This window comes from Panthera leo, chromosome A3, assembly GCF_018350215.1.
Source record: "Panthera leo isolate Ple1 chromosome A3, P.leo_Ple1_pat1.1, whole genome shotgun sequence".
NCBI classification, from domain to species: domain Eukaryota; kingdom Metazoa; phylum Chordata; class Mammalia; order Carnivora; family Felidae; genus Panthera; species Panthera leo.
In genome coordinates this window covers 114581401-114651516 of record NC_056681.1, presented here as the reverse complement: position 1 = coordinate 114651516, position 70116 = coordinate 114581401, and the positions used below count along the sequence as shown (strand labels likewise).

The 70116-nt window shown below is 49.4% G+C and overlaps 1 protein-coding gene across 1 annotated transcript; it reads left to right on the top strand.

Moving 5' to 3' along the window:
- Positions 1-24951: 24951 nt before the first annotated feature.
- EHD3 (EH domain containing 3) lies at positions 24952-51495 on the top strand. The gene is made up of 6 exons (XM_042933315.1): positions 24952-25423; positions 33948-34124; positions 37354-37451; positions 44970-45382; positions 46040-46204; positions 49271-51495. The coding sequence occupies exons 1-6, from the start codon at positions 25197-25199 to the stop codon at positions 49796-49798; spliced, it is 1608 nt and encodes a 535-aa protein (XP_042789249.1). The 5' UTR covers positions 24952-25196; the 3' UTR covers positions 49799-51495.
- The last annotated feature ends 18621 nt before the right edge of the window (positions 51496-70116 follow it).

The window sequence follows — 70116 nt, the reverse complement described above, 5'->3', positions numbered from 1 at the left end:
TCCTGCACCTTCCCCATCTCTGACTTTCCTCCTTCTATATTCTCTTCAAAATTAACTCCTTCCTTAAAGACATTTTTGGCAATGTAAAAAAAAAAAAAAAAACATTCACATACATATCATGGCAAATACTGACAGTTGTCTCTACCTACCCATTCACTCCTTTGCCTTATTAATAGGATCCCAGTTTGGGTCACTCAATTATAAAACTTGATTTCCAAGACCTCCTTGTAGGACAAGTTGGCCACCAATACAGTGCCGGCCAATTAGATCAACGTGGTAATCTATCAGGTGGGGCTTTTGGAAAAGCTGTAACTTTACCAGCTTTCCCAGTTGGCACCACTTTTGACCTCTGCCCTTTCCCCTTCCTAGAAAGCAGATGTAACACCTGGAGATAGAGTAGCTGTGTTGGGATCACTAGGAGAAAGCCACATGCCAGGAGTCTGGATCTTGATGATTTCCCTGAACAAACGTACAGCCTTGGTGGCTTGCCTCTAGACTTATTACATGAGAAAGATAAGCCATTTGCTTATTTAAGCCACAGTGGTGGCCAGACTCTGCAGGGTTCTCTATGTCAACCATTGTTGTGTCTGTTACAGGCAACCACAGCACTCCTAAGTGACAGTCAATGACATGCAAAATTTTACATACATTTTCAGGAGATCAATGGATCCTCCTTCTGAAGCTCGTCAACAAGCTTCATGTTAAGAGCTCTGCAAGCCAATGGGACCCCACCAACCCCAATATTCTAGTGCTTCCTTACATCTCCTACATCTATTTTTGTGCAGTGGTGATTCCATAAGTCAATGTTTTTATGGCCTCTATTATTTGCATTCTTGTCTACTTAGAATCTGAAAATGTCAGAAGCTAGAATAGGCTTTCGAAATCATCAAATCTAGTATTTCCCCAAAATTATTTTAGCTGTGGGGTTCCTTCTTCAAATGAAATCCTATAGAAACTCAAGGGTAGAGGCAGGTTAGACCACAGTGCATCTTTACAAGGTTTCTCATTTTATGGTTTGAAACCCACCAGTCTTATCTAGCCCCACTCATTTTTTAAGTATTAAAACCAAAACCCATTCATCCATTGGCTCATCAAAAATTTTACTGGGAATTTGTCATCTGGTGGGCTTGAGCTAGGTAGGCATCATTCCCCAGAGGCAGTCCCTGCCTTTATGGCTCTTCCAGCCTAGTGGGGATCAAATGATCTTCCCAGGGTTGCATGGGAAAATTTCACCAGAGCCCTATCCAGAACCCAGGGCCCTGATCCCCATAACAGTTCTCAGCCCTCAATGTGAACAGCTCTCATTTGCGCCAGTACAGTGCTTGGGACAGATTGTACATGCACTCAAAGCAGTCTGCCATCAAGTCTATGCCAAGTACAAGTACTCCCTCACAGCGGTAGGATAATCTGCAGGTCCTCATCATTTGTCAAGGTCTTACCCATCCTCCAAAGTCCAACTTTATCTCCTCCACCAGGAAGCCTTCCTTGACTTTCTGGTCTTCACTGAGTTCCCCTCACCTTGCCTGTCTACTGACCCACTGCCTACCACCTAAGACACTGGTGCTTCTAACTGGTGCTTCTCAAATTATCACTAGCGAAGTACCTATATTCTTTTATCTTCAACTTGTCACACAAATTAATGAATATAAATTATCAGAAAAATGAAATTAAAAAACAGATATACAAAATACAAGCCTTCCTTTAAAAATTCTTTTCAGATTCAACAGAAACACAATTATTTGGTCCATTGCTATAAAAGTTCCTGAACACTTACCTTTGGTTTTGTATTTAGCTCATCAAGCGCCGTGAGGGACCAGTTCACGAAACGGCCTTGTCCTTGGATTCCCCTGCGGGCTCTGCTCTGAGTGATTCACACACTGAAACCTCACCTGTCTAACACCCGTTTTCATCCCCCACAGGATTAACGCCAGCGGAATGCCATTTGTCTCACACCCTTACCTCTCTCTGAGGTTAGTCTGACTCCCGGTTGTTCTTCTATGTTGCAGGTATGCTTCCTGGGGGAAGACCCAGCCCCGTCCCAACCGGGGTTACAGGGATCCAAACACTGTTACTGGGGCCTTGTGTTTTCTCCGCGAGTTGCTTACTGATATGGACAATCAGGCGAAGCTTCCTGCACCACATTTACACTTATAAGCAAACACAGAGCCACAGAGAGGCTAAATCTTGCTGTTTTTGTCCCTTCAAGCCTGAGTGGCAATCCTTCACAGCTTGTGACATGACAAATAATAACAGGTCCCTCAGCTTCAGAAGCTGACCCAGGCTCGTGCCCTCCTTCCAAGGGCTGGGTCGCACTCAGATCTCTCCCCATGCCCGAAAACATCCCATCACATAACGAGTCCTGGTGCCTTGTGGGGCTCAGAGGATAAAGTGCCCAACACAAGATCCTCTCACCCTCCAAACTTCAGAATGAAGCCACACACACAAATATCTTGCCTTTAAATAAGTATTCCTAAGGCACTTGAAGGAGAGTCTACACCCAGATGTGGGCAGTTGGTGATTCTTATATGTCCTCTGTATGTTACAAGCTGTGGGTGAAATCAGCTTGTTCTCAGATTGCCATAGCTATCTGCAAAGGGCCAGATGCATCTTGGTTGTATGTGGAAATTAATTTTAACTATTGTAAGTAGACAGTGCTGCAGCAGGCCATTAGCATAAGACTATGCAAATGAATGTGGAAAAGGTGACCGGGGCACCTGATATGCAAGTGCGCAGCCTAGAGACACCCCCCCCCATGCCTGAACGTCCTTTCCTTGCCTCCCCAAAGGGTGCTAGACTCCTCTGTCACGTTCTTCATGTCAGGGTTCACTCATATTCAGCAAATAAGTACTCAGAGCCTCCACCTTCACTTGTAAACATTGGCTGTCCTTGACTTCGCGATAGACGTTCGGGGCAAGAGGGACATTTATGATGGGGTGTCCCTCGTGCTCCTAATCCAGATGAGGCCTTTGGGTGCTAACTGGCTGGTGAACACTGAGGGGCATGGCTAGGTGAGACACCTGAGTGTTCCATGCCTTGAGTCCCTGCCCTGATGTTCAGTGAATTCAGATGTTTACTGAGCACCTACACTGTGCCAAACACTGTACTTACTCTAGGCACATACACTTAGCCCTTAACTCACATAAGGGTAGAGACGGGGCTCTGGAAAAGAAACAAAAGAAGTAAGAACCACATTCTCATTCACAGGTGCTACGGACCTAAAGAATCCTCTTAGGGGATGATTGATTGCCAGAGAACTCTGGCATCCTGCCACAACCCACCAAGCTGTCAGAGGTAAAATTGGAAAAGAAACCTAGGCTTCTCGCACCATGGTCTGTCTGCATGATAAAAAGCATCGGATTGGAAACATGATCAATCCCAGGCTCTCAGCAGCTGGAACAAAAGAACAAGACTACGTGTCGGCCCTGCCTGATTTATCTTGGGCAGGGACTATACTTCTTTTGTGTCACTGGCGAGGTACAGTGGTCATGGAGCACTAGACGTGGAATTAGAACACCCAGAACGTGGCTGGGTTTGTCCCTTCTTACCTGTGTGACCGTGGGCAGACCCCTTATCTTTTCTGAGTTGGTTTCCTTACCTGTAAAATGGAGCTCACATATACTGTGTCCCCTCTCAGAACTCAAAAGAGATAACTGTGTAAAGTAGTTTGAAAAAAACTTTAAAGCGGGAGTTGGCAAACTGTGGCTCATGGGCCAAATCTGGCCCACCACTGGTTTTTGTAAATAAATTTTACTGAAACACAGCTACACTTAGCTGTTTTTGTACAAGGTAATAGTCTGTGGCTATTTCTGCAACATACTTTACAACAGCAGAGTTGAGTAGTTGCAACAGAGATCATATATTCAACAAGCCTAAAATATTTACTGGCTGGCCCTTTGTAGAGAAGTTTGCTTAAAGCACTGTGTAATTCACATAGACTGTTATTGCACAGGGGTAGGCTCCAAGTAGGAATTCAGAGAATAAAATGTGATTAACTGGGTCCATCATGAAGAATTTATCTTAATGCAACAGAATTTTATCTCTAATTGATTCATTACTTTTTTATAGACTCTTAGCATTTACAGTTACATTTGTGTCTCAAAAAGACTTGAAGATGTGGCCTGCCATTTCTCTGTGCTAAAGTCTTGTCTCTAATTAATTTTTTTAGATGTGATGACATCAGACATTCCTGGGCAGGTTTCACGTGGTTTTGCGGGTACTGATTATGAATAGGAAAATCCACATCTCTATGAACAGATCATGACCTGTTTGTAAAAGAGAAAATTATTTTGCAGTGTAGGGGAGCAAAATTTGCCACCCCAAACTGTCTCTTTGGCATGGGAACTATTTTAGGCTGATTGTTTTTAAGAAACGGAGGACTCAAGAAGTGTTTCTTTTTTTTGCCTCTCTCCTGACTGCCTAAATAAGAGAGTTTAGATAGAGGACTTATTTCAGAAAAGGAGCTATTACCGTAGATAACTACAGTACAGTACGAATTAGGTGTGGTAGACAGGGTAGGACCTAGAAAAGTCTGTTGGTTAAAATTCCTCTCTGTCTCCCATTGTTGCTATAGGCTCAGCAAACATTTGTTTACCAAACATTTACTCGTTTTCATCTTCCTGTGGATTGTCTCCCTTTCAAGTCCTCAACCCTACCTCCTTTTCATTAGCTTTGAATGGCATATAAGCCTCAATTGCCTGATTGCCATATTCTTTTGGACACCTCTTACATAATTAAATTTGATTTTCTCTTGTTAATCTGTTTCATGTCAATTTAATTCTTAGACCAGGCAAAAGAACCTGGGAGGGTAGAGGAAAGTTTTCCTCCCCAACAGCAAAATTAATGGTTTGAAAGGATCATGAAATTTTTTACTATTTAGATATGTCTAATTTAGATATAGTTTTTAAAAGGAGACCCCAAGCATTCCTTTATTTATTGGAGGAGACATTTGTCTTTGAGGAAACAATGAGGAATGTGGCCCAACTATGAGCTATTGAAGATAAGAATGGTATATATCTTTTTCTGGATTCAACAAAGCCAGGCAATATATCACGAATAAACAGATGTTTGATAAATGCTTGCTGACAGGCTGACTAAATGAACAAATGGATGGTTCTTCATTTGCAAAACGTAAAGAATGATAAAAACCTGCCCTCCCTGCCCCTCCTGATGTGAAGCTTAAATGAGATATAAAATGTGAATTTTTTTTTCTGAGCTGTCAATCATTTGGCTGCTCTTCTGTTGTTCTGATCACATCCCTAAGGACTAATTTAGGTTGAGGTTTGCTTTCGGAGGCTTCATTAACAGCTCTCCCATCTAATCCATGCTGGCTTTGGGGTTACTTTCCAGAGGAATTATGCAGATTCTAAGGCAAAGCACCCTGGGGAACAAAGTAAAATTAAGGTCAGCCTTCAAGGAGAAAGGAGTCTCCAAAGGGAACAAACACCTTGGGAGTAGATTGGGAGGAGGAGAGGCAGAAAGCCTCTTGCTTAGCTAGTGTTGCTGAAGGTTCCTATGGGCCGACTGTATGCCTATTTGGAGATGTTAAACTTTTTTGGAGCTCTCTACCACTCCCAACTGCCCCATCTTCCATCTAATTCCATGGGACACTACACAGCCACAAATGTGTGGCCTCGTAGAAGTACAGACACCTTTGGGGAGATAGCTTTCCTTGGGCTTAGGAATATTGACTTAGCCTGTGTGGAATGATGTCACTCATTGCATGTGAACCAAATATCAGGCTAGACGGAATTTGGTGGTCACCCCATTCAGCATCTCTGTGTACACGTGAGACATCTGAGGAAGTTCAATGGGCCCTCAGCCTGTTTAGCCCTATGGGGGTGAGGCCCTCATCTAGAACCCAAGTGGGGTCACTCTGTTCCCTCAAGCCTGCTTCTGGTCTTACAGCACCCACCCAGGGTCAGTCCCTGCCCATGTTTCTCCACCACCGTCCACACTTTTAATGGACCAACCCCTTTGATTTGTCTCCTTTCTGAACATTTCAAAACACATTTGAATAAGAATCAGTTTTAAAACAGATCTAAATTAGTTCCTCTTATTTTTTCCGGAGCATTTACATCTTAAAAGCGTCCAAGACTTAGTGCTACATTACCTGGTCAGACAGAGGCAGTTTTTCTTCCAACTGATCCTACACTTGCTTCTGAGTGGCCATTCCACACCACTCCCCTCAGATCCACACAGTCCATAGCCTCAAAGCAAGTGGCTCACCTCTTGGTGTTTTGGCCCCCTTCTGTGTAAACAACCTGCAGCACACTCCTCTATCTCAACTTATCTTTTTATGTGCACACAGACACAGGGTTTTTCTTGCTCTCTCTGGTTCCAATGTATCCATCCTTCAAAGTTCAGCCCAAGTTTCCCTTCCTCCCCAGAGTCCTCTCTGCCCCTCCAGCACACTTGATCTTCTCCTCATAGGTGAGTCTCCTCACTGATGTACCAGTGTATTACCTTAGAAAAGGTATTCTAAGGGTCTCTGATCTTATGCGACAGAGACCATTGTAAAAGGAGCTGCCTGGAAAGGACAGTCCTGAATCTGTCATGACCTAGCGCTTACTTGACCATTGTTCAAGTGTGTGAACAGGGTAGGAGGATGCTGAGTAAGAGCATTCCCTGCCCCCACAAAGGCTCAGTCCCAGACTTGAGGAATGATAGCCCCACATCTTCAGTTATGATTTATACTACTCTAGAATATCATGCTGTGTAGTTAGAAACTAAGACAGAACTTTAGAAAAAGTAAGTCCATCAAAAACATCTTTTAGGAAAACTATTTGTCTACAAATACTAAAGCTAAACATATACACATCCTATGATACAACAATCCCTGGATATTACCCAATAAAAATGCTTAAATTTATGCACCAAAATACATATACAACAGCATTCATAACAGCATTATTCAAACTAGGCCTGGACTGGATATGGACTACCCATATGCCTGTGAACATGGATGAATAGTATTGGGCTACATTCACACAACAGAATACCACACAGCATTGAGAATGAACAAACAAGAACTACTTGGTACAATACGGATAGAATTCACAAACACCAGTGCTGAGTGAAAAAAATCCAGGCACAATGACCCTATGATGACATTTACGTAACTTTCAAAAAAAGGCACAACCAATCTCTGTGTTAGAAATCAGTTTACTGGTTACCCTTGGGGTGGACACATTTATCACAAAGCCAATTATGCCACTAATAGATGAGTCTATTCTATTCCTTTCTATTGATTGGTCAGTAGAGAGATTTACAGGGAGATTGAAAAGTGGTAGATTCAACTCATTTAAACAAGGCTTTATTGAGTGCCTCTACATGGGCCAGCAGTGCCCTTGATGATAGGAGTACAGGATGAATTAGAGTTTCTGCCCACAAGGAAATCAAGATCAGTGGCCAGGCTCTCCCTCTAGGGAGGGCCTTCTTCTCTTCACTGCAGGGTGCTCACTCTGTATAATGGTCAGCACCCACCAAGTCCAAGAATCTTCATTCTAAAAGTCAAAGACACCCTCTCACCCTATCTTGTCAGGGAGATTCCCCAGATCAAAAAAGGTAGGTCCACTCCACTGGCTCAAGGTTAGGATCACTGTCCTAGCCTTGAGTTCCTGAAGACTACACCTGGCATTCTGGAACAATGTTTAACCCATATCCAGGGTGCATCCCACCCCAAACCACAAAAAAGGATGACAAACTGAGCTGAGAGCTGACACCCTTCCTCTAGAATCATCCAGAGCTTCAGTTAGTGACTTCTAATGTCCAGAGGCCAGCAAATGGCTCCAACCACAGTGACTTCTAGATTTCTGGTCTAAATGAGTTCTAGCACCATACAGATAACTACTCTGTGAGAGATGTAGGGAAGGAAAAAGTTCTCCTCGACACTTTTAGGGTCCTGGCTGGGTCTGAAAATGAAACTGACAAAGACAGATTAACAGGAGAAAAGCACACAGATTTATTGACTTTTTACATGAACATAGGGGCCTTTATGTGGGAACACGGGATAAAGACCCAAAGTGGCCAAAGCAGGAAGCTTTCATACCTTTTAGACAAATAAATAATAAATCAGAATAATTGACCAGACAAAGGAGTTTGGGCTAGTGGTAGCCCAACTAAAACTAATTAGTCCTAAACCTCTTTAACTAAGACGTGAACTTCCTTATCTAGGACAAGAACAAGGAAGATAAGGGTTAGTTTAAGTAGGTGTGTTTGTCTATTGCCTTCTCTGGGCCTGTAAGAGCATGTCTCCAACAAAAGGAGAATTTATTTCCTGACTGTAGGCAGAAAAGGGAGAACTTTTTCTGTGTTTACTGCTGCTCAATTGCCTTCAGCTCAACATAATTTTTATAACAAAGAGGCACATTTTAGGGTGGCACATTCTGGTTTCCTTCAGGAACTATCTCCCTCTCACAGAATGTGAACAGCATCACTGTTGTAGTTTTCACATCTGATTTCACAGAAGTCAAACCAGCCTCCCTATTCGCACCCAGAGAAGAGCCTACCTCCCAGAACATCAGGATCTTACAAGGCTCCAGACAGGAACCAGTCGCCTCCTGACCCCTTCCAAAATCAAGGAAGCTCTGAAGCCACCTGGAATGCTCTGAGCCCTGGGAAATGTCAGCACCTAGAAGTATGAGTCACTCCACAAATAACCATGGATAGAAATCAAAGCTGTAGGAACCTCAGAGACCCCCTAGGCCCAAAGACCCCCTTCTTTTAATGATGAGACGGAGGCCAAAGGGCTGAAGTCTATTCCTCAAGGTCACACGGATTCGCAATGGCAAAGTTGAGAACAAAATGCAGGTCTCCAGACTCCACGGCTCTTTCCATATGCACTCTAACCTGCAAAGTTCAAGCCAAGAGAAGCAGCTACCTTTCCCTGATCTTCTGAAGCCAGAGTCTCTGGAGGTCCCCAGGGGCTCTGGGCTAAACTGGATCCACTCTTGGAGCTAAAGAAATTTACCTGCACTGAAGATCTTGCTTCTTTAAGCAAATGGACAGGCTCTAGTCTTGCTGCCCAAGACCAACCTTATATATGGGCCTTTTTAAGCACATGTGCTTAGCTGTGAGTCTGAGTTCCTGGCTCCCAGAGCCTTGGCTCCTCCCTACTGTATGTTCTCTGGAAGGGAGGGGACATCCAGGCTTTGTGAAGGTATTATACAAATCCAATTATTTTCTTAGAAAACCATACAGACAGAACTTGTTCCAGTAATGCCTTGACAAGAGAGAATTAGTCATCTTCTCACTTCCAGATAAGGGAGGGCATTTGGAGGTTTGATTAGAACATTATTTCATTACAGGAAATAATACAATGTTTATTTTTGTGTGTGTGGTCTTCGGAGTTTGATGCAGCCCTCAGGGCTGTTTCCTGCTGAAAAGGAGCCCTGTGATTCCTCTGTGCTGTTGAGAGATCTCCCTCTTCTTTCCCAACCCTACTTCCTGGGTCCCCCGTTTCTGTCCATTTTGTCTTCTTGTCTTTAGCCAGTCAGGGCTAGAAATGATCTCTATTGATGGTTTTCTTGCATTCCACGCTGGTTATTCTTCCCTCGAAGCATTTCGTGGCACTCCCATATTTGCCCTTCAATGAGGATTTCTTGGCTCTCGCAGGACCCTCATGCTCGTCTCCCAGCATAGCTCAGGCAGAGCTCAGCACAGAGAAGAAGTTGGCTCTCACTTGCCTGACTCCACACTTACACTCCTTGGGTCTCCAGGACATAGAAATGCCTAGTAAGTTCTCAGTACCATCAGAGGAATTAAAGAGTCCCTCACTTCTAGAACTCCTTCCTCCTCTTCTTTCCGTGTCTCTGCAGCAGTCTTTGCTCTGACTCTAATGTTTCATACCTTGATCTTTTTGTGCAAATATCTATCACCTCACTGATTTTATTAGTACTGAAAAGGAAAATATATAACACTGGTAATAATAGATGTGATGGACTGACTGTGTCTCCCCAGAAAATTGACACCTTGAAGCCCCAACCCCTTGGTGTAGCTGTATTTGGATTAAATGAAGAAATAAATCAGGTCATGGTAACGTGCAAACCAATAGAAGAAACACCAGAGATATCTCTCTCTCTCTCTCTCTCTCTCTCTCTCTTTCTCTCTCTCTCTCTCCATGTGTGCATACCATATGCAGGTACAGTGTGAAGGCAGCTGTCCATATGCCAGAAGGAAAGATCTCACCAGAAACAGACCCTGCCAGACCTTGATCTGGGACTATGAGAAAAAAGAATTCTGCTTTTAAGCCACCTAGTCTATGATTTTTTGTTATGGCATTCTGAGCAGACTAAGACAATAGCCAGTGTTCCAACACTTATAGGACACTTGTGACATGCCAGGTACAATGCTAAGTACACCGCATGCAGAATCTCACTGAATCTGCACAACTTTTGAGATGGTACTATTGTCCCTATTTTACAAAAACGAAACTGAGGCACAGAGTGGTAACTTCGCCAAGAGACCCGCAGCTAGTAAACAGCAGAGAAGGAACTCAGTCCCAGGTGTATCATGGTCCACTAACTTTTCATCATATTGATCAAGAAACCATGTCTTTCTGTCACAGGTAGGTAAAACCCAAAGCTTTCCTCCTGAGTTCAGAGTTCTTTGAACGCTTGCCCCATCTGGTGTTTAAACAGCCACCCCAGGGGCACCTGGGTGGCTCAGTCGGTTAAGCGTCCGACTTCAGCTCAGGTCATGATGTCACAGTCCATGAGTTCGAGCCCCACGTCAGGCTCTGGGCTGACAGCTCAGAGCTTGGAGCCTGCTTTGGATTCTGTGTCTCCCTCTCTCTCTGCCCCTCCCCTGCTCATTCTCTGTCTCTCTCTGTCTCAAAAATAAATAAAAACATTAAAATTTTAAAAAATAATAATAAATAAACAGCCAGTCCATCCTTACACTATTTGGTCTGAAGGTGTTGTGTGGACAGCAGGGGTAGTGGGCTTAGGACTCATCAGACAGGGGATAAAATCCTGTTTGGTTAAGAAGACTTCAATGTTCTCTTCTGAAAAATCAGAATAATGATTCAACCCTATTAATGGTACATCATGTCATGATTGTGAAAATGTTTTATAAAAACTGCAGGGATCAATGTGCATGCAGAGGACTGTTGTTATTATTAGTCTCCAAGTTATGTCTCAGACATAATGTTTTCATTTTTATCTCCTCACCTTGGCACTGATCTTCCCTCACTTGTCGGTCATTGTTTCAGGAGCTTCCGGCTGGGGCTGTTTCTCAGCCTTGGGTACACTGCCCCATACCTAGTGCAGGGTTGGGGTCACTCTGCATCAGAGCTGTTTTTGTTAGGTTGTCACTGGGCTCGTCATAAACTGTGTGGAAGAGGGCAAGGCCCAGGGGCCATTTCCTCCTTTGACACTCCTGAGAATTTGACACACCTCTGTTCAAGGTGAAGGAAACAAATAGCATGATGGGCCTCCCTAGCACACCCAGAAATCACACAATCATGAAGCTATTGGCTATTCCTGCAAAGAAAAAACATCCAAAGACAGAAAATTTTTAAAAGGTCTACAATATGATTTGTTTTCATTTCTTTTCTGGCTCTAAGTCTGGTTCTCTAACAGATAAAAAAAATGTTGTCTAGACTTTTTTCTCTCAGTGTCTCATTGTAGACATGTTTTTCTCTGCTTCTATTCTTTTTTCTTTTTTTTTTTTTTAAATTTTTAACGTTTATTTATTTTTGAGACAGAGAGAGACAGAGCATGAACGGGGGAGGGTCAGAGAGAGAGGGAGACACAGAATCCGAAACAGGCTCCAGGCTCTGAGAAGTCAGCACAGAGCCCGACGCGGGGCTCAAACTCACGGACCGCGAGATCATGACCTGAGCCGAAGTCGGCCGCTTAACCGACTGAGCCACCCAGGCGCCCCTCTCTGCTTCTATTCTTAATTGTGTTCTTGGCATTATTAAACCTGTCCAAATCGATACACATCTATGGAATATATTTCTAACCATTCCTTTCCCTGCTCCTTACTTTGTTCCTGACATCATTTTCCCCGGAGTGTCTTATAATGTTACCTTTACTTATGTATGTTTGGGTTGGTTTGTTTATTTTCCTTTTGACTTGTGACCTGGCCTATCTTTCTTGGCAGAAAGTTTGTTTGCCACTGTCATGGTCATGATAGGGAAAACTGACAGCTGGGGGAAACAACACAATTTCCACGTTTCCTTCCGAGAGGTGATGGCAAGGTTTCTGTTAGGAAAGAAGTCCTATGGTGAATAAACCATGACTAATCTCAGGGATACAAAAATGAGTAAGACAGGTGCCTAATGCCCAGAAGATCCCAGAAGGAAGGCGGGGAACATCCTGAAGTCTGCAGCATCCCAGATGGGTGATGACTCCAGCAGATCTGCCAGTATGGTGACTGTAATTCCTTAGAGTTTTGTCGTGTGTATAACCATGTAAAGTAGTGTCTCTATCGTGGAGGCTGCAGGGTCTGCAATCAAAGGAATTCCTAACCTTAACAATTATGTCTGTTAGCCATCCTCACCCTCACATTCTCTGAAATAAAAGGGTTTCTCTACATCCAGAAAACAACAGGCTTTTATGGAGTTGTGTGGGCGAAAGCCTTCAACGGGAACATGGCAGGGATTTCTGTTGAAACAGGTTGTCCTCCCACAGTTTCGTGGAAGGGTTTGTGAGTGCCTTTCAAAACATAAAAGGCCAAACACCCCTTTAACTGAAAAGCATACTTCTGATAGGCTTCTGGAATGAGGCAGCAGCTGTTAAAACATCAGTCACCTAGAGGGCCTTCGTGTCTGGGCTTCCCCAGTGCACGGTGCCTCCTACCTTGATCTGCCCTCTCTGGAACTGTGGTGTTTGTGTCCTAGAAAGAGCTTACCTTTGGAGCCAGAGAAACCTGGAGCTTGAACCCAACTACACCATTTACTGGTTGTGTCACTGTACCCAAGTTCATCTGCCTGATGCACAGAAGAGACTATCACTGGGACCCTGAGGACACAGCAAGGAAAGGGATTATTTGAAAGGAAGCCAGAGGTGGAGACAAGAGGACAACGCCCCAAATCTACCTCCTCCAGGAAAGTCAGGCAACTTTAAAGGCAAATGGGAAAGGCCAAGGTGAAAAGTTGCAGCTGTGTTTATTGGTCTTATTAACCCTTTGGATACTGGTTTCAGGCAGATAGCTAGCCTTGAGACACTAACTTACCTCTGAGGGTCTCGCTCAAATTCTCTGCAAGGTAGTAACCATATGTACTTGGTAAGATGAGCGGGAGAATTCAACATTCATTTTGTAATGAATACAAAGTATTTAGGTCAGTGGCTAGTACATAATAAGCACTCAACAAATTTTGCTAAAATAATGATTATGATTATTCCATATGATTGGATTCAGTGTTTCCAGATGGGCCTTTGAGAAGCCCTCAACCCCCAAGACTGAGGGTGCTGCCTACAGGACATCCAGGGCATGCCTGGGCTGCAGATATGATAGTTCATGATTAACCAGCATGAAGAAAGATGGTAATTGAAATCTGCAAGCAAGTAATAGCGCAGGAGTAGGTTGATTGTTTGGGGCTCACTCTATATCCATAGCGTTTGCCCTTCATGTGATAGCCCTTCCAAAAAACTTTCAATTTTTTAGTGCTTTAAATTCCTCACAACACAATGGAGGGACTGGCTCCCTCACTGTTGAACGTGCCACATCAAGCTCTATCTTGGGTGTACTGCTTCAGTTCCAGGCCCTAGACTTCATCAAAACCGTGGCACGTCCCCTGCTCTGCCTCATTTTAGGTACTAATCTTCGGTTTCTCCCTTGACACTTCGAACTGGCCTCAAGAAAATGACATGAGTCATCTGTGTGAGCACACCTAGCATATGTATCAGGCTATTGGTGAGTACTGACAGTCATCGTTCCCTATGTTTGTCTTCATGCAGCTAGAACGTCCTGGTTATTTTTGGCAACCACATCTAAGTGTTGACTCACACTGAGTTCTCCATAAGTTAAATCTCATGTCTCTTCAACATGTGAATTCTGGCCCGTCCTGTAAAGGAAGACCCTTTGAGGAGATCCTGGGACAATGCTTCAGTGTCCTGGTCACTATAGCTAGATAACTCCCCAAGCTCCTCCTGGGATCTCATTTCTATTAATGCATCACCAGCTACCCAGGCTTCTAAAAAAGAACACTTGGAGTACATACGTATACATGTAACTAGGTGTGTAGGATTCTATAGGCACACAAATACATGCGCCTGTTAAATTTGAGAGGATTTAACTACTAGGATGCTACATCCTAGATGTTCTATTGTAATAGAATATTTTTTATCTGACCAAAAAGAAAAGAGTGCTGTTAGAGATCACAACTCTCAAGCCAGGGGAGCAAAGAAAGAAAAATCTAGACAGGCATCTAGAAACCAGGAACAAAACAAGAATGTTCCTTTTTAAATTTTCAACATGGTTCTGAAAATTCTGGCCAAAACATGGAATATAATTATAAACCAAAATAGTGTTAATAAAGAAGAAAAACACTAGCTGGATGATCTTCATATAACTAGAAAGCCTAAAAATAAACTAGAAATTATTATATTAATGAGTATTAACTGAGATAACCATACTTAAGACAAATATTCGAAGAGTAACAACGTCCCTGTATACAACAATAAGCAGTTAGCAGTTATCATAATAGAAATACCTTATCCAGAGTGACAATAAAAATAGAAAATAGCAGAATAATCTTAAAGGAAATGATTTGACCCATTTGATGTAGACTACAAAAAGTGTACAGAGATGTAGAAAACATTTGAATAAATAGGAAGTCACACCATCTTGGATGGAAAAAGTAAATATTAAGAAGACGTTTATCCTCTTAAAATTAAGTTATGGCTTTAATGAGATTTTGATTGTAAAAATCCCAAGGATTCCATTTGGCAGAGAGGTGAAGAAACAGAGAAGTTCATTGGCAAAACTTCTTTAAAATTGTTGTTGGTGAATAAACACATGACAGACGAATGTCCTTATTGTAAATAAGGAGTTCTTTTCAAAACAATGAGAAAAATGTTACATGTTTTTAGAAAAAGGGAGGATAAACAAAAATAAACAATCATGGAGGAAATATAAATGGTTACTAAACACACGAAAAATTTCCAAACTTTTTGTAATGATGCATATACTGATTTTTAAAAATGAGGTATCATTGCCCACTTCCCAAACTGGTGAATATTTTTAACTAATGATATACAGTGCTAAAGGGGTAAAAAAAAAAAAAAAAAAAAAAAAAAAACAAAAACCCTAGGAACTCTGATATCATTGTGATAGGGATATAAATTAATGTACCTCTTTTGGAAAGCAATTTGGTGGTAAGTACCAAAAGCACTGATAATGTTCTGAATAATTCCATTTTTTAAAGTGTATTTACTTATTTTAGAGAAACAGAGCAATCAGGGGAGGGGCAGAGAGGGAGAGAGAGAGAATCCCAAGCAGGCCCTGCACTGCCAGCATGGAACTTGACCCAAGGCTCGAACTCACCATGAGCTATGAGATTATGACCTGAGCCGCAATCAAGAGTTGGTCACTTAACTGACTAAGCGCCTCCCAATAATTCCATTTATAAATATGTATTAAGTAAAAAAAACCATGGGTGAAAATATAGGCACAAAAATACTCCTTTTTCATTGGTGATCATTAAAACAGAATAGATAACTTTGAAATAGAGCTTTTATTGTTGGTGACGATAATTCTGCAAATGACTTATATGTCCATCATGGAGTATGGCTAATTCAATTAATGAAATTTCCATGTAGTTGAATATTAGCATCCATTCCAATTTAATGATTTGAATAATTTTCCAGGATATGTGAAATACTCAAGGTATGATGTTGACTGGGGAAAACAGCACAGCTACTTTTCACAATTACTTTTCAGTTAGAAGAAACAAAACATGGAGAAAGAAAGAGAGAGGGAGGAGGAAGACAGTGAGGACAAGAGGAAAGAGAATATCTAAGAAATTTCAAACCCACGTAAGTAAGGGAGGGTGGATATTCTTACAAGATATAAAAATGTATCATAAGATCATAGTGATTTCAATGGTATGTTACTAAAAACAGGCAAATTTCTGTAAAACAGGTAATTCTGAATAAAAACAGTTAATTCTGAAACAGGCTTTATGTTCTTCAATCATTTGTACTAATTTATCTTTTTTTTTTTAAGTTTACTTATTTTGAAAGAGAGCGAGCGAGCAAGGTAGGGACAGAGAGGGGTGTGGGGAAAGAGAGAATCCCTAAGCAGGCTCCACACTTGTCAGCGCAGAGCCTGACGTGGGGCTAGATCCCACGAACCCGGAGATCATGACCTGAGCCTAAATCAAGAATGGGACGCTTAACCAACTGAGCCACCCAGGTGCCCCTGTACCAATTTATCTTTAAGAAGACTTGCCATGTAAGAGAGAATGGAAAATTATTTAGCAAAGAACTGCTAAAGCATCTAGAACCATCCCATCTCTTTATGCAACAACAACAATGAAGATAATGATGAATTTAAAAGTTACCTATAAAAATGTCAAACTACAGAACAATTTGGAGAAAAAAAAATTCTTAGGTTTCTGAGCAAAATAATTCTAAGTTTAGTGCAGTAATAGAAGGAATCATAAATAATAAAATCAATAGCTTTTACTATAAAACAATGGTAAACTTCAGTAAGTTAAAAAATATATAATCAAAATTAGAAAGCAAGGGGCACCTGGGTGGCTCAGTCGGTTCAGCATCAGACTTCAACTCAGGTCACGATCTCACGGTTCATGAGTTCAAGCCCCACATTGGGCTCTGTGCTGACAGCGCAGAGCCTGGAGCCTGCTTCAGATTCTGTGGTCTCTCTCTCTCTCTGCCCCTCCCCCATTCATGCTCTGTCTCTCTCCTTCTCTCTCAAAAGTAAACAAACATTAAAAAAAATTTTAATAGAAAAAAATTAGCAAAATGCAAACTAAATAAAATTAAAACATGTACAATTTTAAATAGTGAAAAAAAACAAGACTCAGCTGCTGAGTAGCCGACTTTTAAAGACATGAGCAGGCTATAACTTCCACTGTTGTCTGCTTGTTAAATACGTGTTTTAAAATGATGACCGCTTATATCTTCTGCCTTTATCAGACTCCCTCTGCCCCTGCATCTTTTGTGATGGTGATGGCTCTACTGTCTTATAATCATTGGCCAGCTGCAGGCAACTCATATTTCTAGTCTCTGCTCATCAAGAGCCACTGCCATCGTGAGTCAAGTTTGGGGGCCAGCGCTACCCCTGAGCTAGGGATTTTTTTTTCCTTTTTAAGTAATCTCTACACCCATCATGGGGCTCAAACTCACAACCCAGGATCAAACCTTGCGTGGTCTACCTACGGAGCCAGCCATGAGCACCCGAGCTAGGTTTTAAGAGATGCAGGCCCAACCCTCCTCCTCCAAGAGCTTCCTCTAGCTCCCCCTAGTGGACAGACGGACAAGACTTACTACCTGGGAAAGATGCTCCTGACTCAGGCTGGTACCAGGCTTCTTCAGCTCTGGATTCTTGTGTTTTTGGTGTTTCACTGCTTTGTCACTTTCTCACCCCAGGGAGGTTGTCTAGCAGAATGGTGCGGCCCAATGCTGCTGGTAGGGAAAGATCGATGTATCTGAGTGCGGACCAAGAACTTGCTTCCGTGTTTGCTTTGATCAAGGAGTTGGGAGCCACCCATGTTCCTCACTTCCAAGGAGTCCTGGGATGAACTCATCATCCCCCAACATTCTCCCTGCACCACCCACCTACCTGCTCATTCTCCTTCTATCTACTGCCTCAAGGGTTAAATTAGTTTTTAGAATTCCAGCGATTTGGGTAAGCTGCCTCACACATTTTGTGGACTGAGGGGAAAGTAGGTAGGATGATAGTGAGGTCCATACAAGATGCTCGGGTGGGCAAAGCTTTCAAGCTCTCTGTGCCTGAGTGTCCCTCTCTGGGAAACATCCCTATCTTCACTTTCAGGATTGCTGTGAGGACCAGATGCTGTAAGAGTAATGCCCCCTCCTGGCCCACTCCCCTTCCCCCACTCCAACCACAGGTGCTACACAAGCAGAGTCAGGCTGAAGGTAATGGTGGGGAGGTCTTCTAACTACAGCTCACATCTCGCAAGTTATATATGTCTTGCTTTTGGGAGATGAGGTTCTCAGGAAGAAAACTGAACCGTGGGGGCTCATCAAGCAGGCATACACCACTGCTCTATGGTGTGGGCTTTCTTCTTGGGGTTTTTGGACCTTCTGGATTAGCTCTGCTCCTGATACACTGAAGGATGAAGCTATGCTCCTGCCCATGAGAGCTCCCGTGTACAACAGACACAGGTCCCAGCAATTAAGTAGACGTGGCAGTAATGGCATGAATGTGGAAAGCAATTCCTGGACAACTGAACACCTGCACTCATCCTGATCCTATTTTTCAGCTCCTTTTCTTTTTATAAACTTCTGGAGCACGATTTGCTAATCTCTTTATTTTTTCCAGACTTCCCTGTCCTTGTGTGTATTCAGGTATCACTCATTCAAGGGGGGAAGTGAACTACTATTTACTGAGTGCTGTATATCTAGTCTAGAATTATATCTATAAATAGATAGATGTAAAAACACAAAACTATTAGGTCCCCAACTTACACTGTTTTATTCCATCCCCGCAATAGCACTGTGTCATTCTTAGGTCTAGTGTCACAGATGATGATGTTATCATAAAGAGATTAAATAGCTTTGGCTAATTCTCAACAATTAGGAACTGGCTGACTCAATGAACTTTCCCCTCCAATGGAGGCCAACAAAATGAACTATGGTTTACCCAGGGGCCAGCCTGAGAGGGGTCTGGGTTTTAGGGTTGTGGACACTGGGCGCTCACTTGAACTATCCTAACTCCTCCAGCCTCCCCGAGCCACTCAAACCTTTATTCCAAGTTGCCCTTAAAATTTCCATCTCTCTCCCTCTCCTTCTGGCCAGACCTTGGTGATCTGGGTGAGAAAGGACAGAGAAAGGGGAAGAGAAGGGAAACTCCCTGATTTGATAGTATCGCTCCCAAGAACCTACAGTGAATGCCACAGATTCTGCTATTAGCAATTGTTTTCTTTTGAGTCAGTGAGCCATCCTCAGTCAAGATACAAAAGAACCAAAAGAACTACCTACTGGCTTATGGGCTTGCTTATTAAACAGGTCCAGAACCCAGGGCAGCGCACACGCGGTGACTGAAAGTCATGGTGACCATCATGTGAAGAGCTAACAGTGTATGTTGAGCACTTTCAAAGGACTGGGCACTGCCCTAAGCACTCCACATCCATTTTCTCCTCCAATCCTGAAAAATCCTATTATGCTTTCCATTTCAGAGACCAGGGAGCTAGGGCTTGGAGAGTGGAGCCACTTTCCCAAGATCACATGGCAAGGATGTTGGGGGACCAGGATTCTGTGTTGTCTGATTGGGAACTTCCATGAGCCAGCGGGGTGACAGAGTACAGGAAATAGGTGTTGGGTTTGGGAGAGGCACTGGCAGGAGAGGGGCACCCAGGAACCAGAGAGGGCTGCAAAGTAATCCTGCTGACGTAATGGTGAGTAGGAAAAAACTGAGTTCCAGGAGACTGTGTGCAGTTGGTACACTGTTTATCGAGTTCCAAAGCCCTGGGCATCAGCAATATGTTGTTTAGACTTACATATATATGTGCTAACATTAACATACAAAGCAAATAAATAGAACACACCAAATTCCGGGTGGGCTGGAAGCAGCATAGGGGAGGAACACATAAGTAGGTGTGAATTATCGCTTATTTTCCTAGTCCTTGGATTGGATGATGGGTTTACCGGGTGTTCATTATATTATTTTAAAATGGGTTAAGTAAAAGAAAGAAAAAATGCATTGGAAAAGCCAGATACAAAGAGTTTATCTGAAGGCACAGACTATGAAACAAATCGAATTTTGTGCATCCAACGACCAGATTTTTTTTTTTCAAAACTAGGGGAATTATAAACGAACAGCCAAGTATCCATTTCCAAACTTAAGAAATAAAACATTGTAAATACAGTTGGAGCCCCTCGTGTGCCTATCTCCAGGTCCATTTTCCCCTTCCTAGTCTCCAGAGGACACCCCTTTCCTGACTGTTTTATATTTCCTCACTTCACATTTCAAAAACCCCTATGCATCCATGAACAACTCACTGTGGTTTTTGTGAGATTTCAAACTTGAGAGAAGTGACGTTAGGCTACACATAACAGCCCACCCCTTGCTCTGTTCACTCAGCGCTGTGTTTGCTCATCGGTGGCCCTTGTTCCCTCATTTTCCCTTTTGTGTCATATTTATTTTATTATACGAAATCTATTTTGTTTGTAAGAAATTTATTTTATGAAATGAACACGGCGAAATGTGTCTATCCACCTTCTTGGTCAGGGAAATTCACTTGTTTATAATATTTTACTGCCACACACAGAGCTGCCATAAACAGCCTCATACTGATCTTTCTGGGTGCGTGTGCAGAGTTTCTTCAGATCACGCCTAGGAGTGGAGTTGCAGAGCGGAGGACGCGCACATTATCAGCTTTGCGCAGATAATGCCAAATTGTTTCCCAAAGCGTTTGTGCCAATCTACGCATCACACAATGTGCCACATCCTTGCTGCCGCTTGGTATCATCCAACTTTTTTTATTTTTGGCCACTTTGGTGGGTGTAAAGTGTTATCTAATGGTGGCTTGGCGTTTCTCTAACTACTAATGAGGTTTCTCATTTTGTTTTGTTTTAATTTATTTTTGAGATAGAGAGAAAGCACGAGCTGGGGAGGGGCAGAGAGAGAGGGAGTCAGGAACCAAAAGGAGCTCTGCGCTGAACATAAAGAGCCCAATGTGGGGCTCGAACTCACAAACTGTGAGATCATGACCTGAGCCCAAGTCAGATGCTTAACTGACTGAGCCATCCAGGTGCCCCAAGGTTGTATGTGTTGTAAATATCTGTTCACAGTCTTTGTGTATTCAATTGAATACTAGTGCTTATATTCACCAATGTCAAATTTATTAATCTTTTCCTTTGCAGTTTATACTTCTGCTGTTTTGCTGAAAACATTTCTCCTGACCTTGTAGCAATATACGTGTGGCCTCTATTGTAATTTCTCTGCATATCAGGTTTCCACATTTGCTGGCTCATTGTTCTCTTGGTCTATCCCTGCACCCAAACCACACCATCTTCACCACTGCAACTTGATGATGACGTCCACTAGGGCAAGTTCCCTTCACCCAGTTGTTTTCTATTCATGGTACTGTCTTCTGCTCCTTCTGCTTCCTCCTCCTCCTCCTCCACCTCCTCCTCTTCCTTCAGTTCTTTCCTCTTCCTTCTTCTTCAATACCTTAGCTATTCTTGGACTATTGTTAGAATCACCTTGTTATCTTCCAGGGAAAACCTTATTCAGATTTTAATTTAAATCCTATCAATTATTGAATCTAGCAATTATGCTGTAAAAAATTCACATCTTTGAGACCCGGAATCTTTTCATAATTAAATATGGTGCGGCTCTCCCATTTACTTAGAACTTCTTTAAAGGTCTCTCCATTCAGTTTTATCATTTTCTTGCACATCTTTTGTTAGATTTATCCCTAAGCTTTTTTTTTTTCCTTTTTTTTTTTTTTGGAAACTGTATCTTCTGAAAAGATTCTCCTTTGTAACTCTTGCTAGTACATAGGAATGCTGCCTCACAGCTCTGTTCCTTCCCAAATAACCATGCAGGATTGAGAGCTAGAGTTAGATGTGTCAACAGGCACTCAGGAAATTAGACACCCGGGGCTGACATTCAGTGGCACACAACAGTGTGGCTGTGCCGGTTACTAAAATATTGAAATATTTCCACAGTGGAATCCCCTGATGTCTTCCCAGGCACTCTGGCCATCCTGGACAGACCCAGACCTCCCCAAGCTCCAGATACTACTAATGAGGTTTAACATCTTTTCTTATGTTCTATAGGACATTCATGTAAACACTTTTGTAGAAGGAATTTTTGTGTCTTCTGGCATTTTTTTCCTAGTGGTTCTTCTATTCGAATGTTTTCCTTTTTCTTATAGATGTACAGGCATTAACTATATAGATGCTGTTATGTTGGCTTTATGTACTGTGATATCTTTTTGCTCTCTTTTGTATCTCTACACCCAGCACAGCACGGGACCTTAGGCTAGGCTCTTCTGGGAAGTCAGGTGTCTCTGTTCTTTTTTTTTTTTTTAATTTTTTTAAATGTTTTTATTTATTTTTTAGACAGAGCATGAGCAGGGGAGGGGCAGAGAGAGAGGGAGACACAGAACCTGAAGCAGGCTCCAGGCTCTGAGCTGTCAGCACAGAGCCCAATGCGGGGCTCGAACTCATGGACTGTGAGATCATGACCTGAGCTGAAGTCGGACGCTTAACTGACTGAGCCACCCAGGTGCCCCAGGTGTCTCCATTCTGATGGCTCCATTCCCACACCAGCCATGTGAGTTGTTATTTTGGAAGTCGCCCCTATGCTCAGATGCCAGTGCTAACATCAACACCCAGGGCAAAACATTCACCTGAGTGGTTACTCCAACAGGGCTGCAAAGAAGCAATCGGCTCTGGGTTTCAAGGAGGCAGTCAGGAGATCTGAGCTGTACTTGGAGAGATTCTAGCCAGCACCCATCTCTGATAGCCCCACCCAAATCCCTACAGCTCCACCAGACTCTTCCACTCAGAGCTCCCATGGCTATTGCGACCACAACCTATTTCAGATTAAACACATCATCTTTATTTAATTTCTTGTTGTTGTTGAAGTACAATTAGCATACAGGGGTATATTTGTTTCATGTATACAAGATCATGAGTCAACAATTCTATACACTACTCACTGCTCGCCATGAAAAGTATAGTCACCTGAAAGGATGCTCAACATCACTGATCGTCAGGGAAATGTAAATCAAAAACCACAACGAGATACTACCTTATACCTGCCAGAATGGCTAGAATCAAAAAGACAAGAAATACCAGGTGTTGGTGAAGACGTGGAGAAAAAGAAACCCTCATGCACTACTGGTGGGAATGCAAATTGGTGCAGCCACTGTGGAAAACAGTCGGGAGTTTCCTCAAAAAACTAAAAATAGAAATACCATATGATCCAGTCATTGAACACATCATCTTTAAATGCTAACTCTGCCCCCTTCCCGACTCCTCTGACTGGTGGGCCAGCATCTCCAACCATCTTATCTCCTGCAGTAGAGAATTTGAAGTCATCCCAGACTCAGCCTTACCTTCATTTCCTCTATTGCCTACCAAGGTCTGTCAGTTCTATGCCATTACAAGTCTCTTGCGTACGACCTTTTCCCCATCCTAATTGCCGCTGTCTTGTAAATTTTTTAAAAGTTTCCAAACCAGTCTCTTGGCCTCCCGCCTCCTTTGCTCCTCCGGCCCCTCCCTGACTGCTGCCTGCATCAGCAGTCCAGCCGGGACCATTAGCCTGCTGGGTCTTGATCTGTGGCAAGGCAGTGTATGGGAGCCATCTGCCCCGGTGGGGAGGAGTGGTTTATCCCTGGCACTGCTTAGAGTGGAGCCAGTATAAAGCCGATGACGTCGATTTGGTTTTATTATGGTGTTTAAATTCCGTACAGACACGTACTGAATTTTGCCCACACGTGGCCAAGTGTTCCCACCCCCATCCTCCTCAGTGTGACACTGGAAATAATACGTTCCGCATCACAGCTGCTGTGCAAGTTTAATGCTACACGCTCGCTAAGAACTTAGCCCAGGCCCCCGCACACGGTAAGCACCTAGTTAACAAGTAAGAGTAACAGCAGTGCTATGGTTCCTCATCCCCTACATGATCTCTGCTCTGGCAAGCTGAGCCTTCTGTCCTGGCCTGGGTCACTCCCTTCCACCTTCCTGATCCCTAGACTCTCCCCTTTACCCGGCGTGGGATGTCTTCCCTGCTTCTCTGATTCATCACTTGAGATCCGGCACATAGTCATGCCTTCCGGGAAGCCTTCCTCAGGTTATACAGACAAAAAGATTGTCCCTGCGCACCCTCTGCTCTTGCCTCCTCACGGAGCTCCCGGAAGGGAGAGTCCGTGCTGGTCTTTGTGATTGACTTCGGATCCACAGTCACCAGAACTGTGTCTTCCCCCATAACACCGGCTCCACGCTTGGGGGCAGTTTTGCTCCTTTTGTTTTGTGTTATTGGAATGAATGAATGAATGAATGGGAATGGTTTTGACTTCACCCTAGATCCAGCAAAAAGTTTGGGTAGTGGCAGTTCTGGTCATTTTTGTGTAACCTGATATTGGCCTCTTTTGTTTCCATGCCCCAAGGAAAATGTTCCCAAATACTAGAGTACCTGCCGGTCTTCCTAAGGAATCGGCTTCTTGCAACTAAAGCAAGGGCTGTTTAAAAGCTGGGAGAGGCTGGAGCGGGCCAGCTCTGTCTTCGCAGCTGTCCCGGAGAGGGCGCTGTTCCCAAATCAAACCTCCAGAGGCCCGGACTGAAATGCCAGAGCGTTCCCACAGAACTCCGCATCCCTCCCTTCCCAGGCTGCGGTCGCCGGTCCCCAGCGGAGCGCCTGCCCACACACATGGCGGCGCCCTGCTCAGCTTCTCGGCACCGAGGCCGACGGGCCGGGCTGGCCTTGCCAGTACTCGGGGACTTCCTCCGCGAGCCCGCTTCCTGCACGGCTGGCATTTAAACCGGCGCCTGGGGCTGCGGGCTGCGGCTGCGGATGCTGAGCTGTCCCCGGGCGGGCCAGCGCTTCCTCCTCCTCCCCTGGGCCGGCCGGCCGCGCAGGAGCCGAGCCGAAGCATCCTCTCGCTGCACCAGGGCCCGGGCAGGGGAGGTCCGCAAGCGGTGTGGGGGGGAGATCGGGGACCCGGCATCGCACCCCGGCATCTTGCAGTTTAATTGCAGGTTTGACTTTCATTTCCGAGATCGCAGCCCTTCTGCCCGGCGCAGATAATTTCTTCTCCACCTACCCCCCCCCCCCCCCCCCCGCCCCGCTCCTGGGTCGCCGCTTGAAGCGGGAGCTGGGCTGGGCTCCAGGAGCTTGGGCAGGGCGCGCTCCCGTCGCCCCGGGGACCCCCGCGCCGCGCTCCCGGCCATGGTGCGGCCGAGCCCCGCGCTCGGGTGACACGGCGGCGCGGCTCGCAGCGGCTGGTGGGTCCTGCGGGGCCCCTTCTCCCAGGAGCCGAGGGCGCCGGACGCGGGGCTGAGCGCGGGGGGCGAGCGGCGGCCGCGATGTTCAGCTGGCTGGGTTCCGACGACCGCCGGAGGAAGGACCCCGAGGTCTTCCAGACGGTGAGCGAGGGGCTCAAGAAACTCTACAAGACCAAGCTGCTGCCCCTGGAAGAGCATTACCGCTTCCATGAGTTTCACTCGCCCGCCCTGGAGGATGCTGATTTCGACAACAAGCCTATGGTCCTGCTGGTGGGCCAGTACTCCACTGGGAAGACCACCTTCATCAGGTGAGCCGCCCCACGCCTAGGTCCTCCCGGTGACCCCTCCTGCATGGGGAAAAACCGGAAGCCTTCCGCTGAGGGCGCTGAAGAAATTCTGGTGTTTGTGTGTCCAAAGCTTTACCCCCACGATTTCAATGCTGCCCCCGCCCCTTCCCCTACCTAGTGCCTCCCTGCCCTTCACTCAAGAGGTCGGTTTGATGTGTTAGAAGTTCAGAGTCATCCCTATTCTCCCCATTTTATGGATGATGAACCTGAGGTCCAGGAGGCACAAGTGAGAAAGCTCCTGGTCACAAGAGCACCTTTTGCTGGTGGGGGAGTCTCACACCCTCACTTTTTAGGGACATGTCCTCGGTGGCGAGGACCACCTCCCTTGCCTTTTAGAGGGCTCAGCCACTCCCCTGGGGGCTTTGTAGTTGCCACTGATGAGGTGGGCTGGGGACTCTGGAGCCCTTGCTGGGTAGTGCCACTTGTCCTTTTTACCAGTTTCCTTCTCTGAGCAGACCTACATCTGTCTCTCAGAGACTGGACAGAAGCAGTGTCAGAAGCAGAATGCCTTTTTCTTTTCCCTTGTTTGATCATAATGGCTTAGTAATAACATTAAAGTCTTTTAGAGGTGGAAGGGACACTGGTGATCGTCTCAGCCAGCCCCTTGACTCGGCAGGTGAAATGACCGAGGCCGAGGGCTTAATGACGGTCCCATGCTGTGTTAACTGGGTAGGAGGCCCACCTGGAAGGCTGGTCCTAGATGCATGGGAGGACGCGCTTGGCTAAATGCCTGTGGCTTTGATGGTGAGTCATCTATTCCCTTGAGTTACAGAATCCTAGGGCCGGAGGGATCCTCAGGGAGTCAGCTTGTCCACCCTGCATTCAGAGAGCTCTGTGCATTGCTCACCGGAGTAATGACAGTCTTCCCCATCTTTACAGGATAGGCTCCTCCCCAGTCCTCAGTCCACACAATTCTCAAGGCCAGGAGGTTTTCTTTGGCCTCATTTACAGCCATTGCCAAACTGCTGCAGGTGCTCCTTGGCCCTCTGTGTTGAGTCAGAGCCCTCTAGCGAGGCAGTGGGTGCAGTGGCCTCCCCAAATCAGTGGTGCTCATCTCCTGCAGGTTTCAAAGCAGGGGTCCTGTTTCTATTCAAATCAAATCTTACTATAGTTGGGCCACCTGCAACATGCAAAGCACTGTGCTTTGTTTGGCAAGGAGAGCAGAAAAGTTAACAGTCAGCTTCCTAATTTTCTAGCTACCAATTTTCCCTAACAACGAAGCTTATACACAAGCCTGGGAGCAGGGCTTGCCCCGTGCTAACATGTCCTGTCGGAACAGAACACCAGATCGGGCTTGCCTTTCTTTGTAGGGTGGACAGCCTTGGGCTCCGCGGCTTTGAGGGGCTGAGTGATTTCTAAAGAAGTGCGGGAGGTAGGGGGTGGGCAGCTACTGGCTTTTGGGTAGCTGACATTGTTAGAGCCCGAGGGCTCTTCGCAATGAATCTAATCCATTGCTTTCTCAATTTTTTAAAAGGTCAGTAGATCCTTTGAAATTCTGACAAAAGCTTTGGCCCTGTCTGTAGAAAAATGCACATACACAAATTTACATGTAATCTCAGGGCAAGAACCCTGATCTGATCCATTTCCCTTAGTTGCTGCCAAAGGCACTTCAGAGCTACCTAGGTTCTGTACAAAGGTTTCCTTTGTAGCCCGCGTCCTCCCATTTACAGATGACTCCTGCCCTTGCACAGCCCTCCTTGGCCCTCCGGACACGCCTCGGTTATAACTCTTAGTACGTTATTATTATCTAGAGCTTCTCCTTCGGTAGCACCAGAACTTGCTATTGTGCCTTCGCTCCCTGAGGCCTTGCCTGGGGTCTCAGCTATGGGAGGCTCCCAGTAGAGGTTCACGGAGTGGGAGGGGAGAGTGAGGGGGAAAAGGCAAGTGTCCCTGGGGGCAGGATCCTGAAGCAGCCTACAGGTTTAAGTGACTCTTGACTGAGACACTCCCCTGGCTTTGCCTGAGTCATGTTGGCTGTTAACTGGGCCTAAGAGAGGGGCAGAGTCGAGTTGCCCAAGGATTATTCCTTATCTAAGAGAGACAGGAAGGCTGGAGGGGGGTGGGGGGAGGCAGTTCCCTCGCTTTCTTATCCCCCAAGTACAAAAGTTCTCCCTCCTGGATCCTGTAGTAAATGAATTTAGCTCCTGCAGTCAAAGCCACCCGCCTTGAGGGCGAGCCCACCAGCAGAGTAGCAAGGCTTACAGCATAGGGAATCCCTCCAAAACCAAATTATATCTTTTCCTTCCTTTTCATTAAATCCACTGAACAGCTATTTTTCCCCCATTGGAAAATGGAGACAAGAATAAATTTGAGGAAGGAGAAAAAAAAAATCACCCATAATCCCATGACTCGGGAGAGACCATTTTAAATATCATATGTATATATCTATCCTTCTAGTATTTTTAGCTATTTTGTAACTATTTTGTTTTAGGTTGTCTCTAATTTTTTGCTATTGTCGACTCGCTCTACACGTAATATTTTTCCACACGTTGCACTGTTTTCTCAGGGAGTCCCAGAAGTGAAATCACTAGGCCAAGGGTTGTGCAGTTTTGCTTTGTTTTTAATTTTTTTATGTTTAATTTTGGTGTTAAGAATCCTATTTCTGAGTTGCCTTCCAAGAGGGTAAGGTGAGACCACACCCCTTCCCCAGAGCAAAGAAGGCTCCACTTGGAGTAGCTAAGGCGGTGCTCCCTCCCTCTGCCTCTTGCCTGAAGCACCGTGATTCACAGGCTCCGGCCAGGCCTGGACCTGTGAGGGATGTTTCCCTCGGAAACAGACCTGCCTCTTCATTCCCTGGCCCTTGGCCTTTTGCCTTCTGAGTGTCCATCCACTTTCATTTATATGTACTTGCCACAGGGTCTATTTCTCATCTCAGGAAGAACGTGCAGAAAAGGACATTCTTCTAATAACTAATTAATGTGCTATGCTCTCTGCCTGAAATAACTTCCCTGGCCTAAGGCCCGGCAACCCCGACTCACAAAATAAACAATCAATTGGCCTAGCGGCTGCTCCCTCCACACAGGCTGCCTCTTTCGATACAGTAGCCCTGTGTCCCTCTGGCTCTGGCAGCCTTCCTCCTGCTTCTGCTGATTCCCTCCCTTCGCTCTTCCTCTGACTGGCCCTAGCAGCCTCCAACCCTTGCTCCCTTGCACACTTGGCGCCCCCAGTCCCGGAGCTGCATCTGGGGCCGCCCCGGGGGCTGAGGAAGACCCCAGTGCTCTGGTGGGCTAGAAGGGAGGCCTGGCTGGGCGGTCGCGGAGCTGAAGGAGAGGACTATGGGATCAAGTGTGGGGCCTGAGGCTGGCAGAGCTAAGCTGCCTGGGTCTGCACAGGGAGGTCTGGGCTGGTCCTGAGGATCCCGCGGCCCTTCTACAACGAGACTCAGACTCTGAAGTATGAGCACGTGGTGGGGCTGCAGGGGTGAGGTGGGGGGCTACTCAGTGGGCGCTTTGGACTCCCCCACTTCTTCAGGGGGCTCTCTGCATCCTTCCACAAAGGTGACTCAGCATCTGGCTGTGTTGCACCATCTCTCCTCACAGCCCTGGCATCCCCCCTGCCCAGGCCTCATCCCCAGCTTTATAGCATCACCACCACGAGAAAGATGATCCTCCAGAAAGCCAAACGGCTAGAGACAGGGGCCACCATTCCACGTAGACCCAGTGACCTCTGCAAGGTCTATCCTGCCAGCCACAGTGCCTGCCACACCTCACTCCTATCCTCCCGCTGAGGTCAGGGGACATCTTTTCCCATCAGGGCTCTGGTCTGCTGGTCCCTCAGTGGGGCAGAGTGGAAATCTGCCCACCTCTTATAAGGCCTGAGTATTACTTAAGGGCGTAGACAGCCCTAGGCCACCTGCCTCAGGTCTGGCTTAAGATCTGCCTTGAAAGTCAGGTGTCTGGAGGTCATCAAGAGAAGCTTTCACCGGCAGGAGGGGACCTCTGGAGAAAGGCCTCCATCCATTCCCATTGACAATGGAGTGAGGCCATGGAAAGAGCAGAGTCCGGCTCAGCAGAATCCAGGCTCCAATAGTCCTAGCTAAGAGGCCTTGTCAGGAAGGCCTAACCTGTCCAAACCTCAGTCTCCTCACCTCTAACATGTGAATCGCAACGAACACCTCGTAGTACTACTCTCCAGTTAGGAAGGGAAAGAACCAATATAGTGCCAGTTATGTTCCAAGCATTGTGCTTAGGGCTTTCTCATTTGCTCTCCCCTTTCAAGCTGATTCTATACGCAGAGGCCTAGAGACCGGCCCTCAGGAGGGTGGGGGAAGCCCTTTTGGAGGTGAGGATCTTGCCTCTACCTCCAAGGGCTGGAGGAGGGGTGGCAAGGGGATCCTGTGGGCAGTGCTGGATTAGTTGTGGACTGGGTGGGTCAGCCTGTGGCAGGGTGGACAGAGGCAAGGGGAGGCTAATGGGAGGCTCGAAAGCCCAGCCACGAGTCTCCTCTATGCTGGGGCTGCTTTGTCCCATGGCAGAGGCTGCTGTGTGGCGGGGACAGGGGTGGCTGCTCCGTGGAGCACAGAGCCGACTCAGTCCTCAACACGGCCATCGAGGATCAACCATCCACTACCTCACTTTGTGATTATGGGGTGCTTTCCGGTGTCCCGAAAACCTCCTGAGGCCAGTATTACCCAATAGGGCAAGTATTACTGTTTTGACCCCGTTCAAAAGCTCAGACCCCGAGACTGAGACCAAAGATACAGATGTACAACACAGATACCTAGAACACAGAGCAGAAAGTGACATGTGCCTTTCGAGTCTAAAGGTCTGTAAAGTAAGAGCTGCAGCCTGAGGTCTGGCCCCCGCTGTTGCAGACATGGATAGTCCAGAGGCAGACCGGGTTAAGATTCTTGGCCCCATGCCTTTACCCTGGGGGCTTAGGTCACCAGTAAAGCAGGCCACATGCTTAGATTGCCAGCCAAGCAGGACACAAACAAATGAGGAAAGTGTTAGAAAATAATTTGCTTTAAAAAAAACGTGAAGAAAACTCATCCTCCTGGGAAAAATCAGAATTTCCTGGGACTTCCTTACACCTATATTGTGGTTTAGTATTTATTCATTTTGCATGGGATGGCTGGGGGGAGGAGGGCTACCCAAATCTTTTCAGCTCTTAGGGCCTCTCAGTAGTGTTCTTTGGCCCCAAAGTTGAGCAACCTCTACCTCAATTTGCTCAACTGTGGAACTGAAATAATGCTGCCATCCCATAGTGCGTCTGGGACCAATTAAGTGGAGTCATTTGGGTAAAGGTCCCAGAACAACACCTACCCCACAGCGGGTACCCCGCCAGCCTGGCCCTCTTGATTCTTGTGTGTCCCCATCTCAGCCATTCCCACCCAGGCTTGAATTCACTTTTCTTTTCTTACACTACTGTGGGAACGTTTCTTGCCTGGCAACAGAGGCGATCTGTATCACTCCCCATAGAGAAGCAGTGATGAGCTCTCTCAATAGGTTTTCCTTTCTGGACACAGTGGTGGCTTTGTTAAGGGTGCGCTCGCTGCTGCAAGCCATACGCAGATGTCCCTGAGAATTTACCAAGCCCTGGGTTCTCTGCATGGCCCGACTGTGTCCCTGGACTTGCTGGTGGCTTCATGGGATTCTGTGTTTCTCCAGACCCGTGTGTGGTCAGCAAATTGGAGGCCATGTGGGTTTAGCTGAGACGCCAGGACAGCGGGCCCAGCCTCCAGGCCCTCGCTTGGCTGCCTGAGGCTGCGGCTCTGGAACATCCTGGAAAGTGGCCTCTGTGATGCTGGGAAACGTCACCCTTTGTTCATCTGCTGGTACACCACGTCTCTCTCGGGGCTGGAATCTGAGGTGCCTGTGTCAGGAAGATACTTCGTCACTGCATTTGGCCCTCTTCAGGCTGGGCATTCTTGAGGCTGCCTCAGAAATGTTTCTTTCCATCCGTCTCTATTTCGGCTGTCCCTGAGGCCTTTGGTGACATCTGGCACCCTCCTCCAGCCTCAGAATTCACACTTGCCATACTCCCTGCGGGACCCAGGCCCACACAGGTGTCCCCTTCCCAGCACAGGCAAGAATGGGTGGGGTTTCCCGGGCACAGCCTTGACTCTCATGAAGCAGCTTCAGGTTCCGAGAATGGCCTTGTAGAGCCAGTGGCACTGGCCCTGCTCTGGTCCCCGATAGCAGCCACTTCTGTGTGCCACATCCCACTCATGGAGACTGGGTGGTGAACCCCAGCGGTGGGTGTTCAGGAGAAGAGTACGTTCCTGGGTTTATGAGCACCAAAGCCTGGCCCCTGGCCAGCCTCCTGCCAGATCATTCCCCCTTGGGGTCCTCTTGTTCCACGCCTCCTTCTGGTCCCCTAGGGGGGCTCAGCCCTTTTGCACTTCCTGGTCGAGGGACCTTAGGCAGGAACGGAAACAGTGAATGTAGTGGTTAGGAGCATGAATTCTTAAGCCCACGTGCCAGGTTCAAATCCCGGCTCTGCTGTTTACTGACTGCATATCCTGGGGCACATTGTGTGACCATGTCTCCTCCTTTTTTACAATGAGTGGTAATCTTGGTGCCAGGTGCTTGTTTAAGTGCTTGGCGTCTGTATCTAATGCAACACTATGAGATAGGCTTTCTTATTAGGCCCATTTGATGGTAAGGACCATGGTGCTCACATCAGAGATGGGAAGATGAAGTGGGATAAGGCACGGAAAGTCTAGAACATCTCCTAGCATATGGCAGGTGCTTCATAAACCAGAACTATAATCTCTCAGGTTATGGAGCGAGGTAATGAGGTTCGCAGAGGGCAAGTACCTTCTGAAGGGCATGTCCCTCACAGTTAGAGAGACTCGGTCGCTGGCCCTGGGCTGCTAAGATGCCTTACCTCTCCTCTGAGGCCCCAAAGAAGGTGTGTTTGAGAAAGCCAGATGCACTGTCCAAGTGTGCAGCTGCTGTCATTTATTGTTAGCACAACCCAGGAGCCAGCTTTCAAAATGGTCCTCTGACGGGAGGGAATCCTGCCTTCACACTTGGATTATTGGGAGGGAGATGAGAGGCTTCCCAAGGCGGCGGAAAACCCTCCAGAGCGGGCGGGGGTGGCCTCCTGGGTAGCAGCTCGTTGCTGGCTCCTTGGGGAGGGAGCCCGTAGCAACCCGGCTCGAACCGCCCTGTGCCTCAGAGTAAACGAGTAGCTCAGAACACTTCCCGAAGGCACAAGGAGGATGTCGACGAGCCAGAGGAAACCCTCGGCTACCAGCCTGCTGGGCAGAGCAGGACCCATGCCCCAGGCCCGTTCTGGGGAGGTGTAAGGTGGGCAGAGAGCTCAGGCCCTAGAGTCATGGCATCCGGTCCCAGCTCTGCCCCAAACTGTGGGGCCTTGATCAGCTTGCTGTCAGGGCGGAAGACGGCCGGAGAGCAAAGGATTTGGTGTTAGACTGATAGGGGTTTGGATTCCAGCTGTACTACTGGCTGTTTAACTTGGAGAAAGCCACATAACCCTACGAAGCTTCAGCTTCCTCAGTACCTGCCCATAGGGCCGCCGTGAAGCCTGTCGAAGATGACGTCCTCCAAGTGATGAGCGTAGTATCTGGCAGGTGGAAATGCTATTGAGTGCCGGTGTCAGTGGTTTTATCAGTGAAATGGGAAGGTTTGTCTAGAGCAGGATGTCCCCCCGGGCTGCACGTTAGAATCCTCAAGGGAGTTCCTAGAACAGTCCGGTGGCCCGGGCCCCACCCCTGAGCCGGGGGGGACAGGACCTCCGGGCTGGGGCCTGGGCACCACTGGCTACAGCTACACAGTAGCTCAAACGCACCACCGGGGCTGAGGACCACTGGCCCAGGAGGCCTCCGTGTTCCTTCTCTTCATTCTCTGGCTCGCCGTGTGCCTTTCCTCTTGACTTCTAAAAGGGGCTGTGGAGAGGGGCAGTGGCCTTGGGCTCTCACTGCTTAGGCCTGAAGAAGAGCAAAGAGATGTACGTACAGGCCACAGCCTCATAGTGATGCTAGACAGTGGGACCAGCGCTCGTAGATGACACGGAGATGGGCCTGGCGCAGTGTCCCTTCACACTAGTGATGCAGGAGCTGTCTTTATGTCTCATATTAAATGGCTGGCATATGGACCTACGGAAAGCCTGCATGGTCTGTGGATGGTCTCTTTCCTACCTAGCCTCACTGCCAGTATCTTAGCTGGCTGCCTCCACCTGTAAAATCCACTGCGCCCCCTGCAGGAATCCGTGTCAACCCACACCTTGTTTCTGAGCCAAATGTTGCATCTCCTCGCCCTCCAACTACTGATTCCGAGAGGATAAGAGGTAAAGACCAGGGGGACAGATTAGATATTTTAAGTGCAGCTAAAATCCCACTTCCTTTGGATTCTCCACGAGAGGTCTTTGGATTCTCCGTCCGTGAAAACGCGTCCCTACTGCGGAATGTTGTCGCGGTCCCTCTGCCCCTCTGCCACGACTCACGTCCTCACCTGCCTGTGGCAGACATGCAGCTTGAACAGAGTCCCTGCCTTACGACCGTGCATCTTTCTGCCAGGTACCTACTGGAACAGGATTTCCCAGGCATGCGGATTGGGCCCGAGCCGACCACTGACTCCTTCATTGCCGTGATGCACGGACAGGTGGAGGGGATCATCCCTGGGAATGCCCTGGTGGTGGACCCTAAGAAACCTTTCAGGAAGCTGAACGCTTTTGGCAATGCCTTCTTGAACAGGTGAGTGCTCAGGGAGCACGTGTCCTGGGTGTTCTCTATTTTTCTTCCTGGAGTATGGGAAGGAAGAGGAGGGGTTTGGGAGGCTCGGTGCCTTTTCCATACCCAGTGTCTCTTGGTTGTTCCTTTCTTGCTGGGAGTGTAACTGAGTCGGTCACTACAGATTAGGGATATAGGGCTAATTCCTGATCATGGAACAGGGAAGGGTACCAGAGTTAGATCACCTCCCCCCTAATCTAAACCTCCCTCCAATGAAAGTGGAGAGGGCTATTCTGGGTAGTTCCCAGCTTTTGTCTATATAGCTGACCCTTGACCACACAGGTTTGAACTGCGTGGGTCCATTTATATGAGAATTTTCCACCGAGCAGGGTGGGGGAAATGACGCGCCTAACACCCTCATTGTTCCAGGGTCAACTGTACTAGGGAAGGGGTTTGCATCCAACTGGAAGGAGGTAGAGGAAGGTTCCTCTCTATTCCTGGACGTTGTTCTTACTGGGTGGAAGGAACCATGGGATGATGGTGGAAGTCCTGAGTTTGAGCACTGCCTCTTTACTAAACTCACTGCGAGACCTTGGACAGGTCACCTCCCCTCCCCTGGGACAAGGGTAAGCCTGCAGTCACCAGGGGTATTATGTCAATGTGAGTGGCAAAAGCTGTAGGGAATGCTTGGCAGGCTGGCCCAACATTTCCGTTATTATTCTACGTAACCAGAATGCAGGCTGCCCCCCAATCATGCTTGTCATATAGAGCCACGCCACAGTTTCGCATGTGCATTGTACTTAAACAATTTGAACTACTTTCTTTAATAGGAGGTATTTAGAGTAAAGGCAGAGATGATGGGCTTTGACATCAGATAATCTGGGCCCAAATCCTATCAAAACGGCACCATGGATCTTAGACAAATTACCTAATTTCTCTATGCCTCGCCTTTCCCGTCTGTAAAATAGGCTAAGAGTAATATGCTTCTCCCAGGCAAGAGGACTGACACGGCCTCTGGGGGAAAGTTGGCATTTGACATGGGTTGGTCAGTGATGAGTGAAATGGCCCTTTCCAGGGTCTGGGTGGGAAAAAAGGACATCTCAGGCAGGAGAAAACTGGGGGGAGAAACCCCAGTGAGCAGAGAAGAATGGAAGAATATGGCTCGCTGCAGGAGCCCTAGGAGCAGAAGACTGAGCACTGTGAGGTTTGCGCCTTCCTCCCGGAGCACTCAGGAGCTGAAAGGACGGGTGTTTAGACTGATGTTGGAGGGGGACCTGCCAGCCATGTCCATTGGAAGGACATGAGGGAAGAAGGAAGCCCCCTTCCAGGCACCTCCAGTTCCCCGCAGCCACACCCATGGAGGCTGCACCACAGACGTCTGGCTCCCATCTCAGTGCTGCCCAGGGGTCGTGTTCCAAACATGCTCCAACCCCCGTAGCCTCCTTCTCCCTCAGCAGATGGCCTTGCCTCCTCTTCTAGAGAAAGTGGAAGCCAGGATCCATGGAGTGTTCCCCTGCCTCTGTCCCCACCCGCTTCCACCGGTCTGCAGAGAGCTGCGTCCTCTCTTCCGCTCCGCGTCTACCTCCTCTCCCCCCAACAGGTGCTTCTGGGCCAGCTCCTCAGGGACCTCACCATCAGGGATTCCCTCTTTCCAACGACACCACCCTCTCCCCCCTCTCCCATGTAGAAATATCTCCTCTTGACAGCCCTGGAGCAGACCCTACCACCTTCAAGTTTCTTGACTAGACCTCCTCATTTCCTCCTTTCCCCCACCACCTGGGGAGCATGGCTTCCCCCATCACAGCTGCCCATGTGAAGGTCACCATGACCTCTCAGTGATGGTGAACAGCAGACACTTCCCACCATTACCTCACCCCGCCTCTCTTTGGTATGGGTCTCTCTCAGCCACTGTTCCCTCTCAGCTCCCTGGCCCTCCTGCGGCCTCCCTGTTGGCTCTGTCCCCTTTATCTCTGGCTTCTGTGACCCAGTGTCCCCCTCAGTGGGGCTCACCCTCAGCCCCCTGCCCTTCTCACTCCAGGAGCTCAGCTTGGGTGAAGGTTCAGTCACAGCCCTCGCCCCCAACCAGCCCCATGCACATGGCTACCTGGTCACCAAGTGACAGAAACCCAGCTCAGGCCAGCTTCAGCAAAATGTGGGGTTTCTTGTAGGATACTTGGGTGTGCCATAGAGCCTGAGGAGCCGTGGGCTTCGGTAGGGCAAGGGCCGTGCCATTTTCTCTTCCAGCCCATCATCTAGCCCAGCACCCAGCACTCCATACAGACGGCAAGCACTCCATACAGATCTGACGAACTGAACCGGATTTGCTGACAACCGTCGTATCTAACTGAGTCACTCTGTTGCATAAAATGTTCCTCAGTATAAATGGGTTTCTGTTGCCCTCAGTATAAAACCCAGACCTCTCAAGGCCCCCGTGATGTGAACCCTGCCTCCCTGTTCGGCCCCACTCTGGCCACTCTGGCCTCCTTTGTGAAGCCCTCCCTAATGCTCCCGTCCGCGTGTCCCAGCCTCCTCACCTACCCTGCCTCTCTGCCATCTCGCTGGGCAGCAGAGGCCCGCTGAACCTGAGATAGTAAGACCCCTTTTTGGCTTGCGCCAAAAACGGTGTGTAAGAGAGGGGCCTTGAAGAAGGGCCTACGTTAGGTTTACCAGTTGGTGTTCTGAGACTTCAGGATGTAGCCCTAGAAATATTTCTTTTCACAAGGCTTGACTACTATCTCGATAGCAGTGCATTTGGAAGCCCAAATAAATGTTCCCGGGTGGTGGGACTCCTTCATCAAGGCCAGCTCCCATGCCGCATCCTCCAAGAAGCTGTCCCTGGAAGCCATCTCTGCACCTTGGATTTCCCGAGCCCTTTACCTGACCCCCCTCGACATGCTGGTCCCATCCCACCTCATATTGTGGTGGCCCATGCACATGCCTCCTCTCCCCACCAGACTGTGTGCTGTGGGGGCAGAAACTGAGGTTTGGACATCCTAGTGTCCCTGATAACAGGGCTGCACGAATTCAGGACCACGGCTGCCTCAGGATCAGCCAGGGAGCTTCCTCAAAGTGCAGGTCCCAGGCCTGGTGCTAAGGCTGAGTCTGGATTGGAGCCTGGGGGTCGGCGTCAGAAGGCAGCCAGGCTTCTGGACGTCCGCCCCCCAGGGCTGGGAAGGCTGGCGTGCGTTTGCACGTGTGAGGGTGTGCGGGAGCCGGTGAGAGGACAGTGCGGGTTTGCTTTCGCCCTGCGCAGGTTTGTGTGTGCCCAGCTGCCCAACCCGGTGCTGGAGAGCATCAGCGTCATCGACACCCCAGGGATCCTCTCCGGGGAGAAACAGAGGATCAGCCGAGGTAAGTGACGCACCTGCGAGGATGGACTCTGGTTCTGTGCTGTGTCCTTTCCGGTATGTTCTCTTGCTTCTGTACTATGAGCTAGACCCCGGGGCGCCTGGGTGGCTCAGTCGGTTAAGCGTCCGACTTCGGCTTAGGACGTGATCTCACAGTTCGTGGGTTCAAGCCCCGCATTGGGCTCTATGCTGACAGTTCAGAGCCTGGAACCTGCTTTAGATTCTGGGTCTCCCTCTCTCTGCCCCTCCCCTGCGTGCACTCTCTCTCAAAAATGAATAAACATTAAAAATATATATATATATATATATATATATATATATATATATATATATATATATATGAGCTAGACCCCCAGGACCCTGTCCTACCTTGATGAGCTGACACCACCTGGTGTGCTGTGGGGACAGTCCTAGGCAGGGGCCAGGGGACAGTTTGGGTCCACTGTGGCTCAGGTGACAGCCGGCCTCTGTCTTCTCCTCTGTAAAAGGACACAGCAATTATCTGCCTTATTTACTTCATCGGGTTGATTCGTTCCCCAAGAGGCACTACCCCCAGGCCAGACCTGGTTTGCTTCTGAAGGTCCTGTCGTCCCTGGCCTGGGGAGATCTGCAGGGAAGGCATATGCCTGCAGAGAACTTCATCCAGTGACGTGGGGAGGTGAGCGTGCTCTGGGCCTAAGAGTGGGGAGCTGGTATGTAACAGCACTTTGAAAACTCCAGACAGATATGGGGTAACTGCTCACTAAGGGAGGTCCCCAGGCATGGCAGTTAGCGGATGGAACCTCGGTGCCCGACGGCCAGCGTGCTGAGCCTGCCTTGCTGCGTCCTAGCTGCGTGAGCTCGGGCAGGGTTCTTCAGTTACGCCTCTGTAAGATAGGGGGAAATTGTTCTCTCTACTTATAGGCTTGTTTGAGGATTAAAAGAAATAATATAGGTACAAAAAGCCCTCTGCCCGGCATGTAGCAAGTGCCCAGTAAACATGAATAAACATCATCATCATCATCATCACTGGTTTTTTTCTAGCTGTAAAATGCTAGACGATGCTGTACAAAACTAAAAGTCTGCCCCTGGCACCCCACCCCAGCCTCTCCCACCACCTCCTGCTGTGTGCCCTGGGTAGCCCCCCTGCCCTTTCTGGGCTGTGTCTCTGGCGAGCCATGCCAAGCCACTCCCACCCCAGTACTGGAGCCAGGAGCTGGGCTGGAGCCAAGTCCGCACTCAGAAGTCAGCCTCCGGGAAGGGAAGTCTTGAGACTGGCAGAGAGGTTCTCTGGGCAGTGGCCTTAGGTGACTGTCTGCTTCCCTCCCGCATGTGCCTTGGCCCCTGTGCTCTGCAGCCTGCCAAGGTCTGTCCTGCAGCATGTCTGTGCCACCATGGTGGGGCCCAGAAAACCCCTCCTCCAAGGGCATGGCCTGCAGGCGCCGGCACCCACTTAGCCCCGGGCCCCCCAGGAGCAGAGCCCACTGCCTCACCGGCAACAAGCCAGTACCCCCAGGTCTGTACTAAGGGGGCCCAAGTGCCACTGGTGCTGGCCTGGGTACAGGCCCATAGTTTCAGAGCTGGGCCTCCCTGAGCATTCCTGCCAGCTGGCCCGGCTTCCTCTCTGCAGGGAGCAGGTCACTCTCTGGGGTGGCAGGACCCAGCTCAGCCCTGGGCGTTGGGAGGGGGGTGTCCCCCATGGCCGTGTGGGTGGGTACAGCCAGCCTGACAGAGGGTAGACAGGGAAGATGGCGGGAGAGGCCCTCAGGTCAGCAGCCTGCTCCAGGGCCTCTGGACCCCGGTCTGTCCTGCAGATAAGACAGAGCCTGCTGTCAGGACCTCAGTCTGGAGTAGGTGGGAGCAGGGGTAGGTAGAGGCCCCAGCAAAAATGCCCTGTGCCTCCCTCCCATTTCACTGAGGAGGTGACACCTGGGACGAGGGGCAAAGAAGAAAGGAGGGGCCTTGTGTGAACACGCCATGTAATCAGTGGGACGTCAGTGGGGGAGCATGGGCTCCGGGTGGTGCTGGGGCTGAGGCGGAGCTGGTTTGGAGACATAGAGCCCACGGCCCTGGGAAGACAGGCTCACCCACCCTCTCCTCTGGACCTTCATGAGCACTGCGGTGCTCGGGTCCAACCCTTGTGGAGGGGAGGCTCTGGTGGCTCTCCGTGTGGCTTCTGTTTGTTTCCCTAAATACTCCCGTCCCTCCTTACCAGCACCGCCCCCTTCTCCTGCCCTGCCCCAGTTTCATCTGGGCCCATCCTGAGTTTAGGCCTAAAGGGGATTTACTGTTTCACACTAGCCGCCTGGGTGTCCTTAAGGAAGGCTCAGGAGAGCCATGACTTTTCAATCTGAACTACCTGGGGGCTGGGGAGCGGGGAGGTGGCACATAGACCTGTAAGGCAGTGCAGCCTGGCAGGTAGGCCCGGGGAGGACTTCAGCCTCTGGGATTTCCAAGGGCACTGGAGTGGGAGGTCAAAGCCCCGGTTTTTAGAACCAGTATGGGTCTCAACAGGCCACATTTTTCCCCCTGAGCCTGTGTCCACTTCTGTAACAAGGGATAATGATACCTATCATAGGACCTTGTGAGGCCTACAGATGGTAATGGAAACCCAGACATCAGCTCTGGGCTGGATGACAGTGAGCTCTCTTCTCTCCCCTTTATCTGCCAGCCAGGGTTGTCCATTATACAGTAATGAGTAATCTGTATGGATGGCCTCCCTTATGAATGCAGTGCACAGCCTGTGCAGCTGTATATGGCAGCCTACTTCTAGGGACTCCTGCCTTCCTCAGCTCCTGTCCCATTCCATTTGTTCCCTGTTCTTGTATTTTCCTGCCTGCTTTCATCTTTGGACCTCAGTGGCTGCCCTCAGCAAATTGGGTGCTTGGTTTCCTTACCTGCCTTCCTGTCCCCTCCCACCCCACACTGACCTCTAGAAGTGATGGCCCACGAATGGCTACACAAGCCAGTCAGTCCTCTGCCTTCCCTGCAGCCTGTGATAAAAACCAGAGCTGGGAGCTGGGTACTGGCACTGTATCGCCAGCCCAGGCAGTGCTGCCCTCAGCGCTCCAAGGAGACCAGGAATGAAAGGGCATCAGATACCCTCAGGTGTCAGGAAAGTTTCCAGTATGCAGAACCTCTCTCATCCTTTCTCCGCCATAAAACCTGGCAGTTCCGGTTTATATCTACACACATATACACCCCCACGTCTACACGCACCCACCACTCCCTCCATATACACTATCCCCCCCCCCAGACACACACACACACACACACACACACACACACACACACACCCGTGTGTGCACAGAACCAAATGTTCTGTGTGTGGCTTCTTGCCTGGGGCCCTCAGAGCTCTGGGTTTGGCCATACCACAGATCTGGTGTTTCTGTCCTTCCTCTAGCCAGCTCAGGACAGGACATGGCCCCATAGGTCGTGCCCTGTATAAGCTCACCCAGCTGAGAGGCGCGTAGAGCCTACAATCCAGCCCACACTCCATTTACTGAGCTTCATGCCAGGCACAGTGCTGTGTCTCACCAGCCAAAAGCGGCACCATTATCAAATCTGCACAGAGCCGCCTCTCGCCCGGTGGCCCCAGGGTGCCCCATTCTGGAAAGTGAGCTGCTCCCAAGGGCTCCCCAGGCCTCAGACTTCACGGGAGGGAGCACCCAGCCTTGGGCCAGAGCTGGAAGAAGCGTGGCCCTTGTTCAGGGTATGGCCCCTGCGCCCAGGCCTCGGGTGGGTGTCTGAGGGGGAGAGAGGAAACGGGACATCCGGGAATCTGAGCTCAGGAGGTCCTGGGCCAGCACTTGTCTCTGGATGAAGATGACCTGGGATGGGCAGCAGAGGAGGCAGTTCCTGGAAGTGACAGGATGTGCCCAGCCCCAGGCTCATTACTGGGAAGAAGCAAAATGCAGCAGAAGTGGGAGGGGCTCCGGAAGCCTGAGTGTCCTCACACTTGGGACCCTCATTTCCTGGCTACTTGTCAGCTAGAATCCCCACAGGCCCCACCCTAGAAAAGCACCCCCTTGGGCCTGGGGCTCACATTCCTCCCCGTGGATCCCTTCCTTTATGGGTGAGCTCAGCAGGGCCACAGCAGGGAAAAGCCCGGGCTATAAAGCTGCAACGCAGGCTGGTCTCCTTAGACCCAGTCTAGTGGCTTTTGAGTGGTTTATCATCACCTGCCCAGGAAGAGCTTGGGGAGTAGAATGGGGCCGGCTCTCATCTCCGGTCCCCCCAGGGACACCTTGGAGGGTCCAGGCTGGTCCTGGCAGCCTCACGTCCCTGGCCTGTCCCTGGACCCTCACTGGAGTGGGGCCCCAGACTCCATGCTGTATCTATGCTCCTGTGTGGGCACCATGAGCCAGGGCAGAGCAGCAGAGTCCTGAGGCATGTCGCAAGGGCTTGCCGGCAGCCTTATGGTCATCAGAGGCCTGTGATGAGTCTCTCAGGCCACTTCTAAGGTTACTTCTCGGAGGCATGTAGTGTGGTGTTTGTTCCCCATTGGCATCTGAACTCTTCCCACGTTTTGAAAATTGATGCCCTTTTATTTCTCTTCTGCTAAAATGTCTTTAAATCTCAAAAGGGATTTTGGGAGGCAGGATAGGACCTTTTATGCACCCACCACAAGTGCCTGGTTTGAGGGCTCAGACCTCTGAGCTCCAGCCTCACACATGGCTATGCATAGGAAGAGAGTGTGGACCCGAGTCAAGGGTCTGGGGTCTAGTCCCGAGTTCGCCACAACCTGCCTGTGTGAGCTTGGCCAGCCCCTAACTTCTCTGTCCCCTCCCCTTCCTGTAAGATGTGTGTGCCCTGTGTAGCTCCTGGCATGTGGACAGTTATGAGGATCAAATGAGCCGGTGTGGTTGAAAATACAAAGAAATGTGCTGCCTGTCAGCGTCCCTGCTTTGCTCTTCAGAATATGCGGGAAGCCGGTGGGTGATTAAGGAGTTGCCTTGCTTATTGTGTTTGTCTCATTGATTTCCTCCTGCCTGGCATTACTTAGAAATGCTTTCTCTCCAGTCCTCTGGAGCCTGGAGGGTAGTGGGGAGAGCCCCAGATCGCTGCAGGCTGCGAGGTCTCTGAGCCTGATGCCTGCAGACCAGATCTCCTGGAGCCAGACTTGCTGCACGTAATCCCAGGGTTTCCGAGAAGACCAGCTTTGCTGCTCAGTCTCTCGGGGCTTAAATCTCCCTCCACCTCCTAGTTCGTGTCTTATAAGCCCTTGAGCTGCTGCAGGTGCTCACGAGTCCCTGCTGGGGGTCTCAGAGCCATTCCCAAGACCAGCCAGGGAAGGGGACCTATCACCCCAGACATTAGAGCAGAGCCTCCAGACTGATCCGGGCCCTCCCTGTGCTCTTGAATCCTATTGCCGTGGCTCTATCACTGACCCCTCATTGGTCAAGTGTTATCATCCCCATTTAACAGCTGAGAAAACTGAGGTTCAGATTTGCTAAGGTCACACGGAAGATAAACGAGAGAGCTAGTCCCCTGCCTTTTGCTTAATGGGTCCATCTGTGCCTTTCAGATGCTCCCATTCCTGGATGTGCCTAAGAACTGTCCGCCCCCCACCCCCATCCCAGAGACAATTACCTGTCCTGGAGGCTGCTAGGCTCTGAAGAGCTGGGAGCAGGAGGCTGAGCTTCTGAGGAAGCCTACGCCCTCATCACCTGGTCCTCGGGTCCTCGTGGCCAAACCTCGGGAGAAAGCGCCTGGCATTACAGACTTTGCAGTTTGATAGCACTCGTCACAGCATGCAGAATTTGCAAAAGTGGGAAGATGAATAGGAAGCCTCTGTGCTTATGAAATCCCAGAAAAGATTTCCAGAAGCCTGTCCTCAAGCAAGAGCAGATTTCACACAGGCCCCCCAGGGTGTTTAAGACAGAGGCCCCCAGCCTCCTTTCTCCCTGTCTGGCAAGGACTTCCTCGTGTCTCCCCTTCATCCATCCTGCTCTCCACCCTCACCCCTCTGGTCTTAGAAGCAGGGAGAAGGGAAGCTCAGAGGTCTTCCTGTCCAGCTCCCTGCTTTGACAGGCAGAGAGACCGGGGACCAGCGACCGAAGGCTCTTTGCCCAAGAACACACAGCACCTTAATGGCTGAACAGAAACTAGAAGTAAGCTTGCCAGGCCAGTGCTACTCAGGCGACCCCTTCAGAGCACATCCTACCTCGAGAACACTGGGCTGACGGGAATGGGCAGGGGCCGTCATCTTCTGGCCACACTGAGCTACTACTGTCCCTCCCCACCCCGAAGTGGGGGCTGGTCAGCCTTGCCCTTACTTCCCCCCAAGCCTTTGCCGTGCCCCCCCCCCCCCCTTGAATGGCTGGTGCCATCAGGGATTGGTGAGAGGTGGGAGAGGCGGGAGCCTCTTTTCTTTACAGCTTCTTCAGCCCCTTTGCTTTCCTGAGTCCATGGAGGGGTGACCAGAGGGCCTGATTTGGGGGGGAGACATGACCCTGCTTCCACCCCTCCCTTGGGGGCCTTGCACACTCTCTGAGCCTCTGCTTCCTTGTTGACTAAGTGCTGGGCTCTAGCTGCCCAGCCGACTGGGAGTGGCCGCTCTGGGATTTGTTTACAAGGAGCTGCAGCATGCTCTCTGGGCTGCCCTGCCCGAGGCCTGCACGCCACAGCCACAGTTGGGAATGATCCCTGCTGCCCTCCCCAGCCACCAAGGGGGGCAGGCTTGCCGGTTCCAGGCTCCAGAGAGCAGGAGAGTGGGTGCAGGCTGCAGGCTTGCCTGGAGCAGGAATGCACAGGCCTCTTGGACTCTGTGGGAGCTACTGGGTGGGCCTGGGCCCTGGGGAGGGAAGGAGAAAGGGTGGAGAGGCAGGGAGGTGGCCACGTGCAAGACAGCTGCCCTCCGCATGTGCGGGGAGCCCAGGGCCCAGGTGGTGCGGTCCAGCCCTGGCCCCACCGTTTAGGGGCCGTTTGACTGTCACCTCATCTCTGAACCTGTTTCCTCCTCTGAAAAGCCGGGGTGAGTCTCCTCATCCTGCGTATCTCAAAGGATGCTGCGGGGGTGAAATGGGGCCATGAAGTGAACGTCTTGCCTGCCAGAGCAAGCGCTGAACTTGGGGTTGGAGAGCTGGGTTCTGTGCCCCAGCGGCTGCCTACCAGCAAGGTGGTCTTGGCTGAGTCACTGTGCCCCCGTATCTCCGTGGCACTGACCACACCCCTGCCTGGTTGCTGGGCAGAGCCCACCCCCGAAGCACTTTCTTGAGCCCTGTCGCTGAAAGAGCCTCTTTGCCTGAACGAGAAGACTAAATGGGAATAATGATGTTACTAATAACTATGTGCTGGGCTCGGAGTGTATTTAGTCCTTATAATTCCATTAGTCAGGTGCTATTAGTATGTCCATCTATGGGTGAGAGAACACTCGTGAACACTAACATGTTCAAGGCCAAAGAGTGGACGTGTGGGGGGGAGGGGGGGGCTGGAACCCAGGCATGACTCCCTAGACTCTGTGTCCGGTGCCTGGCTTCCTGTCCCCAGGCCCCTCCCTGTGCCACGGAGGCCCCCCCTCCTGACCGCCCCTCTGCCGCAGGGTACGACTTCGCGGCCGTCCTCGAGTGGTTCGCCGAGCGGGTGGACCGCATCATCCTGCTCTTTGACGCCCACAAGCTGGACATCTCTGACGAGTTCTCAGAGGTCATCAAGGCCCTCAAGAACCACGAGGACAAGATGCGCGTAGTGCTGAACAAGGCGGACCAGATCGAGACGCAGCAGCTGATGCGGGTGTACGGGGCCCTCATGTGGTCCCTGGGGAAGATTGTGAACACCCCGGAGGTGATCCGGGTCTACATCGGCTCCTTTTGGTCCCACCCCCTTCTCATCCCAGACAACCGGAAGCTCTTCGAGGCGGAGGAGCAGGACCTGTTCCGAGATATTCAGAGTCTGCCGCGAAATGCTGCCCTGCGCAAGCTCAACGACCTCATCAAGAGAGCCAGGCTGGCCAAGGTGAGGCTGTCCCCCGGAAGACGGGGAGGTTCGGGGTGGGTCGGTCAGGGGCTGCCGCCTGCAACCCTGAGCTATCGCCTGCTGGGGCGGGCCAGGGGGGTGGTCGGTGTCCTCTAGCTCCTGCATCATGGGCACCAGCTGAGCCCCCCCAGTAGCTGGGGGCAGGATAGTGTGGTGGTTCTGGTCACAGGCCCTGGCGTCAGGTGGCCAGATTGGAGTTTATGAAATGTGATCCCAACCTGGCAAGGTCCTAAGTCTCCCTGTGCCTCTTTCCACGTCTGTAAAATGAAGGGGTGGGAGGGTGAAGTAAGACAAGGAATATAACAGCCCCCATCACAGTGCCTGTCATCGTCAGAGGTGCTCAGTAAACGTTAGCTGTTGCTGCCTTCCTCGTCCTCAACATCATCACCAGTAATTACCATCCCTAGAACTGCCTTGACCTTAACCTCCCCCCATAGTCTCGCCTTTCCCATGTGATCTAGGAAAACAGCTCAGAGCTGCAAGCAATGAGGGAGCAAGGGGGTGAGATAGAAATGATTGCAGAGGTAGCAGCAGGAGGAGGGATTTATGGGAAGAGAGGGGGCCAGAGCCACCCTGGAGGGAAGAAATGGATCAAGGGTCTTGATCGGAAGATTTCTCTCTTCTCCTGGTTCTCAGGTTCATGCCTACATCATCAGCTCCCTGAAGAAGGAGATGCCGTCGGTATTCGGAAAGGATAATAAGAAGAAGGAGCTGGTGAACAACCTGGCTGAGATTTACGGCCGGATCGAGCGTGAGCACCAGATCTCACCTGGGGACTTTCCCAACCTGAAAAGGATGCAGGTAACTAGGGGTCTGGGGCTCCAGGACAAGGGACAGTCCGATTGCCCAGAATCAGAAGGCAAGGAGATGGCCCCAGGTCTGCCCTCCGTGCTGGACCACCGCTGGCCCAGCAGGTGTCCTACCTGGGTCTGGGGAGAACACAGAGCCCCACTGCTCTCAGGGAGGCTGGGGTATCATGATGCTTGGGACCCGACACCTCCAGTTTAGACCTCCCCCAGTCATGGCCACCACAAGCTTGGAATCCCTGCCATGCCACGTGATATGGAATGTCACCTGACACAGGGTCTCCAGGCCCTCGAGTGCCTAAGTTTACCTCTGAGCTCCCACTTGGGAGCAGTTTGGGACACAAGCCATGAAGAAGCAGAAGTCTGCACTGAAGCCTGCTTTCTTTGGGGTACACCGTGGGTTCCTATCTTGGCCTAGCACCATCACACCTGGTTTCTCACGTTAGTCCCCAAAGCGGTCCTCTGAGGGAGGCATTCTTCTTCCTCCTTTTACAGAGGAGCCAACTGAGGTCTACAAAGCTAATTGACCCGTGTAATTAATGGCTGGCAGTTTTCTGAGTGTGCTGTTCACACAGGCTGCTGGTAGAAAAGCCAGAATCTATCCCCACAGTCCAAGTGAGAAGCCACCACACCAATGCTAACTGGATCCTCTCTGAGCCTCTGACTGTTCATCTGTAACCTCAGGCTCCGATGCACCCACCTTAGATGTACGCTATGAGCATCATCAGTGAGATAACATTTGCAAGGTACTTAGCCCAGGGCCTGGCTCTTAAAACGCAGCCTCGAGTTAGGTAAGATGTCACCACTGAGGGAAGCTGAGTGGTAAACACGGGGACCTACTTCTCTGTACAATTTTTGCAGCATCTCATGGTTCTGTAATTATTTAAAAATACAAGCTTTCTCTGGGGCGCCTGGGTGGCTCAGTCGGTTGAGCGTCCGACTTCGGCTCAGGTGATCATCTCGTGGTCTGTAAGTTTGAGCCCCGAGTCGGGGTCTATGCTGACAGCTCAGAGCCTGGAGCCTGCTTCGGATTCTGTGTCCCCCTCTCTCTCTCTGCCCCTTCCCCATTCATGCTCTGTCTCTGTCTCAGAAATAAACATTAAAAAAATAAATAAAAGGTTTCTGAGAATTAGGAAATTTTTTTTAAGAATAGCAGCACATGTAGTTGTAATAATTGTTTTTGCTCTCGTTGCTGATTTTGATCTTTGGCTTGGGAACTCATTTCTCAGTTTAAGACTGGAGGTTCAGAACATCAGTACAGTCCCAAACAGGCATTTTTAGTTTCCTATGTGCTAAAAGGAAGAGAAAAAAATAGACATTCAAATAGTGCATGCGTTCATGTATCCATTCATTCCTGGAACCACCTACCACAAGCCAGTTACTAATTTCAGAATTACTTTAACATAACTCAGGTTTGTCACTCAGCTGTGGCTTGGAATACTTCAACTTTCAGCTTCTCTTTCTGTTAAGAATGTAACGATCTGGGGGCCCCCCCGGGTGGCTCAGTCGGTTGAGCGTCCTACTCTTGATTTCGGCTCAGGCCATGATCCCAGGGTCGTGGGATTGAGCCCTGCATGGGGCTCCATGCTGGGGGCATGGAGCCTGCTTGAGATTGTCTCTCCCTCTGTCCCTCTCCCCTGCTCATGTGTGCGCGTGCACTCTCTCTCTCTAAAATAAAAAAATTAAAATTAGAAAAGAATGTTGTGCTCTAGAAGCAAACATTTAGGAAGACAGCATTCGAAAGGGACCACACGACCCCATTTTTAATGTGAGGAATCCTTTTGCCGCATACAGATTTCACCTTATCATCTGTTTGCCAGTCACACGTTAGGATCTGTTGTCCGGTGCCCTGAACCAACCATGTAAATGGCCGTCCTGATGGGCCATCGATGTGGGGTGATGGGAGCACCCACTGTGCCCCCTGGAAGATATTAGGTTGCCCGTTTGGGAGCCCACCAAACACACCTCGACGTGGACAGGCTGAGAGAGATGCCAGGGACCTTGGGCTAGTCTGCTTCTGCCCTGCACACCCCCACCGGCCCCCACCTGCCTCCTAGGCTTGGCCCTGCCTTAGAGGGGAGGTGAGAAACGCACAAGCTGACACTCACTCTTAAAATGTCGCCGTGGGTGTTTTCTGAATTTTTCTGCCGGGAATTCAATGTGCTTGTCCCTGAGATTTCTGTGCACTGGCCTCTGCCCAGTGTCCTGAGATTGTTGTGGTCAGAGCCAACGGCCGGAGCAGAAAGCTCTCACCTTGTCACTGAAAAGACCAAGGAGCAGCCGGGTGTTCTCGACTCAGACGCCTCAAAATCGCAGAGATGCACCAAGTGGAACATATTTCTTCCACCATGTGGTGTGGGTGTCACGGGAAGGCAGGAAGGTGGGCTTTTACAGAATCTGCCCACCTGTGTCTACTGTGTCAGAACCCTCAGGGGAGACGCGGGTATCTGAAAACTCTCCAGCTAATTCCGATGAGCAGCCTAAGTAAGAATCACTGGTTTGGAGATAAGCCTTGGCTTCTATTAGGATTTGTTTTCAGTTGCCTGTGCCTCCGTCTTTCCTTCCCTTAATGGGGATAGAATGTGATTCCCCTCCCTCAGAAAGTCCCCGGAAGAGCGAATGAGATCACGCAGTGAGGCATTTGCAGTGCTCCCCAGTATTACCACCATGGTTAGAGCACAGAGACACATACGCCTCGGTCTCAGAGGACAAAGCATTCAGGAACCATCCTTCAATAGCCAAAACTAGCTGAAAGAGAGATGTAATTGCTTTCCAGCGTATTAAAGGGAATCCAGATAAATGGATCAAACCAATATTTGTTCCATTTCCTTTTCTTCCCTAGACCCTGCAACTGTCCTCTCCTGAAAACTTCCACCAAGAGCCAATGTGCCTTTTTTTCTTCTCCTCTCTCATATCTTTCAATATTTCATTATTTTGCGATCAGCTTAGCTTCCAGGGCTGTGAACATTCCAGCATTAGCAGAAGGCAGCATCCCCAACAAGGGGAAATAGCTCCTTCCCTTGCCTCCTACGCTCACCTTCTTTTCTCTTCCTCTTCCCAGGACCAGCTGCAGGCCCAGGACTTTAGCAAATTCCAGCCACTGAAAAGCAAGCTGCTGGAGGTGGTGGATGATATGTTGGCCCACGACATCGCCCAGCTCATGGTGCTGGTGCGGCAGGAGGAGACACAGCGGCCTGTGCAGATGGTGAAGGGCGGGGCGTTTGAGGGCACCCTGCACGGCCCCTTCGGGCATGGCTATGGGGAGGGGGCTGGGGAGGGCATCGATGACGCCGAGTGGGTGGTGGCCAGGGACAAGCCCATGTACGACGAGATCTTCTACACCCTGTCACCGGTGGATGGCAAGATCACAGGGGCCAATGCCAAGAAGGAGATGGTGCGTTCCAAGCTGCCCAACAGCGTGCTGGGCAAGATCTGGAAGCTGGCTGACATTGACAAGGACGGCATGCTGGATGACGAGGAGTTTGCACTGGCCAACCACCTGATCAAGGTCAAGCTGGAGGGGCACGAGCTGCCCAATGAGCTGCCCGCCCACCTGCTGCCTCCATCCAAGAGGAAAGTTGCTGAGTGATGGACAGAGGAGGAGGTTCAGAGCAGGCAGGTGTTAGAGGGGACGGGGGAGAATGAGATGTGTGCGTGCGCGTGCGCACACACACACACACACACACACACACACAGATATACACACAGATCTTGAGAAGTACACTGCAGATGAGAGGGGACAGGGAGCCCCAGGCTTCCAGGCTGGTCTTTGGACACATCTCCAAGTTCTCAGCGTTGGTAGAAGCACAGGAGTGCTCCCAGGGCCCCAGGTTCAAGCCCAGGTCTCCATCCCTCTTTCCCTCCCATCTCCCACCACCCGCAGAGGCAGTTCACCTGTCCGCGGGTGGCCCATCCACCTCCAGATTCCCTGGGCTCAGAACAGATGGAAAATGCTTGTCACTCAATAGGCACTCGCTGTTTTCAGTGCCGTCCCCCACTCTTCGGCTTCCCAGTGGGGAAAAATGGTCCAGGTCTGAGAGATGGGAGTTAGGGGCTGCTGTGGGGAGCAGGGGTTGGCGGGAGGGATGGCGGGGAAGGAAGAAGCATCCTCTACCTGGTCCCAGATGTGAAGAGACACGACCTTGAACTGTGTGCTTTCCTAGGCTCGGGCTGTGTCTGCCTCGGCAGACCTGCCCTTGAACCCTACCCCTACTTCATTTCAAAGAATCCCAGACCTGGAGAGAGGAGAAAAAATTGGCAGGAAAGAAGGTAAAGAAATTGCCCTAAATCCTCAACCCAAAGCCAGTCAGGGTGGCTTTATTCCCCAGATTTTGTGAGGTTGGTGTTTTCTCACCCAGCCCTGATGTCTGGAAGCTCAGATCCATCTCCCATGTATCCAGCCCCTCCTGTGTGCCAGGAGCCAGCCGTGTTGGGCACCTTACATACAGCATCCCGCTCGGCCCTTGCCAGCCCCCAAGGAAGTAAGCATCAGTCCCCCCCACTTTGCAGATGAGGAACTTGAGACTCAGAGGAGTTCAGGTGACCTTCCCGAAGTCACAGAGGTCACATGTGGTAGAGGATTCAGATCCAGGACCTCAGACCCTTCCTTCTGCTGTGGCGATATGTGCAGGATCCCAGCATCGCTAGTGGGCTATGAACCTTGGAGAACAGGCCAAGCACGCAGGGCACCGCAGCCTCCCAGAGCAGGCTGGCGAGGGAGGAGGGCCAGCCAGCATGTGGTGGGCCATCAGTCTGGCCATCTGTCACATCACAGAAGCAAACCGTGCCGTCTGGCTCTGCGGCCCGTGTTCCTAAAATCACAGAAGTCCAATAGCGCCAGCGGGAGAGTGGGCTGGCCTGCTGGATGCTGTTTGCGCCCGTCCCCGCTCTGCCGCCCACCCAGGGCCCTGAATCATCCCAGTTCAGATGCAGCCACCGGCTGTCGTCAAGTGGGACCTCGTGCTAACTCAGAAGGCTGACCTGAGAGGTCTGAGGTCCTGTTCCCTGCGGGAGCCCCCGCGACTGCAGCGTCCTTGGCACATGGCCACCATTCTCAGTGCCCTACTCCCTCCTTTATGGTTTCTCCCTTGGCTTGCTTTGTGGCCACTGAACCAATCACTTTGTATGCTATCCTCCTACTGTGATGGAAAACAAAAACAAGTATAACTTATTTTCTATCTATGTTCAGACTAGAGAGACAATATTCTATGTATCTATGACGTGCTTACTACTGCAGTGCATTTGTCCGTCGTACTCATGTTAATATAGCACATTTATCCTTTGGTACCTGCTTGGCCACAGAGCATCATTCCGAAGGAGGCTGGGGGAAGTCGAGGGAGGGAGCATCCCATTGGCCTGAAGCCTCCGGGCCCAGGGACCGTCCAGGCTGACCGGAGGGAACCACTGCCCTCTGGAGTGCAGATGGCCCCCAGCTCTGCATTCCCTTCTGCATGCACATTTCACTTTCTCACGGAATGAAGGGCAAGGGAAGACCAAAGCCAAGAGGTCTAACCTCCTCTAAGTTGAGAGCTAAGCACAGCAGAGGGACCATGTCTCAGCTCTATGCCTTTCTTTGAGATGAAGGAGGCAGCGAAAAGAGGTAAAGTTTGTGTTCTTTTATCGCAGAAGAAAGAAGGGTGTGTGTAGCCCCTCCTCCCCTTGCCACTTGGACCTGTGGGCACCTTCCTGCCCCGCATATATCCGCCTCTCCTCCCTGCCTCTTCAAGACCCGGGCCTGGCCTCGAGGGACCTGTGAGGCAGGGGAGTGTGTGGGCAGGGGAGCGTGTGGGGGCGTGGTGCTGATCTCCCGAGAAGGAGGAAATGGTGCTTGAGGCTCCTCTCCATGGTCGAGGGAACATTCAAGAGGCACTTTCTCTGGGGCCGTCCCTCTGGCTCCTGCTGTCTCAGCCTACTGACCTCCTTCAGGCTTCGGGGCCTGAGGCTCGGGCCTCAGCCTGGAAACTATCTGAGGTAGAAAACAGGGGCAGGGCAGTTTCACAGGCGGGAATCCCTAGAGACCCAATGTCCTGTCACTCCTTCCCCCACACTACTCAGCCAGGGCCACGGAAAACGTCAAGGAGAGCAATGCCCTATGCCCCCGCCCCAGTCTGTAGAGTGGAGAGAGGTTGCCCCGAGTCACCCCACTTCCACCTGTCCCCTCTGAGTCTATATTTATGTGTTAGCTGGTCAGAATCAGCAGAAGCATCTGGAGAGAACAGGCTTGCTTATTTTCCCTATGAGAGGTTAACTGGCCTCTATACATATTCAATCCTTTATTCTTTCATTTGTCCCACCCACCCACCCATCCATCCATTCTTTCTTTGAGTTACAAGACACGGAGACTGTCCAGCAGAAAAAGCCCTAAGGTAGAGATTCATTCTCTGACCTATTCAAAAATACTTAGTAAACACCATCTGTGCTGCAGGGACAATTCTACATGGATCAAATCAAGTTCTGGCTCTCGAAGAGCTAGTGGGGGAAGTGAGGCATTTATACAAACGTTGATAATGCAGCAGGAGAATGTGCCAGGGGTGGGGGGTGGGGAGAGCACAGGCCAAGTAGGGACTCATGAAAGCAGATGGCTTCCAGCTGGGGAGAAGGTGGTCCGAGCAAGCCTGGCTGGGGGTGAGGCACTTGACCTGAACCTGAGAAACTGGCCCAGCTGCGTCTTTCGTGCCAGTCACCTTCTCTCCCTAATTCAGGAAAGATAAGTAGAGTGTTTATGCAAAAGTAAACACGCAGCATTCCCAGCCCACAAAATCATGACCCACTGAGAACCACAGATGTATTTGAAGAAAAGCATGATGAGAATTTTGCCTCTGGGGACTGTGATGGTTTCTCACAGGCCATTTTCAAGAAAAAATTGTATCAGTATCTTTAAAGCTGAACTTTTCAGTGCCTGGAGGAAAAAGAAACATGGTAATAGAGGAATGTTAAGTTGCCCCAGCTGGAGCCATGAGGGAACCAGGACAGTGGACAGGGCACGGCTCTCCTGTCCACCTCCCACCAGAGGTGATCGTGTCGTTCACTACACTTTGGTTCTCCATCCTTCCAGCACAAGGAAGATTGAAGCTCTACCCCCTTGATGCTGGGCAAACTGTGCGACTTGCTTGGGCTAGGGAGACACGAGTATAAACAACATGTCCCTTCCTTGTAGAAGCGAGTGTGTAGTTGGCCACCTTCTATTTTTCCTGCCTCGCCAGGAATGCATACAGGAGCGGGTGTGAAGAGGGAGCTGGGGTCAGTCAGCCCAAGGCCCTGGGGCACTCAGAAGTCCCTGACCAGTCTGCCATGGATAGGTGGCATGACCATGATGGAAGCCCTGGTCATGTTAATGCCAGAACACTGGTGGTCGTGGGCTATTTATCCCACCTCATAACCTAGACTATCATGACCAAGGTACCCGGTGAGTTCTTCCGGTAGTTTAGCTCACTGAGTGGGTGTAAAGGAGAGAACTTCGGGGAGACGGAGCTCCTGTCTTCTCAACGACCAAGGTCACCTGGAGCTGAAGACATGTGAGAATTGTTCCATCTTTCATTGCCTGAGCCACATTCTGTAACATCTCCGAACATCACTGCTGGCCCTTCAACATCACCATTTAGGCTGGGGAACTTGGCACCAATGGAGTCAGACACTGAGGGGACCTGTCTTTTTTCTGCAATGATATAGATCCTGGGGACTGACAGGGCCTTTGTCTGCCTAGAGCTAAGCAGAGGGTGTGCAGGTTGGAACTTGAGACAAACTATAATTCCCAGACCCCCTTGCAACCAGGTTCAGGATGTGATTTTGGCCCTGCCAACCAGATACACTCATGGGAGAGTTTGCCGAAGCGGACCACGCCAGAGGCAGACCCGGCAGCTAACACAACATCTTCCTGGCTTTGCAACTGCCTTTCCACGCTCAAGAAGCTGGGAGTCTTGTTTGTGAGGACAGATGAAACAGTGGTAATCGGCCATGTGCCACCTAGTGTTTGCCTACCTAACCATGGTGCCTGAGCACTGCTGTGATGGGCAGAGGGGACCCGGACTGCAGCAGGGGAGGCTTCCTGGAGGGTGTGTGTGTGTGTGTGTGTGTGTGTGTGTGTGTGTGAAAGATGCACTGCAGTGGTTCTTGCTGCATAAGTGAGGAGGAGATGGTGCCACAGGGCTTTCCAGAGGGAACGATGGCTGGCGAACTTTCAAAGTAATAATCCTTTTCTAAGGATCCAGACGGTAGGAATGTGTGCACTTAGAACACTTGAGACCATAGGATAAGGAAATGTTTATTTATGTTATTTTTAATGTTTATTTTTGAGAGAGAGAGACAGAGTGTGAGTGGGGGAGGGGAAGAGAGAGAGAGAGACACAGAATCTCAAGGAGGCTCCAGGCTCTGAGCCATCAGCACAGAGCCCAACACGGGGCTCAAACTTAATGGACGGTGAGATCATGACTTGAGCAGAAGTCAGACGCTTAACTGATTGAGCCACCCAGGTGCCCGGAAGAAATGTTTAAAAACAGCAGTTCTCTCTCCTCACTCAGAATTTCACTTTCACAGGGTGGTTTCACACCCCGACCCCAGGGGATGTACTGAAGCACTAAGGTGGAACCAGGGCCTGAGGCCAGGTTAGCAGGTGACTGACAGGGGACAACAGACGCCTGGATTCCAGCTCAGGACAAGTCGTGTGGCCTCTCTGCCTCCATCTACTTTCCCCTTACGTGGGGGTCATTTCAACGTTTCCGAGATATCATGAGGAATGCTAAGAGAGGGACAGTTTCCCCAGAATACTAACGCATGTGTGAGTGCTGTTGATGTTGCTAGAAGAGGTGAGAAGAGGTTCGTTTCCAGAAGGGGTGAGAATCCCACGGACAGGAAGGAAAGCCCTGGAAAGGCACAGAGAAGAAAGGGACTGTGGAGGCAGGAAGGAAGGCCCTGGAAAGGCGCAGAGAAGAAAGGGACTGTGGAGGATCGGGGAAGAAGAAGAGTGCTTGCATATCTGAATGGTGGCCCGGGGTGGGGAGACTGATGGGGACCTGCAGGCCTGGCCCTCTGTGGCCCCTGCCTGGCCTCCTGGCCACCGTGAGCTCGTGCTGACAGCGGGCTGTGGATGCTCAAGAAGCACCCATCCAGGTGGGTTTTGGCAGGGGAGGGTGGCGACATGATGGACTCCCATGCAGGCCACCGGAGAATTTCACAGGTGACGGCTGACCCCGGGGCACACTGAATACACAACCCAGATGGCAAACCTCTTCCTCCACAAAGTTTCCAGATCACGCTGTTGTGTAAGGTGAAGGCTCCTTTTCTGCCAGCCAGTGTCTTTTCCTAGCATTTCTCAATCCTTGTTTAAGTAACAAAGGCCAGCTCAGTGTAGAGAGATGACCCTCACTGCACCCCAGTCCCATCTTGGGGCAGGACCGGGGTTCGGTTCACCTTGGAGAAAATCTCACACGTATTGGCATAATGATGAAACTGGTAAAATGTGACTTCGGTCCAGGTTTCCCTTCTAGGCCACTGCCACCTTCTTCCCTGTTGCTCCTGCTCTCCTTCCCACCCCCATCCCAGGAGGCCAGAGCACCTCCCTTCTCCTGACCGGGCTTCTGTCCTGTGCAGGCCAGCGACACCCCCACACGCGCACACATACACACGCACCGTTCGCAAGGGTCTGCTCTGGGTCTCGCTCTGCCAATCTGGGGAACCAAGGGTCTGCTCGTGTGACCGTGGGATCTGCTGCTGCTGGGACTCTGGGCACAGGTCAATCCCAGCTAGGAGTGAAGCAGGAGCCCAGTGAGAGAGGTTCCTGGCAATGTGGCAGCACAGAAGGTGAGAGCGTCAGGGTCAGGCAGGTGTTGGGGCACGACCCCATGCCGGCACCTGCTCACATGCAGCCTTCCCCTCTGGATCTTATCTGCTTCCTAAATGCCTCCACAGCTCCACAGTAATTCCCCTCATTGCAGAAAATCCTACTCCTCAGGAACATGCCGCGGAACGAAAAGACAGAATTCACTCCAGGGAGGTCAGCTGGCACTCTTGTCCCAGAGCAGAGTCGCTGCCTAGGCCCCAGAACAGATGCGGCTTGTCCTCTTGATACCCTGGCGTGTCCAGTGGCCACAGGAAGTGAGGCCTGAGATAACAGCAGCCCTGAACTCTTCAGCGACATTTCCTGGAACTTCTTGAGATAAAGAGAAAGCAAGCAAACCGCCTCTGAGCCGCAGCACTGGACCAGACGGCACTCCTCAGTCCCAGGGACGGACTTCACGTCTAGTTTGGGATTTGGGCTCAGTGGTCTGTGTAAACGAAGCCCCACTTCATGCACCAACCATTTCAATCAGGCTACCTGGACAGGGTAATGACAAAACTCGAGGCAGTATTTTCCAAGACTCAATTCAAATGCTGTCCCCAAGGGATGCCTGGGGGGCTCAATCAGTTGAGCCTCTGACTTCGGCTCAGGTCATGGTCTCACGGTCCATGAGTTCGAGCTCTGCGTCGGGCCCTGTGCGGACAGCTCGGAGCCTGGAGCCTGCTTCGGATTCTGTGTCTCCTCTCTCTCTGCCCCTCTCCCACTTGTGCTCCGTCTCGCTCTCTCTCAAAAATAAATACCCATTAAAAAAATTAAAAGACCAAATACTCTCCCCAAGCAGATGTGACCCGTCTCCCTCCACCCTCTTCCCCTCCATCTGCCTGCCACCGCCTGCTAGCTTTGTCATTGGCATTACTGAACTCTGCCATCCAGACAATAAGCTCCTTAAGGGCACAGAGCGCCGAGCACGGTCCTGTGGCCGCCTCGCCGCACCCCCTAAGTCGTCCTGGAGTGTTTATTGCCCCCGCCGCAGGCAGTCCTGCTAGCTGCCAGCCCTCAACTTCCGGCTGACCCCAGAAATTGCTCTCGGCTGCAGAAATCTGCTTCCGTGGGGGCCACACCCTCTTCCCGGGACAGCTGCATCCTTGAGTGGTCAGTGAGGAAATATCCCCCAACCTGGAATAGCTGTGCTGGGCCATCCGGGCTTCGGAACTCCCGGCGGGTTAGCTGAGCCCTCGTGACCACACGGCAGCAGGGTGACCGCCTCCGCCCACTCTGCCTCCTTCCCCTCCCCTTTCCCAGTGTTGAACCCAAGAGCATTCTCTAACAAACTTCCTGCATGCTAAACTCCATCTCAGAGTTGGCTCCCCCGGGGCACCCAACCTACAGCAGAGGGCCCGGCAAACAGGAGCTGCTCAATAAATGCGGGTTGGCATAATTGAACAGCCAATGCCTCCGTGGCAAATCAGATCAGGATGGCCTCACGGGGACTAGTAAGCTGACCATGTAAATAGGGGCAGCGGCCTTGCCAGGGAATGAGTGCCACGGGGCACCAGACCCCACTTGGCAGGCCGCTTTGAGTTACTGGGAGAAGCTGGAGCCATGGGAAAAGCCAGAGATAGTTTCGGAATTACACCTCAGGTGGCTCCAGCCAGAAGGCTGTTTACGAGTGAGAGGCCGCAAGACTCTCACTCTGCGCAGAATGACACCATTTTGCAAGCCATCCTCAATCTGTAATTTCTGCCCTTCTTACCAAAAGCAAATCCCTCGCATTCTGGGACGTGCCACAGCTCTGAGAGAGACAGAGTTCAGTAGTCGGGGGAGACAGTATTCTTTCCTGGGCCGCAACTCCAGCCCCGGCTTCTCAAGAAGTAAGCATTAGAAGGAAGGACGCGTCCTGAGGAACAAAACGGGTGGAGAGGCTGTCCTTAAGCGGGAGCTCAGATGACTGCATATAGATGCTTTAACGTTCCTACATTTGATATAAAAGCCCTGGTGATGGGAATCAGATTTAATACTGGAGCCATATTGCATATTATATGAAGCTTATTATATAAACAATGATATGCTATACACAGTTAATAGCGTAATAAGCCATGCAGATCTTATTCCATACACTCAATCATTTTATCATCTTTGCAAAGTGTGGCAAGAAACAATCCTCTTAAGATACTATCAAACAGGGGCGCCTGGGTGGCTCAGTCGGTTAAGCGTCTGACTTCGGCTCAGGTCATGATCTCATGGTTCGTGGGTTTGAGTCCCACATTGGGCTCTGTGCTGACAGCTCAGAGCCTGGAGCCTGTTTCAGATTCTGAGTCTCCCTCTATGCCCCTCCCCCCACTCATGCTCTGTTTCTCTCTGTCTCTGAAATAAATACACATTAAAAATTTTTTTTTAAAAAGATACTATCAAATAAATAGAAGCCTGGACACCATGAATCCCAACTGATCATTATGATAAAGATTTGTTGGGCAGAGTGGGCAGAATGGGGGAGCAGCGCCCCCATGGAATACGGCTTCATAGGTCTGTTCCTGACTGTGGATGGCCAGGTTGTAGAACCGCAGAACATGGAGCTGCATGGGCCCTTGGAAATCATCGTGTCCACGCAGACTCAGACACCCACCAATGGAGTTCTGTCACCTTATGACTGTCCCTGGCCACCCACATGTCAGGACCTATTTCTTCTGGATGCATTATCTTCCTGCAGTCACTATCTGGTTATTACAATACTTTGCCTTATCAACAGGCACATAGAACTGCATCAGGAAAGAAAGTAAGGTCAATACACACTTGTCAAAACCCATAGAATGTGGGACACGAGGAGCAAGCTAATGTCAACTGTGGGCTTTGCATGATGACGATGCATCAGCATAGGCTCATCCTATGTAACAATGGACCGTGCTGTGTGGGGTGCTGAGAGAGGGGAGCAGGTGTCTGCGTGGGGACAGGCAGTATAATGGGAACTCTGTACTTTCTGCTCAGTTTTGCTGTGAACCTAAAACTTCTCTGAAAATAGTTTATTAATTTTAAGAAAGGAAGAAAGAAGTCAGGCCCTCCCTGTACATGTGGAGCTCAATACCTCTATGCAGTGTTGACAGACACACTGTGGGCATGAACTCTGGGGTCAACCAGCTGGGTTCCCTGGCTCTTTCCTATCTCATGTAGGCAAAATAAAATGCATGATTGTTGGGTATTGTGAGGGATTGAGTTTCGAGTTGGAGGAATTTGGGTCTAGAAAAGAGAAAAGATGTAAATAGATACTCATCTAATTAATTATCTGCAATGTCCTTACTTTACAAGGGCAACACATCTTGGGCACACAGGGTTTCCCTTGTCCCCAGACCCCCTTCTCAGCACCCCACTTTGGTTCTTTAATTGAGGTCACTTCTCTTTGGTGTGGGTCCCGTTTGGTCTGGGCATGGAAAAAAAATTACTCAAGATGACTTGTTGTTGAAAGAAAAGGAGATAAGTTGCGAGAAGGGAAAGAATTTTCCTTTACAGCTCAGGAAATGCAACTCTCTAGATAAGTCTAAAAAAAAGTCTTTAAATGTCTCCCAATGCAAAAATAAAATTTCCTTTGAAAACCAAATGTATCATTCATGTGTCTCAAACCATTGTCTTGTTTTTTTTTGTTTTTTTTTGTTTTTTGTTTTTTTTTAATGAAAAAAGAGCTTGGGTTGGAGAGGGTGATCAATTTCAGACTGCTTCTTTTCTCTGTGAACATTAAACAAGCAAGAAAAGTAAGAGAATCCTTCTAATGCCCTTCCCCTGGCTTTTCCCACTGCCCGCAAGGCTGCAAGGGTTTCTTACAAAGTTATTTCAGTTATTGTAGTTTCTGGCCCTAATCCAACATTTTTGGCAAAGTATGTATTGGGAGTACTGCAGTGTCTACAGGGATTCAGCATCTGTGTGTGTGTGTGTGTGTGTGTGTGTGTGTGTGTGTGTGTGTGAGAGAGAGAGAGAGAGAGAGAGAGAGAGAGAGTCTGTGTTCATCTGTGTGTGTGCCTTGTGTGTGTTTATTTGTGCATGTGTGTGTTAACAGTTTTGTCCTGGTTCTCTAAGTGGTACCAAAGCTCTGGAGAGTCCTCAGGAACAACTTTGCAAAATGCCGTAACAGAACCTTCCAATCCTGCTTCTATTAAGCAATTCTGGCTTTGGAAAAGCAACTTTGAAAAGTGCCTCCAGCTGAGCAATTTGAAGATTCAGGATGATGTTTACATATTATGAAACAGTCCTCTCTCAAGGCCACCAAGCGCATTACCAGTGCCTCTGCGGCATATCATCTGGGCAGGTAATTGAACCCTTCTCTGAACCCCATCTGTAAACTACAGATAATTAACCCACTGTCACAGGGTTGTCCCGAGAATAAAACTGGAGGATGTCTGCAATGGAACTGCACAGAAGACGTGCTCAATAAATAGCAATCGCCTTCCTCCCCCTCCCTTCTTTGTAGCACTGGGGCCAAGGCATGGCTCTATACCCTTCCCTCCCGGCCCTGCCTGCTGGACACGCTTCCACACAAAATGGCCAGGGAATGAGCCCGTTCTGGCTGTCACCACTTTCCCCTCTTTTCAGCCCCGGTTCCAAGTCCACAGTGGCTCTCCCTTTCCTGAACTTGATAGTACCCACAAAGTCAGCATCTAATAACAAAAAGCTGAGCTGCTTATTAAGGGTCTCAAGTGTCTTTGTTTTGTCTGCCAACCAGACTATATGGTACCAGAAGGCAGGCTAGAGTTTCCTGTGCCTGTTGTTTCCTCCTAAACCACCTGGACTAACCTGAGGCTGGGTGTTTGGTGCTGTACAAATTGGGACAATTGAGTCCCGGGAGGTCTGCCACCAGGGAAGTTTCCAGCACAGCAGGGCTGTGTGGGACACACAACAGTGCTGGGAAGCCTGAGGTTCTGGCCACTAGAGGAGAGTTCTCCAGTTCTCCCATACTCAAACCTTGTGCCTCTTCTATCCTCTGAAATTGAGGCAGGCAAAGGCGACAAGGACAGATCTTGGAAGGCAAGCTGGTGCCTGATGTCAGTGGCTCCCTTTCCCCACTGGAGACTCCAGTTACCCAGAAACCTACATAACCTCAACTTCTAAAACCATCACTTACTTTTGGACCAGTTGTGAAATTCACCTCCCCAAGCACAAAAGCCTTCTAGTTTACTTTCCAGAAGCTCTTGGTGTTATGGAGGCACTATTACCCTGCATGGGGAAGGTACTCATCCAGCTGTGCATAACTACTGATTCTAGGGAGTCAGAGACCCAAGCTGGAAGCCCAAATCTACCATATATTAGCCCCGAGTGACTAAATATTAGTGTTCTTCACCTATAAAGACAATGATGCTTTTACCTCCAGAACTTTTGTAAGAATTAAAGTTATTAATGATCGCTAACATTTGTTAAGTACTTACTGTATACCAGGCTATCTGGACCCCAGAACAGCCTCGTAATGTAAGCAGTCTTATGACGCCTATTAGGCAAGAAACTTAAAAAGTCTCAGATGAGATGTCAGAGTTACTTGCTCAAAGTTGACATCCATTAAACGGCAAGTCTAGGAAAAGCAACAGGAAGTCTTTTTAAGAGTTGTTATTCTTATGTATGCCTTGTCTTTCCATCTGTAATTGGAGACTTTTAAGGATAAAAAGTATACCTTCTACCTGTTTTATATCCAACTATATAGTTTTTTTTTAAACACAAAAAAATGCTTAATAAAAGAACGAAGGAGGTTTTCTGTTTTGTTTTGTTGTTTTTGTCTTTTTTTCAGGAGAAAAGGACATGAACTCAGAGAAATAGGAATTAGAATATAGAAAATTAGAGATTTTTTTCATACAGCTCCACTAGAGACAAAAAGAATAGACAAACTATTCTTCAAAGTCCTTTCTAGACTTTAACACTGGATACTAAAAATAGCTTAACCAATCAAGCTGTTGACCTTGTTCATGTCTGCAATTTGGTGTGATCTACCTGTTCATTAGTTTCTGACCATCATCACTCACTGGAGTGCACCGTTCTGCCCCTGAATTCCAACGGAAAAATGAATGAGCCTGTGATGAGTGAAAAGGCCTTTATCAACTAGGAGAATTGCTTTCCATGTGAACAGAGCTCCCAGGATTTGACCAGCTGGTTCTTACCTGTTCCCACCAGGGTCCTGGCTGTACTGTGAGAGCCTTGTGATTAGGAACTTGATTACTTGTCAGGGGTTGGGGGTGGGGAGGGTACAAAGGCAGGTGAAGAGAGAGCCTTCTCATGCCAATGTAAGGACAAGAACTCTTCTCCCAAGTCAAGGACAGGAGATTTCCAAAAACTCAGAGTTCTTGCCAAAGATATATCCAGATTTCCTTCTATGCTTTTGGGTGGAAATATTCTATTCCCAGGTTGGTTGATAAGGTCTCCTTCTCCTTAATTCATGTAATAGCCAAACTTCAAAAGTTGTGCACTGAAGGGGCGCCTGGGTGGCTCAGTGGGTTAAGCGTCTGACTTCAGCTCAGGTCATGATATCACAGTTCGTGGGTTCAAGCCCCACGTCAGGCTCTGTGCTGACAGCTCAGAGCCTGGAGCCTGCTTCTGATTCTGTGTCTCCCTCTCTCTCTGCCCTTCCCTGCTCATTCTCTGTCTGGCTCGGTCTCTCAAAACTGAACAAACGTTAAAAAAAAAAAGTTGTGCACTCAAACCAAGGGTGGCCAATTCTCATGAAAACCTGCTAATGTGAAAACCTCTCTAGATGGAGCACATCATCTCCAGTTCTTCCTATCCTTACTTAGTCTGCCTAATAGATCACCTTACCTGCCTGCTCGACCCGTATAGGCATTTGTGCAGATCAGTGAGGGCACAGGGCCAAGACCTGAGCCTGTAGGGGTGTTGCAAATAGGCAGAGAGAGAGCAGAGGGAGCACTCATGCCCTAGACCTGAGACAGAGAAGCAGCAGCTTCAGAGCCAGAAGGAGAAAATGGGATCCCAGAACCCAGTGGTTATCAAGAATGAGGGCTGGTGAAGTTCGATAGGGAAGGTTCAGGAGTTGTCTGGAAAGTAAAGGGACATAGTGAGATTATGGATTCCATGTGGAAGAAGTCTAGCAATCCATAGGTGAAAGGGAGTGGAATAGGACATCAAGGGGAAGCAGAATTGTTTAAAGAAGAGGAGTCTTGGGCCTGTTCACAGGTGAGGAAGGAGCCAGTGGAGGGAAAAATCTTTAGGGTGACCTACCATCCTGGTTTTCCCAGAACTGAGAAGTTTCCTGGGATGCGGGACTTTCAGTGCTAAAACTGGCAAAGACCCAGGCAAACCCAGATAAATAAGTCATCCTACAAAATGCAAATAGGACAGTATGGGGATGGAGAGAGAGATTTATAGGATCCTGGAAGAGGCAGAAAGGCTAACCGAAAAAGGACAATGAATTCTCTCTATACGCCCATTTTCATGCTACCGAGAAGCATCCTGGTGCACAAAGGACACGTGGGTGTATGAATTATAGAAACACATTCTCAATTGCTCAATGAGTTTGGCGCAGGGTGAAGTCTGGATGTCTATGCTAGTTCTCATTTCATGCTCTTGATTGGCTCACTGAATTATCTAGAGCCTTCTGGTCACTGACCTTCCAGCTCTCTGCTCTCCAACTCTTCAACTCTCTAACTCAGGCTTTCATTGTGACTCCTCAGTTCCTGACAAATACAGCTCCTGGGAGCCGAGGCCCCAGGCCAGGCTTCTCTGAAATGCTGCAGGGGCAGGAAGCACCCGGGCCCGCAGCATGCCCAAAGACGTTCTAGAATGTCCCCTCACCCTTCCTCCCCTCCCATTTGGTGACATCGCTATGGAGCTCACATCCTGAAATCTCCCTTTGACACTGTGTCATACCCAGCCTCTCCCATCTGGGACCCACTTTTTTCTACAGTGGCTTCCCAGGAGCATGGGTTAGGCACACAATTCCTGTGTAGTGAATCTTCTCTCAGAGTTTAGGAACTTCTCCAAAGCTGACAAACCTCTCCCCTTTATACCTGCAGGAGTTAGAAGAAAACAAGGTGTCTAGAAAATCAGGAACAGCCCTGGCTGTGCTGCTGTTAGCCATGTGCCTCTGGATAAGTAATTCAAGATGTCTAAGCCTTCATTCCTATATCTGTAAAATGGGTGTAACACCTACTGCCCAGGGCCAGCCTAATCGAATGAGAAGGATAAACAAAATTCTTAGACACACTATAAAGAATTCTAAATTCTTGGGGCACCTGGGTGGCTCAGTCGGTGGAGCGTCTGACTTCAGTCCCAGTCATGACCTTACAGTTTGTGAGTTCAAGCCCCGCATAGGGCTCTGCACTGACAGTGTGGATTCTTTCTCTCTCCCTCTCTCTCTGCCCCTCCCCTGCTTATGCTTTCTGTTTCTCTCTCTCAAAAAAAAAAAAAAAAATGAAAACCTTAAAAAAAGGAATTGTAAATTCTTAGACATGCCATAAATAAGTTGGCAGCACAGGAGGAAATAATCAGTTAAAAAAGACATACTGGAAAGCCTAGCAATAAAGATCTGTTGAATGGATGAATAAATTAATGGACAAATGTGGAATCGCTAAGGTCAGTCAGACCTGTGCAGAGCCTATAACCCAGTCAATGCTAACCTAGGTATAAAAACAATGTGAGCAGAGACAAGTTCGTGAAGACAGAAGTTTGAAGTAAGTCGGAGGTGTGAAGACAGACAAGATGGCAGCACACCAGGGGCAAAGCACTGGTCACAGAGAACGTGTCATGGTGGCAGACTGTGCTCTGGCCGTGAGAAGTCTGCTACCTATGAGGCCAAGCACATGGTATATGTTGTGTGCTAAACCATCCTAGAATCCCATAACAGAGGCTGTGGGAGCCAGACGTGGTGTAGACCTGAATGGAGACAAGTCAAGCAGAGAGCTCTAAGACAATAGACCTACTGGCTTGTGGTGAGCTGGAGAATGTGTGTCCTTTAATAGGGAGATACTTAAAAATCAGTCAAAAGCAGGGCAGCTGGGTGGCTCACTCAAGCCTCCAACTCTTGGTTTCAGCTCAGGTCGTGATCTCATGGTTTGTGGGCTCGAGCCCCATGTTGGGCTCTGTGCTGACAGTGCAGAACCTGCTTGAGATTCTCTTTCTCCCTCTCTTTCTGCCCCTCCCCCCTGCTTGAAGTCACATGCACAAGCTTGCTCTCTCTCTTTCAAAATAAATAAACATTAAAAAAAAAATCAGTTAAAAACAAAACCTTTGCCAAGCAAACAAATAGGGATCTAGAAAGCTGCTGAGAGAGTAGAAGAGCTTGCCAGTTTATGGCAGGCCTGCTAAGGGAATGTAGATCTTCTGACCACAAGCAACACTTTGTTCAGATGTCAGGGGAGAGCCGAGGGCCTGTGGACAAGGCAGGCGCAAACACAGATCTTCTGTGATCCTCAGCTCAAGATGAGCCTCAGACTGTTTTCAACACTGGCCTTGTCCTGATGCAAATTCTGAGATAAAAGTGCAATAAAAAGTGTTCAAGGAGCCAACAGAGGGACATAACGCCCAACAGGTAATGAGACACAGAAAGAGACTAGCGGTATGAGGCTGCTGGGACAGCCATAATGCAGTCCCACAGACTGGGTAGCCTGAGCAACAGAAATTCATATCCTCACGGTCCTAGAGACTGGCAGTCCAAGATCAAGGGGCAATGGTTTCTTCTGAGGCCTTTCTCTTTGGCTCATCTTCTCCATGTATCTTCATATAGTCTTTCCTCTTTGTTCTCTGTGTCCCGATGGCTTCTTTTTTATAAGAACACCAGTCACATTGAATTCGGACTCACACTAACGATCTCATTTAACCTTAATTACCTCCTGAAAACCGTATCTCCACATACAGTCATATTCTGAGGTACTGGGGGTGAGTCCACATATGAATTTTGGAAGGGACACAGTTCATCCCATAACACCAGGTGTCGTGGACACAGTAGATTCAGATAATTCAGAGTCTACCGAAAGCATCATTTCTTCTGGTTCTAAGCTTTACTACTTATGTGACTTAAGCCAGATTACTTAATGTCAGTGAGCCTCAATTTTCACATCCATGAGATTGGGGAAAATAACACCCAGAATTAGAGAAGACAACACGACATGTGTATAAGGGTCACAGTACATGGACCTCATGTGTCCTCAATAAATGTAAACCTTCCCCGCCTAAGTCATACTACCTCAGACTCCTCATAAGTATATACTAAGGAACAAGTTTGAAATGGAACATCTTTATTTTGCCTGAATTTGGCATGTCCCATTCCAGGGGCAAGACGAAAACAGGACCATAACTTATGAGTGGAGACAATGAATGTGTTATCAACAGCAACGCACATTCCGAGATAGGGCAGGCTCTGCTTCCCAGGGTCCAGCTTATCCCTCCCTTGTCTACTGTGGTGGGTTGAGAAAGGACTGGCACCATCTTGAACCATAAATCATTTCCAAACAGTTCCTGGAGGGCACCAACCCCCAGAGCAGCACCTTCCATGCAGCTAAAGAATTTCCTGCCAAAACAGATAAGAATTTCCTGTTTTGCTTTTCATTATTACTTTAAGTAATTATCCTCCGAGTCTCGGATCCTCACGAGCAGCAGGGGTTGAGAGGGTGTGTCAACATCTTTTCTAGATTAACTCAGGGCCATTGCTTTAGAAATGGCAAGTTGAGATCTGGACAAAATGCACAAAATGGCCAGTCGGGAGTGAGAAGGGATATCTGATGCATGGGGTTGCCCTTCGTTTGTCAAGGCACTTTGCCCATCCCTTTGGCCATGATTCTAGACCGGGAAGAAGTATCCTTCCTGTCACTCAGCCTGATTCTCACCTTAGAGTTCAGGAGGGAGCCCCCCCAAGCCTTCGGACTTACCCCTTTTCCCTCTCAGGAAAGTCACAGGGTGCCCTTCAGGGCATCTGCACATGCTCAGACAGCCCAGGCTGGACAGCTAGAGGATCCCCTCTGGGGGTTCTGGGAAAACTGGCTTGAAATTTCACACCCAAGGGGACGGCTTCAGCCCACCTGCACATTCGACAATTGTCTAGGGCTCTCCACACACTCCCTTGCCTTCTGTCCTCCCTGGAGAAGAGAGCAGACCCCCCCTTCTAGAGCTGAGGGCACCTTCCCACCTCCCTCACTCCAGACCAGCTCCCTATCCTGATTTCCTTCGTTCTGTAGATAACACCCCTTTCTTCTAGTCATATGAACTCAAAACCTCCTGCTTATATTTATTTCTCCCTCCTCCTCCTTATACACCGTCAACTACCAACCCCCCCTCCCCATCACCTCCTGCTCCGAGGATAGCGGTGGCCTCCTACCTGGTCTCCCCCACCCCTTCTCTGGCGCTGCTGGTGCCATCCCCACACTGCTTTACAAGTTCACAGACCTGCTCAGAACTTTCAGGGCCTAGAAGATAAAGGCACACGCCCCTCCTCCTGGCTCTCCAAGTCGCCCTCGTTTCCTGAGCCACCGAGATTTGCAGGGTGTTTGTCATCACGGCAAAATCTAGTTTGTCCTGATGGCCGTAACTGGAGACCTAAGAGGCCACCTAGTCCCATCCTCTGCTTCACAGGCAAGGAAACTAAGGCTTGGGAGAAGTGAAAGGACTTGCCCAAGGTCCCGTCATTAATAGAGACTCAGGTCTAGAACTAGGTTCCCCTAACCTCTGGTCCAATGCTTCTTTCCTGACACCATCCTGTAGATCCGTGAGACAAGGACCTAAAACAGGAGTCTGGGATCCCAACCCCTCCCCACCATGACATAGCTATGTGATCCTAAGTAAGTCACTCCTGCTCACAGGCCTCAGTTTCTCCTCTTCTAGAATGAGAACATGGGACAAAAACCCCTCTGAGTCTGCCTTGCTATGTGCCCCTCTGTGTGCATGATCTTCCCCACAGCGTTCACTACATGCCTTGCACAGAGGAGGCACTTACGATGTGATCCACAGTGGTCTTTGGCGTATCCCAGCTCTCCCGTGGGAATGACCAACACTGCTTTCTCCAGGTGGGGCAAAGGCCAGGCAGAGGCGCTGACCCACCCTCGAATCTCCCTTCCCACCTTCTAGGTCCTCTCACAGTTGCCCACAGGCAGGAGCTTCTGCTGGTCTCATCTACCAGACCCTGCCGTTAGCTGTCCCTCCCTGAATGAACCTTCACAGACCTTAACTGATGCTGCAAAAGTACCTGTTTCTTGGCAGTAGGTGTGCCCTACAAGGAGAGATGTGGGCTTGCTTCGTCCCGAGGGGGCTTCTTTTGTCTTTTCTTATCACACCCCCATTCTTGAGTATCCTAAGACTTTCAGCCTTTTAACCGGGTCATTGTGTTTCTGTCCAGGACTAGCTCTTAAGCCCTTTTCTTTTGTCGTTTGATCTCCTTTCTCTAGGTCATCTCTGCGCAAAAAGAACCAATTCTTTGGAAGTTAAGACACTTATCATGGTTCTAACATGTGGCAGACTATCTCATACTCCTGAACACGGTGGCAAAGTTGGGGCTGCCCCTCAGCCATTAGCCACATGCCTCGCATTCTTAAGGGGATGGTCAACCACAGAGCAGGAAGGATCTCAGAGTACGGGTGACCTCTTCTTACTGGGGGCAGAGATCCCGCGAGCTGGTGCAGCGCCTGTCAGAGCAAACATTTTGCCACAGACACCGGTTCACAAGGACACTGGCGGCTGTGGACTTGCCCCTTTCCACTGTGAGCCAGCAACGTGGAGGACATAGGAGCAACAGCAGAGGAGGAAGAGCCAGAGGCGGGGGTCCCTGCCGCCTCAAGAGCCTTCAGTGAAGCTCCCCTTCCACCTGAGGCTGCACAAGTTAACTGACCAGACCACAGATGGAAAGGAACCCAGGAGGTGTAATTCGACCTGCCCGTGAGAACCACTCTCATCACATATATATATTTCAAATGATCTAATAGCCACATTAGTAAAAACAAATAGGCAGGTAAAATTAATTTGAATAATACATTTTATTTAACCCATTACACCCAAACTAATATCATTTTGACAGGTAATCAATATAATTACTATTGAGAAAGTTTACATTCTTTCGGGGGACGCTATCTTTGAAAGTCAGCGTGTGTTTTACATTTTACAGCACATCGCAGTTTAGATGAGTCACATTTAGGGTACTCACTTGTGACTCGTGGCCTCTGGATTGAGGGCACAGCTGTAACAGCCTCTTATTACTACAGATGAGGAAACTGAAGCCCCAAGATGAGAAGTGAATTCCATCAAGATCCCAGCCTCCAAGGTGGAGTTAAAGCCTAGGTGTTATGCAACATTCTTTTAGCTGTACCGCTAAAACCAAAACCAAACTGAACCAAAACAAAACCCAGAAGAGACCAAAAAGTGCCACTCGGCAAGCAAATAAGATGTTGGTTTATACCAATCCCAGACAAAAGGCTCAGGGTACATTAGCAGCGTTATAAGGAGTCACGTGACTTTCAGTCTAAGCAAGCTGCATGTTGAGAGAATTTACCACCCTCTGCAGGAGGTGCTTATTTGTGCTACACTGAAAGCCAAGCGGAGGCAGCCTCCCTGCACAACAGACAGATGTCCCTTCCAAGAGAAAGGAGTCCTGCAGGGCTGCCCCTCCCCCAGCCAGCAGCGCCCCCACTAGTGGCCACTGGTTCCGTTAGCTTGGCTTCTGAACTGCAGCAGGATGTTAAACAAGATATTGGTGGTAAAGAGAAAAGAGTGTGGGTTCTGGAATCGAGTTGACCCAGGTTCCAATGCCCGAGAATCCTCTGAGTCTCTGCTCTTTCCCCTGTAAAATGGGGAAGGTGCTGATGTGACTTGACGGCTGCTGGGAAGATCGAAAGGCCTGGCCCTGCCAGGTACATCCTCAGGCACACAGTCAGGCCTCAGTAAATGTTGGCTTTCCTTCCCTGATCTTCCTGAGGCTGGTTTCTCACAGCAAACCAATGCCGTTCTCCTAACTGTTTGGGGGAAGGGAGTGTTGGCGCTGAAGGGCCACTCTTGGCCAGGACCTCTGAGGTAGCTGTCTCAGCAGATTTGTGAGCATCTCTGGCGTAGCTCCCCAGGCCTGACCATGGCCTGCATGGAGCACGGCCCTCCTGCAGCCACATGTGACCTTCATGGCAGCACTGCTGCCCCAGGTTAGAGGGAAAAAACAAGTCAGGATGTCACATCTCCTGCGTCACCGT

Bases quoted from the DNA above. Each gene is read 5' to 3' on its own strand.
- EHD3 (XM_042933315.1), top strand. From the start codon at position 25,197: ATGTTCAGCTGGCTGGGTTCCGACGACCGCCGGAGGAAGGACCCCGAG. The intron at 25,424-33,947 runs GTGAGCCGCCCC...TCTTTCTGCCAG, and splicing joins GGGAAGACCACCTTCATCAG to GTACCTACTGGAACAGGATT. The intron at 37,452-44,969 runs GTAAGTGACGCA...CCTCTGCCGCAG, and splicing joins GAAACAGAGGATCAGCCGAG to GGTACGACTTCGCGGCCGTC.